Source organism: Diprion similis, chromosome 10 (genome assembly GCF_021155765.1).
Source record: "Diprion similis isolate iyDipSimi1 chromosome 10, iyDipSimi1.1, whole genome shotgun sequence".
NCBI classification, from domain to species: Eukaryota; Metazoa; Arthropoda; class Insecta; order Hymenoptera; family Diprionidae; genus Diprion; species Diprion similis.
This window is the reverse complement of record NC_060114.1, coordinates 5,157,897-5,227,232: the sequence shown is the minus strand read 5'-3', so window position 1 is coordinate 5,227,232 and position 69,336 is coordinate 5,157,897. Positions and strand designations below refer to the sequence as shown.

The 69,336-nt window shown below is 36.5% G+C and overlaps 8 protein-coding genes across 12 annotated transcripts; 4 read left to right on the top strand and 4 right to left on the bottom strand.

The window, feature by feature from the left end:
* Positions 1-3,698: 3,698 nt before the first annotated feature.
* On the bottom strand, positions 3,699-8,798 carry LOC124411390 (cytochrome P450 4C1-like). The gene is made up of 12 exons (XM_046890482.1): positions 8,621-8,798; positions 8,425-8,531; positions 8,266-8,356; positions 8,008-8,193; positions 7,842-7,911; positions 7,569-7,695; positions 5,830-5,905; positions 5,072-5,187; positions 4,833-4,901; positions 4,535-4,724; positions 4,236-4,415; positions 3,699-4,004 (listed from the first exon to the last, which is right to left on the bottom strand). Exons 1-12 carry the CDS (start codon positions 8,796-8,798, stop codon positions 3,820-3,822), a joined length of 1,575 nt encoding a protein of 524 aa, XP_046746438.1. The 3' UTR covers positions 3,699-3,819.
* A 3,134-nt stretch (positions 8,799-11,932) lies between these two features.
* Positions 11,933-16,921, bottom strand: LOC124411389 (cytochrome P450 4C1-like). Its single transcript, XM_046890481.1, has 12 exons — positions 16,744-16,921; positions 16,553-16,659; positions 16,395-16,485; positions 14,639-14,824; positions 14,465-14,534; positions 14,138-14,264; positions 13,680-13,758; positions 13,335-13,450; positions 13,083-13,151; positions 12,764-12,953; positions 12,446-12,625; positions 11,933-12,129 (listed from the first exon to the last, which is right to left on the bottom strand). Exons 1-12 carry the CDS (start codon positions 16,919-16,921, stop codon positions 11,933-11,935), a joined length of 1,590 nt encoding a protein of 529 aa, XP_046746437.1.
* A 4,053-nt stretch (positions 16,922-20,974) lies between these two features.
* Positions 20,975-24,672, bottom strand: LOC124411307 (cytochrome P450 4C1-like). Its single transcript, XM_046890374.1, has 12 exons — positions 24,420-24,672; positions 24,227-24,333; positions 24,068-24,158; positions 23,496-23,681; positions 23,337-23,406; positions 23,027-23,153; positions 22,698-22,773; positions 22,306-22,424; positions 22,090-22,158; positions 21,817-22,006; positions 21,507-21,686; positions 20,975-21,310 (listed from the first exon to the last, which is right to left on the bottom strand). The coding sequence occupies exons 1-12, from the start codon at positions 24,595-24,597 to the stop codon at positions 21,126-21,128; spliced, it is 1,578 nt and encodes a 525-aa protein (XP_046746330.1). The 5' UTR covers positions 24,598-24,672; the 3' UTR covers positions 20,975-21,125.
* A 5,673-nt stretch (positions 24,673-30,345) lies between these two features.
* Positions 30,346-34,239, top strand: LOC124411225. Of its 2 annotated transcripts, none has more exons than XM_046890220.1 (7): positions 30,346-30,721; positions 31,337-31,454; positions 31,557-31,860; positions 31,972-33,421; positions 33,494-33,649; positions 33,724-33,897; positions 33,981-34,239. In XM_046890220.1, exons 1-7 carry the CDS (start codon positions 30,488-30,490, stop codon positions 34,173-34,175), a joined length of 2,631 nt encoding a protein of 876 aa, XP_046746176.1. In that variant the 5' UTR covers positions 30,346-30,487; the 3' UTR covers positions 34,176-34,239. The 2 variants fall into 2 exon arrangements, with proteins under 2 accessions (XP_046746176.1, XP_046746175.1); XM_046890219.1 differs by having other exon boundaries at positions 31,554-31,860.
* A 1,791-nt stretch (positions 34,240-36,030) lies between these two features.
* Positions 36,031-39,866, bottom strand: LOC124410910 (glutathione S-transferase-like). Of its 2 annotated transcripts, none has more exons than XM_046889634.1 (4): positions 39,741-39,866; positions 37,295-37,431; positions 36,937-37,104; positions 36,031-36,651 (listed from the first exon to the last, which is right to left on the bottom strand). In XM_046889634.1, exons 2-4 carry the CDS (start codon positions 37,425-37,427, stop codon positions 36,341-36,343), a joined length of 612 nt encoding a protein of 203 aa, XP_046745590.1. In that variant the 5' UTR covers positions 37,428-37,431; positions 39,741-39,866; the 3' UTR covers positions 36,031-36,340. The 2 variants fall into 2 exon arrangements, with proteins under 2 accessions (XP_046745590.1, XP_046745591.1); XM_046889635.1 differs by lacking the exon at positions 39,741-39,866 and adding an exon at positions 38,004-38,128.
* Positions 39,867-39,913: 47 nt separating this feature from the next.
* On the top strand, positions 39,914-43,096 carry LOC124410911 (glutathione S-transferase-like). 2 transcript variants are annotated; one of them, XM_046889636.1, is made up of 4 exons: positions 39,914-40,038; positions 41,033-41,169; positions 41,719-41,886; positions 42,080-43,096. In XM_046889636.1, the coding sequence occupies exons 2-4, from the start codon at positions 41,037-41,039 to the stop codon at positions 42,388-42,390; spliced, it is 612 nt and encodes a 203-aa protein (XP_046745592.1). In that variant the 5' UTR covers positions 39,914-40,038; positions 41,033-41,036; the 3' UTR covers positions 42,391-43,096. The 2 variants fall into 2 exon arrangements, with proteins under 2 accessions (XP_046745592.1, XP_046745593.1); XM_046889637.1 differs by lacking the exon at positions 39,914-40,038 and adding an exon at positions 40,852-40,881.
* Positions 43,097-45,989: 2,893 nt separating this feature from the next.
* On the top strand, positions 45,990-56,426 carry LOC124410908 (carcinine transporter-like). The gene is made up of 10 exons (XM_046889630.1): positions 45,990-46,215; positions 49,084-49,421; positions 50,116-50,332; positions 50,399-50,657; positions 51,391-51,583; positions 51,689-51,907; positions 52,302-52,516; positions 53,151-53,326; positions 53,842-54,014; positions 55,457-56,426. Exons 2-10 carry the CDS (start codon positions 49,168-49,170, stop codon positions 55,512-55,514), a joined length of 1,764 nt encoding a protein of 587 aa, XP_046745586.1. The 5' UTR covers positions 45,990-46,215; positions 49,084-49,167; the 3' UTR covers positions 55,515-56,426.
* A 427-nt stretch (positions 56,427-56,853) lies between these two features.
* On the top strand, positions 56,854-66,053 carry LOC124410909 (carcinine transporter-like). 2 transcript variants are annotated; one of them, XM_046889631.1, is made up of 10 exons: positions 56,854-57,247; positions 59,777-60,188; positions 60,945-61,161; positions 61,221-61,479; positions 62,382-62,574; positions 62,702-62,917; positions 63,428-63,642; positions 64,101-64,276; positions 64,561-64,733; positions 65,796-66,053. In XM_046889631.1, the coding sequence occupies exons 2-10, from the start codon at positions 59,935-59,937 to the stop codon at positions 65,845-65,847; spliced, it is 1,755 nt and encodes a 584-aa protein (XP_046745587.1). In that variant the 5' UTR covers positions 56,854-57,247; positions 59,777-59,934; the 3' UTR covers positions 65,848-66,053. The 2 variants fall into 2 exon arrangements, with proteins under 2 accessions (XP_046745587.1, XP_046745588.1); XM_046889632.1 differs by lacking the exon at positions 56,854-57,247 and having other exon boundaries at positions 60,084-60,192.
* Positions 66,054-69,336: the final 3,283 nt, after the last annotated feature.

Genomic DNA, 69,336 nt, shown 5'->3' with positions numbered 1-69,336 from the left:
CTCCAAAAATTCAACGATGAGAAATCTTTCAAAACTTGGTAATATTTTTCAAATTCACACGGAATATTTCTAAATGATATTAGATTGCTTTGAAAATTTGTGGTAGCACTCTTGTACAATAAAATCAGTTACTCAGGATAATTTCACAATTACACAGTTACTTTCGAGGAACTTGAAACCTTTTCATCGACTGGCTTCAGAGCCAAGAATATCATTCGTATGGAAATAGGTGATAAATTGCGGTGTCGAGACACGCTATGGGGATCCATTTTTGTCAAACTCTGCCCAGAGTTTCTATCTCGCGCAAATATGTGATAATAGAAATACCTGTGTTACCGAACAGCATGGCTGAAGAATACAATTATTAAATGAAAAAAGATAACTCAACTATGTATTTACCGATGTAACAATTTTCTTTTTTTTTCAACAATAACATCCTTTGCAAAGTGGCTCGAATATAACCTCAACGTAACCTCGAAGATTTCGAAGACCGAAAATTTGTATTTATGATTTTTTCCTACAAGACCGGCGTTTCTCATCACTTGTTTAAAAAAAAAGTTGCATTATCTCTACAAAGAGACACAGAAATATTAATTTCTAATTTTGAAAAAGCAGCATTTGAAAATTAGCGTTTGAAAAAACTTGCTAATATGCAGATTCCAAGCGGATGAGTTTGGCAAAACGGATTCCCATTGATCCATGAAATTTACGATTGATTTCTGGACTAGCTGACAAGCTGGTCGGTATCGATTTCGCAAAAGTGAACTTACTTACCGTTGTTGTTGGTAAAGTGGTTCGACATCTCGCCCGACCGCTGGTACACTCGCCATCACGGTATCTGTCACCTCCAGAATAGGCAACCGAACTGACACGTTCAATTTAGGTTTACAACAGCTTAAGTAATTTAGGAATTCGCTAACCACGAGCCTCATTCGCTAGCTAGCCTCGCATTTCGCGGGCACTCAAGTTAGCAGGTCCTCGAATCCCTTAACCTTTTTAGCTTTATTTGCAACCAGTAAAAAGAAGCATGATCATGATTTCACGATATCCACGAGGGTGACGCTAGTGAGGTTAATGTCAGACTAATGTGATTCATGGCTTCCGTTTTTTTATTGTTTTTATCTCCGTAATCACGGCATTCCCGTTCTCAAATGTAAAAAACGTGACATTAGTAACCGTTGGCAGTTGGAGCGATCCACTGGTCGCACGTCACGCCTGGCTGAATTACCGATTTCGCCGCGGCGATCTCTCACTCGCGGCAGTCGGTTGAGAAGTGATTTCTCGCGCTACGATTTCCGGTTCAACCCCTTTGATCGCCGGTGGCGCCCCCCGCAGCCGCAACGGATTTGTCGCGCATTCATCTCATTTTGATGGCGTTGAGTCACCGGCGTACGAATACGAGTTTATTCTTCCCGATCCTCTGCCAGAGCAACTCCGAGTTTCGAATGCGAGCGCTTGAGTGAAACGGGCTTGCTCTGTTCGCAGAACTCTCGTTGCAAAGTGCGTTCACTCCTCGCTCCGCGCCTGTGGGGTTCAACCCCCCCCCCCCCCCCCCCCCCCGACCCCAACAAGAGTGTGATAGCTGAGCGTCATTCTCTTGGTGTTATATCGTTATACGCTTTGTATAAATTCCCGGTTATTTCTATTGTCGTTGCACTTGTTGCACTAACAGCACTAAGCATCCGACATAATTTTCTAAGCTGAGTTACAAAATCCGAAGACCCAATACCAATCACCATGCATTTAGAGTAATGTGATAGTCGATCCTCGTTTAAACCTACGTGGTCACACCTCTAAATTCAATCATGGTGGTCATACTGGGTCGATTATACACAGTCGACTTCCAAAAAGGTATTGTGACGAAACTGTCCGTCCGGAGTGGTTAAAAAAATTACGAAACATGGTTTGAACATTCTAGATGATGAAGGAAAAAATTATTTATAAGAAATAATATGGTGACATGTTGAAAAAAAAATCATACGGAGGTCAATGCTCAAAAAGAATACTTTCACTCACAAAATCGTAACTTTGTATGCTTATTATATTTTCAACTAAAATTTTGAGGTGATACTCCTTATAAGTTATACTTTCAGGAAAAAAATAGTAGCAGATTGCACATTCGAAAAATATTTTTATTCCATGGGCACGATTTAGTTTGATCGGGTGTCAGGTTAATGATGAAGATTGATTCAAATGATTACTGCATCGTACTCGTAGGGGAAATTTTAAACCCCAGGTATATCATGACTCAATTTCCGTTTGAACCCAGGGACTATTAAATATTAAGGCCGAAAGATGATCGACGGATCGATTCTACCCAGGGTGACCACCGAGGGTTAAGTAAACTCGTGTGTATAGAAAGCGTCAAGCTCACGAAGATCGCTAACAAGGTCACTACATGTGTAGTCTGAGCCTCGACTTCCTTGAAGCGAATCGAATGGTCCATTACCCGTTCCCCAGTTCAAACAGGATGATAGCCGATCGTTCTTAGATCTGTCGGAGGATGTGTGTATGTGTGTGTGTGTTCAGATCCCCTGGGAACGCTAGTGAAACTGCAATATTCGTCTTTATACAAACAGGTCTAGAAAATTCAATCTTCATACTTTCGGCAGCGTGGGCAGGCACGGATGGGGGATTCGTATTTAAGAACGATTCGAGATTCAGACAGAGACAGCACTAGTCGGCCGGACGCGGTTTAGGCCATTATTGAGGTTATGTTTATCACAGTATTAGAACTGCAACAACTAGTGAGCCCACTAGAACCGAAATTTGACTTGGCTCAACGATGCACATGATCGTGGCTCCCAGCTTTGGAGTCTACGTAAGACCGCGGGTACACTAAACATCAGAGCATAATCTGATTTCGAATGAATATAATTTTATCACATTCTCATTAATCGCCATGCGAAAAAGCAGTTTGCAAAAAATGAGACGTTGACGGACCAGGAGGTTGATCAAATTCGATTTATTCCAATATATAAAATGCTGTTGAATTCATATTGAACGTAAAAAGTTTTATAGGTCTAGTCTCGTGGACTCAATTCGCAATATTTTTTTTCTTATGGAGTTGTGGAGGTGTTTTTTATTGAGAGTTTAAAAAAAATCATTTTTGTATTTCTTACATTTGCATAACTACGCCACTGAGTCTGGACACCTATTCTCATTCACGATTGTTCATAACGCGTCGCCTCAACCTGCTGCAAGATTGTCATAATTAAAAAGTGAACGAATCAATACATATAGTAATGAAATAAACATTGAAAAAAAATCACCATTTTAAAACTTCGGAATAATTTTTAAACATGAGTTTCGAGACGCGTCTTACTGAAAGTGAAATGTAATTTATATTTTTCTCGTGTGTGAGTGAGATTCTAGGATTCTACAGTGGATGGTGATTCTGCTCTGCGATGAGGGTAAGTTGTTTCTGATCACCTTACTCCAAATCGTAACTATTCGAATGTTTATGTTCAACTATATCATGAATCAAAGTATTAATGGTGATTTATGACAATATGCAATTACTGCGATTAATTAAATAGCCTCTAGAAAAAGACAGTATCTAATGTCGGTTGGCACGAATATTAACGCACTTTTGGTATGATTAACAATTTTCATGAGGGTAGTATGATTGATCTTTTTTATTTGAAATGACAATCACAAAACCTGCCCATAATAGTTAACATTAAAAGTGATAAATATTTCCTGCAATCGGAATAACTCTTTTCTGAAACGATTTGCGAAACGATATTTTCCTCCGGTAACGAACTATTAATGAAGCTCGTATACTTGGATTCTCAAACGTGTACGATCAATGCTGCTTCAAGCAAAATCATGCTTCCGTGTGCGTCTCTCGATCCTTACTGCGATAGGAATCACGGGTCTTAACAGAAATTCCATCTTCATCCTTAAATCTTTGACTGGTGTTACGTTATCCTGTCTTATAACGTATCTCCAAAGAATTGTTGCTGTAAGTGTCTTCAAGAACATCATAGCGTACTTCGATCCTAAAAATTAAGCAAACTCGTCAACTCTCGTTCAGCGATTTCCATTCATTGGCGATCCTACAATTCTATCCACAAGAAAACGAAACTCTTCTGATTTGATCGGTCAATTTATTATTTCGTTTCTTAATTTTGAAACATAACCTATAAAGCTACATGAAAATCTCAATAATTAACCAATTAATCATCAGTATAATTGTATTCAACTATTGTCAACACTGGTGTTACCCTTACCGATACAACTTCTTGAACCGCCACTGAACGGTAAGTAGGAGAATGGTTGTTGCTCTGCGAATCTTTCAGGTAGAAATCTGTCCGGATCGAATTTCAACGGATCGGTCCAGTACTTCTCACTTCTATGGGCTCCTATAATGCTGAGAGCGACCGAACTTCCTCTGAGCAGAGTAAACTGATCTGCAAAATCAGTGTTCGTCTATGAAGGAACTCTTTGTGTACCTTGTCGCAATACCTATTCGGTTTTTGGGAACATACGGTAGTAGATGAATGAACTAAGGTGACGAAAGCTTGCAAACCTAGAACCAAATCGTCGGTCACCTTCCGGAAAATTATAGGTACAACTGGGAACAAGCGCATAGTTTCTTTGATCACTCTTTCCATGTAAATCATGCTTGACATGGCTTCAGGCGTGATCTGTAACTCTCCAGTGTCATCGTACCCTCCATCTCCTTCAAATATGCCAGTCAATTCCTGGTAGACTTTTTCCTATACGATGATATTAAGTGCGAATAATGGAACGACTTTGCAGCATGAAACGCTTGTATATGCAATATTTCGACTATAACGTCGAGACAATTAGGATATTAGACACACCTGCACATCTGGGTAAGAAGCTAGCATCATCATCAGAAAGGATCCTGTTAATGTCGTCGTGTCACTGCCCTGAAAAAACATCGAAACGATTAATCGTTTGCGTTCACTCATTTTGTCATTGTAAAAATGGTACGCATACGATGTTTCTTTCTCATTTGCAGTAAGATTGAGTGTGGTAGTCATTTTTTAAAGCCACCACCTTTGAATAATATCCAGTGTGCATCAAATGTAGTACTTACAGCCGTTATCATGGTTTCAACCTGTTCTCGGACCGCTTTATCTGTAAGAATCTCATTGTCGTCGGATAGTTTTATGAGATTGTCTATCAATGTCTCAAAATGTGTCGACAAGCTATCTGTAATACGAATGCAAACATTAATTCTGAAGATGGCAGTCATTACACTTCTGTGAAGTAAATCACGCGCAGTAACCCAAAATCGTTCATCCACATATAATTACTTCGGGTATGATGTTTAGACTTTTCGCTTCTATGTCTGACTGATGACTGTGAGCCTGTTTCGGATGTTTTTCTTCAGATATAAATGATGTCGTAATCAGTACCGTTAATTCTTACGTATCAAACAAAAAGTTTTTTACGGCATGGGCATTAAAAAGTCCACTTTTTGTGGCAGTTTTCGTTCTGTAAAGTGACGCTTTATACGGCAGCGAACAAAGTTGCGGAATAAAGTCTTTATTCTGCAGTTTTGATGCGCAGATCGAAGTGCGCATCCCAAACTGCCGAATAAAGTAGCTTCGTCGAACATATCGCGACATAACCTCACTCTTCGTTTTGCTTTTCAATGCCCATACCGTAAAAAATATCGTATGCGGCATGCCCGTAAACCGTTTTTGGCTCGGATAATTTCAGTACTCGCTTCCGGCTCGCCTTCAGCTCGTCCTGAAATCTTGATCCTTGCCAAAAAAATAGGCCGTTTACGGGCATGCCACTTAAATAGCTATTTCTAAGTACTTCACAATGAAATCGTCAGGTGCTTACCTGTATCTTGTTCGTTGTCAGCTGGTTCTCTTTGTCTCGTACGTTGACGAATTTCTTTTTTCTTCTTTCGTATTATCTGGAAGAAAATAGTAGAGGTCAATGACTAATTCATTATATTCCTGAAACTACTACAATCAATACTGATATCGACTGATTGTGAGACCAGGATCAATTTCTACTCAATCAAGATTCGCGATAGTGAATTACTGCTATTTATCCGCAGGCCAATATCGTCAAAGCTACTAAGAATCATTTACTCAGCTAAACTAGCCACTACACCTCTCATATATATAGTTAATGTATCGCATTTCTTAAACCACCGAACATGCAGTTTTTGACTAAACTTGCACAGCTGGACTCTCCAGAGAGGAAGAACGTCCCCTTAAATAATTTTAGAACAATTGGAGTTATTGTCGTTACCGAGCATCAAAGATGGTGAAAATATTGTTGTTCTTCTTCTTCTTCTTCGTCATCGTCGTTCCGTGCTGAGCCATATTTCTCTTTGATATTACAGATATTACAAAATGCAGTCTAGAGCTAATAAGTATCAAATTGAAGGGTGACTAACGTTCCTTCGCTTTTGTATATACATACAGGATAATTTATGGCAGAATTCTAGAAAGTTGCAGACAATGGTTGGTTGCCTGAGTCTAACCTGCAAGTTAAAACACTAAACAGATGGACTCGTGAGGTTCTTTAAGAGTTGGACTGGCGACGTAGCACTCGTGGGAACGACAGAGCTCGTGTGATCATCGGAAAATAGCTATTTATGTAGCATGCCCGTAAACTGCCTGTTTTTTTGGCAAGGATACAGATTTCAGGACGAGCTGAAGGCGAGCCGGAAGCGAGTACTGAAATTATCCGAGCCAAAAAACGGTTTTCGGGCATGCCGCATACAATATTTTTTACGGTATGGGCATTGAAAAGCAAAACGAAGAGTGAGGTTATGTCGCGATCTGTTCGACGAAGCTACTTTATTCGGCAGTTTGGGATGCGCACTTCGAACTGCGCATCAAAACTGCGGAATAAAGACTTTATTCCGCAACTTTGTTCGCTGCTGTATAAAGCGTCACTTTACGGAACGAAAACTGCCACAAAAAGTGGACTTTTCAATGCCCATGTCGTAAAAAGATAATTCTTAGTCATCCTTACAAGGAGGGATTTACATAAATTCTACCAATCATAGGCCGTATCGCCCCCGTACGAATCTCTTGAAAGAAACTGCATTTGTTTAAAGATTCAAAAGAAACCTATTCAGTACAAAATAACAAGTCCGTTACAGTGGCAAAATAAACAATTTACTAGTCGTTTAGGTGATATCGATATAAATACCTAACTCATACTTTCACGTTTGTAAGCTGTAACAACATATCCAAGTTTGTACACAACTATTATTCGGGAATTATTGAACTGCAATCTCGATGATTTTGATTGTAACTATAACATTTAGACATTCTGTACACTTCATCAACTTTTTTTATCATGCGGTACAGAATCATATCAATGTGAAGTGATGTGCAGTGATTAGTCATTTACTTGAATTTGGAGTGATTGTCCTTATCATATCGAAAGTTGATAAGCCGTTTGCATTGACGCCAATCATTAGCCTTGCAAGTCATCGATCTCTATCAGATCACTAATTGTACGTTAGGCATTTGCGTAGTAGAGACTCTCTGATCAAATGACGACACGACAGATGTTTAAAAAAAGTTGAACCAATTTGGAGATTTCGTACTCACGTTGTCAGCAAATTCATGCAGAAACTGGATGTTCTTCTGTTGGTCCTTGCCAATTTGTGTTCGGTAGAAAATGAAGTCAGGGTACAGCCAGGGACTTAAAGCCCGTTTGACCATTGCTGACAGCACGCTGAGGAAATAAATCAGACAATAGTTTCACCCCAGGAATAAAACTGATCACTTAATAAAAGTAGCTTCAAGCTTTTGTGCATTATGGATGGAACGTCAATGAGGAAGATCATCTTTCAGTCAATGGAATTCAAATTGTTGACTTACTTTTCCACTGCCTCTGCGTAGTCACAACTGTCATTTTTCTGTGCCTCTAATTTTATACCCATAGTCGTTTCTGTGATACAGAATATCATATAGGGTGTCATTAGTCAAGAAAAAAGTATCGTAATATGTAGTTTAGGTCACCTAATACGTAACTGCAGCGACCTACCGCAAACGACATCCAACGTGCACCGTGAAAGATATTTGTCTACTTCAAATTCTGGGCCATCCAAGTGACGCTCCAGTTTTTTGACCATTATGATCGATTGGGCGGAAAATGTATTTACATAAGACTTTAGAATCATGTGATTGAAAGACGGCTGAATCAGCTTCCGGTGTAATTTCCATATAGACTCTGTAATAAAATAATTTTCGAAATGCTGCAAAAACTTTGATTCAACGATGAAGTGACATGTCATTGACCTACCAGGAGCCGTAATTAATCCATCTCCCACCCAGGGCCGTCCGAAATCGTAAAACTCGTTTTTGTCCATGGTTTTTGAACTGAGAAGAAGCACCTGAAACAGCAAATCAGTTCATGGCTGTAAGTTAGTTCTGTATTAGATAAATTATCAAATCATTTTACCTTGAATTGTTCAGGAATAACCGTAGCGAAGATTGAAAAACTGCCCCATGAAGTTTGGAAAGATGGAGGATACGTTTTTCCCACTTCAAGGATCTTTTTCAAAATAACTGTAATGACACATATTGTAGAACGTGACGATTCCATTTATAGCTACTGAGGATTCTGTATCCGCGACAAAATGTCACTCCATAATTACCTTCAGTGTTGCCAAACGCGAGATACGCCGCGCCTACAAAAGGCAAACTTCTGGGTTCCTCCGATTTAGGTGCATAACCAGATAGAAGTCCGAGTTTCAAAAGCTTGACCGCAACGTTGATGATATTATAACATATAAAGCATGCCACGACGCAAATCGCTACCGTCAAAGGATTCATTTTGGTATTTGCGAGTCCCCGTAAGGGAGACTGCAATAATTATCACCTTTTATGGCGTAGAAAACTGATCGCGTTATGTTTACTGAATGGACTTTTATCACCGTACAGTTTGACTAACCAACGATAATTAGCACTGCCACCTCTGTTTAGACTGAACTGATTTCTAAGAACCGAAATTAAATTCACTGCTCTTTTATAGGAGAAGAAGAGTTTAATATATTCCCCCCTAAGGTACTTACAGATTATGTAAGAGTGTTAAAGAAGACCCAAGCATACAAGATCTATTATTCTTAAACACTTAGGTACGTGAAGTAAATGAGTGCCATTATAAACGTATGATTTTAATTTGAGCCCATCTTCAGACTCGTTACAACACAGCTTCGTAAATATGGTACGTATGTAACTGACCTTTGAGACTGATGGCAGGCAGTTTTGAGTTTCTCTTCAACAGATGTAGGAATCACACATAAACGTGAATTTTGTAGCCTGAATTCTCTCAAGTGATGACAAATTTTCCGATTTTACGAATTATTGGTACAAAAATTCTACAGAATTCAGGTCTGCAAGACCGTTTCATTACCACAAGTTCGTTTCGACAAGTGACGGTCAAATGTCAAATTGAATCAAAATGAACGAATTTGAGAAATAAATGTATGAAAAACGTACTTCCAGGAACGAATTCCATAGAATCAAACTTCCAGACCTAAATTTTGTAGAAACAAACTTCCAGACCGGAATTCTATGGAAACGAACTGCAGGTGACAATTCAGTAGAAAGATTTTCTGTAGAAACGAGCTTTTCCCATTTATTCTGTAGAATCGAGCAATCTGAAAGAATTCGTTTCTAGAAAAAACGAATTTTTAGGAGGATCTCTGTGGAAAAAATATGTGCCCTAAAATAATTCTGTAGAATTGAACTTTGTAGAAAATATCTTCTGTAGAAGCGATTCTGTAAAAACGGTATCGACTCACGTAATCCCAATGTCGGACGCGTTTAATTCAATTTCGAGTATACAATAATTTCATACGTCCAGTGGCTACCAAGCAGTAAGTATTTCACGCAAGACGAAATAATGGCCGAAGTAACTGACGTACGATTTAATCATCAGAGTAATCTTAAAAACAGAGAATCTGTCCGCAAATCACTAATTACATGCGTGTATAGGTCCCGAGAGTCTCCCCTAAAAAAATTAACCGCGTTTAATTCAGCTAAGCGAGAGATTGCGTGAGCTTCGGGTCAGATAAGGCGTCATTATTTACTCGTACTTACTGGTTATCTAAGCGTAAAATAAAATAATCTTAGTTGTGAATTTGAAAAATTTATCATACGGGGCATTCTGAGTAGAATGGACCACATTTTTCAACTTATTGTAATACTTGAAGAAATTTTTGGTGAAAGTTTTCGGATTTTTGAAACAAATTGTTTAAGAGACTCACTTTTTATGAAATCAATATAAATCGATATGGCGTGAGCAGTGTGAAAGAGAGTCGATTCAAAAGCTCTTCCTTCTCATCTTACTGAAAATATTATAGCTGTTTCTAATCAAAATTAGTTAGAAAAAGCACGTTTTTATAATCGAATAAGAGACGACAGTTATACATAAAAATCTGAACAATCGCAAAAATAATCCAATTCTCTTAATTACTCAAAAATATTAAGTCACGTGATCTTACCTTTCTTTTTAAATGATCTGAGAATTTCTGAAAAATTGTTGATAACGTTTTGCAAGAATTGGCCATCTCACAAAGAATGCCATATATTAGCTATTTATGTGGCATGCCCGTAAACCGCCTGTTTTTTTGGCATTCAGGACAAGGTAAAGGCGAGCCGGAAGCGAGCCGGAAGCGAGTACTGAAATTATTCGAGCCAAAAAACGGTTTACGGGCATGCCACATACAATATTTTTTACGGTATGGGCATTGAAAAGCAAAACGAAGAGTTGATTTATTCATCTCTCTTACGATCACCTGAAACGTAGGAGCAGGAGTCAGACACTCAATTCCCTACAAAGCTTATCATGTAGGTTGTTTTAGGCAGTTTTGGTTAATCGAGAACTCCAGTAATATAATACTTGGCTGTTCGTTCAATTGAGTAGTCCTTAGACGTACTTCAACTTTTTGTAAGTAATAATAACAAATGGTTAACGAGTATACTTCTAACCTACAACGTTAGTGAAGATGCTGTAATCCTTGGGAGCCGCCATTTACCACGTAAAAATTTGAAACGCGCTAGAGATTTTTGTCAACAATCGCTACGCAAGTATTTTTTGCGCGATGACGTGAACCACGAAAGAGGTTTCCACGCTGCAGAAATCAACGTGCGAGTTGATTTAGCGCGCGAAATTCAACCTCCCAACAGCAATTACAGTGAAATTCATTGTCGATGTGCAACAGCTTAGCGTTAGCAACTTTTTCCGTTGGTTGAAATTCTCAAGCTCACTGGTCGATGTGAATTTCAAACTTGCATATCTACGACGCACACGTAGCTTTCATATGTTCTTAATCCTGCGTCATCTCATACTATCAAGGGATTGTTCACTCGGATTTTTATTTAATTCATATTAGAAAAGCATCTGAGTACAAACGTGTCCGATTGATACACCGCGATGGCCTTGGAGCACGTAAAAAGTTCCAGAGGCAAGAAATTAGTCACTTTCAAAGGATATATACATCGCCGGGAGAAGAATATAAAGGTAAAATGGTATGGAAGTACGTATAATATGAGGTTTGTTCGAGCGCCAGCAGAATACACATTGTGGACGCTTCTATAGTGAAGCATAAACTCATCACATTTATCTTCGAAACCTTGCAGTATCATAGCTTATACAGTCACATTCGCCTCGAATGCCTAGATGAGGCTGAGTGTTAAATATTTGTGAAATATAAGATGTTGAATAGAATACCCTGCATTTTTTTTTTTAATTCTTGGGAAATGTTGAAAACAAGAATAAAAAAAAACACCAACTACCCCACCGATCGCATCTGAAGTTTAATTACTTTGAGCTGAGAAAAGTCCCTTCGATTGTAGCCACAATAATTCAATTTCAACTTTCATTGCACCAAATTTTTTGAGTGTAGTCATTTTATTTACAATGTATAACTCGAAACACAATTGGTACCCGAATGTGGCTAGAATTATGTACGTAATGTTGATTCGCTCTTCCTTTTTGGGCGTCTCTGAATCCTCAATGTGATAGGATCAACAGGTTTCAACACAAAATCCATTTTCAGCCGTAAATCTTCGACTGGTACCACTTCATCCTTGGTCAAAACATATTTCCGGAGAATAGTTGCGACGATTATCTTCATGAACATCACAGCATACTTCGATCCTGAAATTGAGTGAAACTCGTTCACTCACGGAAAGTCATTCCCATTGGTTCGTATGCGGAAATTAATTTTGCGACTGATAGTTTTTCACCATTTTCAACGTAACTGGCTAGGGACAAGAAATTATTGTCGCAGAATCCATTTCCGCATGTGTACACCTGTAATGCTATTTTAAATTCCGGCAAACCGAACGATTTTCATACATTCAATTCAATACTTATTTCATTCCGGACATTCTTTCACTTAAAATTAGAAAATCTCGATGAGTTATCAGTACAGTAATGAAAGATCATTATCAACTCTCCCATTTTCTCTTACCGATACAATTTCTTCGACCACCACCAAACGGCAAGTAAGAATATGGTTCTTGTTGTGCGAATCTTTCCGGTAGAAATCGATCCGGGTCGAATTTCAGAGGATCCGGCCAATACTTCTCGGATCTGTGAACCCCGATGAAGTTGAGAGCGATCGAACTCCCTCGTGGCAAAGTAAACTGACCTATAAAATTAATGATTATTTGAGAAATGACTAAGTGCACAATCTTCGAATAACACATTTCACTCGAATGCAAGGGCAGCATGTACTCAGAAACATGCAGTAGTAGAAGAATGGATCAATTGACGAAAGCTTGCGAACCTAAATCCAAATCTTCCGTCGCCTTTCGGAAAACTAGGCATACAACAGGAAATAGGCGAATAGTTTCCTTGATCACTCTATCCATGTACGTCATCCTCGCTAAGACTTCCATCGTGATAGGTAATTCTTCACCGTCATCATCTGATACATTTTCTCCGAAATTTTCACACAATTCCTGGTACACTTTGTCCTGTCGGATGATATGAAAAACAAATAATTGTAAGACTCCGCAGAGCCTTATAAGTGATGCTCAACACGCGATCCTTGTTTTTATTGGACTCGGATCATTACGTAAAGTGTCATAGCATAACCAAAATACCTGAATGTCTTGGTGAGACGCTAGCATCAACATCAAGTAGTTCACTGTGGTGGCCGTTGTGTCACTGCCCTAAGAGAGAACGATAAATACACGATTGCGTTGAGTCACATTCATGTTGCTGATTGCGAGTTCACAACGTCATTGCATAGGAACTGTTTCGTTTTCAATGCACGGTAAAACTCACAATCGTGACAACTTTTCCGAGCTGTGCCGTGGAGACAATATCGGAAACAAATAGAGCATTATACTTACAGCTACCATTATCGAATCGATGTGATCCCGGACCATTTTATCCGTTAGTACTTCGTTGTCACCGGATAGTCTTAAGAGATTATCTATCAGTAACTGAGGTGCAGCCATGGAAATATCTGACACATAAATGTAAAGGTTGTTAGAAATACGACAAGCATCATACCTAACTCATACATAAATGGCCCTGGAAATGGAAGACCCTTCACATTCACACCTACCATCATCTGGTTTCAAATATATGTCATCAAAGTGGTAAGGCTCAACACTTCAAGTTCAACTCACTCGTACAAAACACAAACCCTATTGGTGCACTTAAGGAGTTCATCCCATTTCTATGGTACTTACCAGCTGAACCTTGTTCGTTATCGACAGACACCCGTGAATCGCTGTGTTGGACGATTTCTGCTTTCTTCTTCCGTATCACCTAAAATTAACCCTCACAAATCAGTGATTGTAGGGAATTTAATCAGCTACTAATTTGATAAGAACTATTTTGGTCGTAGAAACAACCATTCTGTAATTGTGTCGCGAAAATTGGAATCTTTCGTGCTTTCACCCTATCTTCAGGGATTCGAAGAAATTCTTGTCATACACCCCCAAATGAAATATTTCCACTAAGATTCGCTTTGGTCACAATATTTCTACGGACTATATATGGACTGATACACTGGATTGTAGTAACCCTGCAAGCATTCTTGCCTAGCTGCTTGATCAAGTATCGGGCAACGGATTCGAGTGTTCCATTCGCAAGATGATAATCAATGCCCAAAGTGATTGTATCAACAAACATGTTCCACACTTACGTTGTCAGTCAGCTCATGCATAAACTTGATGTGTTTCTTTTCGTCTTTGCCAAGTTGCGTGCGGTAGAAAATAAAGTCTGAGTACAGCCAAGGGCTGGCAGCTCGTTTGACATAACCAACCATCACCCTGTGAAAACAGAATATATTGCACAATTCGAGTGTTTTCATTGATGACCTGAAGAAAATATAAATGCACGATACAGGTAGAATTGACGAAACAGCACTGTGTTACACATCGAGCCATCAGGTTTCGGCTTTAACAAATAAAGTGTGATCGAGAGAGAAGTTGATGTGTTCAACATGCGAATGGCACTCCAATTGACTTACTTATGGGATGCTTCTTCGTACTGACAACTGTTGCTTTCCTGTGCTTCCAACTTTATACCCGTCGCCGTCTCTGTGAGATATAAATAAATGTACTAAGTTATTCTTTGGCCAAGGAAAATGTGTCGATTACATACGTCTAATCGACGCTCCTCAAATTATAGTCGACCGACCTACCACAGATTGCGTCCAATGTACACAGCGAAACGTATCTCGATATTTCAAATTCTGGTCCGTCCAAGTGCTGCTCTATTTTCTTGGCCAGTATCACTGACTGAGTGGTAAATATTTCGACGAAAGATTTGAGAACCATGGTATTGAAGAATGGTTGAAGCAGCTTCCGATGCACTTCCCATATTGACCCTGTAATGATAAATTTTTCAATATTCAGCAATAATTTTAGACATCAACACGGAATCGTTTCCCGAGAAATGCATCAAATAGAGAAGCGTGACTGAAGGCATTTACTCGTGATCCATTCTCAATTCTGGAATCCAATATTTTCACCGAAAGGTAAGTCTACATAATACGTGCGTCGAACATTGGCTGATTTTCAATTTCAGTATAGAGCAAATAACATTTTGTTTACAATAAGAATTTATGGAGTGTACATCGAGGTCGAAAAAGTGTTGAAATAAAACGTGATGAAACAGACCTTCAAGTAGATCGCGCATTTGTTTACGTTTTTTTCAGTTTTTTTTTTACGTTGAGTTATCCAGTTGTGGGCTTCTAAGGACTTGTATAATTGAATACGGATTTTAGTTTCGTAAAAAAATCCGTATTGTTTGGCTGATTTCAATAAGTGTAGCTAATCTTACCGTCGCCCGATCATCTGAGACAAATTGTTATCAAGAATGTCGTATTTTTTAATTGAATTACAACCGCAACATCTGAAAACTATTGCAATTGTATGTATCGGATTTTTTTATCAACCGACGAACTCAAGAAAGAATCTGTCCCGCGTAACTTGTAAGGATTTCACTTACGAATGAAATGATGTCTTTTCAGTAGAATGTATCAGACGAACTATAAGAATTTTCTGGTAAAACAATAGTGGAATAATTTGATTTTTTTGATGCTGATAATATCGAGGTGGTTAGAGTCGGAGTTCAGAATTGAATCGTTTTCATCTGAATGACACAAGAGTTTCTTGAATCAGATTCAACTTGATCCGTTTCAATTGGCCGGTTTAATTTTCGTTTTATTATGTTTTTGATTTGTTTATTCGACACATTTTTTGACGTAATTTTACGTCCCGTACATCCTGAATTGTCAGCTTCGGTAGCCGAACGAATTCTACATGACGATGACGATTCCGATGATTGCAGTGGTGTCAGAAATGATCTAACGAACGCGAAATCATGAGAACGTATTGACGTAGATACACTGTCGGTTCGCGTGAACAATTACGGTGATCACTGTCACGGTTACACAATAGATGAAGCCTGTACCAATATGAAATAGAGTGAAATGTTGTAGGCAAATTTTTATCAAAGTAACAAAAGACATTCATCGTCTGTTACGTATCCGACGATTGCATCCGGTTTGCTCGTGAGTTCCAAGCTACCACTATTCACCATAACTTGATACCTGGATTCTCCCTAATGAAACGCTTCCATTACATTCGACATAAGATTTGTGATTTTAAAACGCGATTTAGGAAACCAGTGATAAGATTTCGCGTCACTCGTTTTCGAAGCTGCACGCTTCGCTAGCTTGACGAAGTTCGTTTGGACACAAGGACTGAGCCATTATTCACGTGGATCCATTTGCTCGAGGTATCGAACATCCCGTAGAGAGCCTGGACTTTACGTGAGAAGTGCTCACTTCGATAAAATACACATAATTTTAAATTTAGTTAGACCAAGGCAACCCTTTACTGACTCCGATATCTCACATAGAGTAAAATAGCAAAGTGATGTCGTTAACTCACCAGGAGCGGTGATTAATCCATCCCCCATCCAGGGCCGAGCGTATTCATAAAAGTTGTTCCTCTCAACGGTTTTCGAACTGTGAAGTATCAACTGAAACGACAAATCAACTCGTATCTGAAAGTTTCGCTCGCTTTCGATGGTCATCGGACTACTTCACCTTGAGATGTTCAGGAGAAGTCGCGCAGAACAATGAATTGTAACCAATCGAGAATCGAAACGATGTAGGATACATATGTCCGATTCCAATGACCCTATTCAAGATAGCTGTAATTCCACATATTACAGAGCCTAATTCTGATGTTATTCGCTACTGAAAATTCAGTATCCACAACGAATGATGTCACTTACTTTCCGTACTACCAACGAAGAGATATGCATGGCCCACAATAGGAAGACTCGGCAAATCCTCAGCTCTGAGCGGGTAATCGGAGAGCAATGTGATCTTCAAAAGCTTAACTGCAACGTTGATTATCCGATAGAATATCAAGCATGCCACCACAAACGCAGCTACCTTCGAAGGGTCCATTTTGCGATTCAATGAAACCCTGAACCACGGGTCTCTTTATTTTTTTCCGTAACGAGTTTTCGGATTTTCATGGAATTTTATTGCAATCAGCTTGTCGTATTACAAGACCTCTTCGTCTGCTAATCCTCACTGAATTCGCTCTTTTGTCGTATATTATTGAAAACTGGGGCCAGGCAACACGCTTGTCTCTGCTTCGATTGAACTGATTTCTCGAAGCTTGAATGAGATTCACGATTTTTATAAAGTAGCGTTACATAATACCCCCAGAATGATCCAGCGCGCCACGGACTGTCCAACCAATCAATACCTGTCTTGGAACTCATAGTTTGACACACGTTGTATGTAAAAATCCGGTTTGCTGTCATTCCACTAACTGCTCATCATTTTTCGTTCGAACGTTGTAGATAAGAATTTTGCTACAGCTATATTGGACTTTAATGTGGTTTTCCTGCTTAGGAACAGTAGAAAATGACTGTTTTATTTCGTGTTTTATCATGACAACAAGAGTAATGGACGGAACAGAGTGAAACGAAATGCATTTGAAAGCTTTAAATTCACACTGCAAAGCACGAAACAGCTTTCCCAACTTTCTTAAAAATTTACCCCTGTACGTTCATTTAAGTGGAGCTCCTGCAGAAAATGATTGGCAAAAGGTTAACCACGTTTGCAGGCGAACAGAATACCTAAGTTGTTTTTTGCATTTTTTTTTTGTGATTCGATTTTCGTAACTTGGCGAATTTTTTACGTTTCAGATGATTTTGCCTGAACACGGAATTTCACAGTGAAAATGAGAAGTCATAGTCATAAAAATAGAAGATATTATATAAAAAGAATCGTTAACGGATATGATTCCGTAACACGAGGTAAACGATGCATAATGAGTTTAATATTTATATATTGACACAAGACGATTTACTGGAATGACATTACGTACGAATTTCTTGAGTTCAAGGATATGAACTTGGGACCGCTGATAAAATATTCACGAATACGAGTGATTATACTCAATTAAAAAGGTTTCTCAGGTAACGGTAGTAGGAAATGATCACATCATTGATTCATTGTGATTAGACTTGTGATTATCATTCAAAAAATATAAATTTCCGTTTTGAAACCAAAAAATTACTTTTCAATTGTCTTAAAAATTGACTCCTGCACGTCGCATCAGTTCAAGTGAAGCTCTGCAGAAAATAACTGGGGAAACGATAACCACGTTTGTAGGTGAACAGAATGTTCGAAAACAAAAAACCAAGACTTTTTTAGAATCGTCAATATGTCTTCTAAGCTTCTACGGAACGGACTTTCGATTCGATTTTTTGTTTTTGAAAAATTAATAAGAACATTCCCAAAAGTCTTAAAAGAACACCAAATCTGATGATCAAAGTCACAGCTGAGCCAAATTTAAATTTTTCAAAAAGTCTAGGTTTTTTGTTTCAGATATTCCTTTCGTCTACAATCTTGATTATCGTTCTGCCAGTTGTTTGCTGCAGAGCTCCGCTTGAACTGATGCGACGTCCAGGAGTCAATTTTTAAGATGATTGAAAAAAAATCGTTTGGTTTCAAAATGAGAATTTATAGCTTTCGAATGCGTTTTGTTTCATTCCATTCTGTCTATTAGCCTAATCGCAATGAAACAATAGTGTGATCATATTCTACTATCCTTACCTGAGAAACCTCCTTAATTATTGACAAGTATATTCACTCGTATTCGTGAATATTTTATCAGCGGTCCTAATAAGTTCATATCCTTGAACTCAAGAAATTCGTACGTAATGACATTCCAGTAAATCGTCTTGTGTCAATATATAAATATTAAACTCATTATGCATCGTTTACCTCGTGTCACGGAATCATATCCTTTAACGACTCTATTTATATAACATCTTCTATTTGTATAACTATGATTTCTGATTCTCTTTTAAGTCGTTCTTGTTTTCACTGTAAACTTCCGTATCTAGGCAAAACCATATGAAATGTAAAAAAATTGACTATATTACCACCACCACATCACGATAAAAAAATATTGCCTATTGTATTTGCAAGCGGCAAAAAGAAAATTTTCAAAATTCGATGCGTTAGATAATTAGAATAACTTTTGTGTGGTTTAAAGTATAAATCCGCAACTTTCAAATGCTTATTACAGTCTGATTTTAGACGTACGATGCTATTAAATAAATGAATCAAAAGGAGCAATAAACAACTGTGATTAATTGTGATTTCACAGCCTAAATTCTGTCGAATGTCGATACATTTTCCGATATTCAGAATTATCGGTATAAAAATTATCTCTATAATATAAAACTACGTAGCATGAAATGACACTGGAGAATTCCAAAAAACTTTCCACCATCGAGTCGCGTATAATTCCATTTCGTTTAAACGATAATATTCCACGTTCAGTAGCTACGCGAAGCTCTATTTTACACAAAACGAAATAATGATTGAAGTAACTGCCACGTGATTTAATCGTTAGATTAATCTTAGATACTGAGAATTCATCCTGCGAAAACCACTAATTTTATGCGTGTACAAATCATGGACGTCTCATGCAAAAAATTAACTACGCACTTCGGCGAGATGTTGCGCGAGCTTCGAGTGAGATAAGGTGACATTGCTTGCTCGTTAAATTTGAAAAATTTTATCATACGGGGCACTCTTAGTGAACTGGACCACATTCGGCAAAATGTTTACACAAAATCGTGCCACTTTTCCAACTTATAATATAACATTTGACGGAATTTTTTATCCATTTTTTCGGATTTTCAAAATAAACTGTCAAGGAGGCCGACTTAATGCTTCCAAAATCATTATAAATCGATACGATGAGAGGCGTGTCGAAGAAAGTAGATCCAATAAGGTTCGATTTTTTGATTGACTTACTGAAAATGTTGAAGCCATTCCTAGTCAAAAATTGTTAGAAATAAAAAAACACGTTTTTCTTATCAAATAAGAGGCCCTATCCTCACGAAAAACCAACTAGATAACGCTAAATCCCTCAAAAATAGCTATTTATGTGGCATGCCCGTAAACCGCCTGTTTTTTTGGCAAGGATAAAGATTTCAGGACGAGCTGAAGGCTAGCCGGAAGCGAGCCGGAAGCGAGTACTGAAATTATCCGAGCCAAAAAACGGTTTACGGGCATGCCACATACAATATTTTTTACGCTATGGGCATTGAAAAGCAAAACGAAGAGTGAGGTTACGTCGCGATCTGTTCGACGAAGATACTTTATTCGGCAGTTTGGGATGCGCACTTCGAACTGCGCATCAAAACTGCGGAATAAAGACTTTATTCCGCAACTTTGTTCGCTGCCGTATAAAGCGTCACTTTACGGAACGAAAACTGCCACAAAAAGTGGACTTTTCAATGCTCATGCCGTAAAAAAAAAATTTAGCGGACGTATCTACACCTAAGTTGAAAGTTTTTTTCCGTAAAGGTAGTTATTCTTGAAAACTTGCACAATTGCAAAAATAATCTAATTCTCTTAATTACTCGTCACCTTTCCTTTAAAAAATACCACAGCAATAATAGCATTCTTTTTAATTCCATCCAAAGAAGACAGATCTGAAATCGTAATCGTAAATGTTCGAAACATTTCAATGAAAATTTTCAAGACCACAGATTTCACTAAGCTTCATGTTGATTAAAAAATTATTTCAACCTTTTTCCCGCTTCAGTATAGGAAAAGTACTGCTTTTGAGAAAGAAATACTGATTTCGACTCATCTCTACGTTTCATGATAATTATTAACAAAAAATTTGATTTCAGTGATATAACGATCTGGCGGTTTGTTGAAATGTTCACCAGATAACCTCGAACTCTTTAACGGCTGTTGACAATGATCCACGACTTCAGGGTATACTCGATTACTGCCCGAGACAAGCACTTTCCATTTTTTCCTTATCGGTTGTAACCAAACCGAGTTCCTTCCGGTAAAACCAAAGGTAAGGTAAAATCCGTGAGAAAATAATTTGACACAAATGTACGGATGTTTGGTGAAGTATTTTTTTATTGAATAAAAACTTTTACACGACACATGCCGATAATAAATGATACTAAAAGTAAAAAAAAAAAAAATTCCCACAACCTGGAATAATTGTTTTCCACACTTACGTATGTAATGATATTATTTTGTATCTCTAGCAAAATGAGAAAGTACGCATACTTGACTCCTCAAATGTATAAAAAAAATGACAAACGTTGACTTACGAAAATTTATGCTCTTGTGTACGTTTCTTTATCCTAATTGCTATCGGGACCGCAGGTGTCATCATAAATTCCATTTTTAATCGTACATCTTCTACCGGTATCACTTTATCCACTGCTAAAACGTATCTTCGAAGAATCATCGCTGTGAATGTCTTTATAAACATCATAGCGTACTTTGATCCTAAAAATGGAACATAACTCATCCAATAATTTCTTCCAGCGCATCTACACTTCTATCCACAATTACTGATAACAAAACTTTTATATAAATACATTCCATAAAGCTACATCAAGATGTCGACCAGTTCCATTAGAACGTCAGCATAATGATGTTCTAATATATATATATTTATTGTCAACTCAGCTATTTTCCTCACCGATACAATTTCTTGGACCGCCACTGAATGGTAAGTATGAAAATGGTTCCTGTTCTGCAAATCTTTCAGGTAAAAATCTGTCCGGATCAAATTTGTAAGGATCTGGCCAGTATTTCTCGTTCCTGTGAACTCCTATAATATTGAGAGCCACTGTACTTCCTTTTGGTACGGTACAATTACCTGTAATATCAGTAATCGTCTAAGAAGTAACTTCACCCTCGTCTTTACAACGATCTATTACCACGTGGAATGCAATACTTTGCACGATGCAATAGCAGCAGAATAGATAAGGTTATGAAAGCTTGCGAACCTAAATCCAAGTCGTCCGTCGCCTTTCGGAAAAGTAAGGGTCCTATTGGGAACAAGCGCATAGTTTCTTTGATCACTCTTTCCATGTACGTCATTCTTCTCAAAACTTCTGACGTGACGGGTGGTTCTCCACTATCATCGTATGCTGCGTCACCTCCAAAAATGTCACACAATTCTTGGTACGCTTTTTCCTATACGATGGTATCAAATGCGAATAATTTTTCAGGTCAATATTTAGACTGTGACATGGAAATAATTAGGAAATTACACAAACCTGCACACCTGGTTGAGAAGCAAGCATCAGTATCACGAAGGATCCTACTATTGACGTTGTGTCACTGCCCTGAAGAAACGTATGAGAACGATTGATCAATACACAATTACTTTTGACTACACTCATGCTGTCTAGTTTATAGTAAAAGTGACTATCATCATCACTTTTCAAAGCCATTTTGAATAATGTCTAATATGAATCGGCCGTTATACTTACAGCCACCATTATTGTATCAACCTGTTCCCGGACCGTTTCATCCGTCAGAATCTGATTGTGTGTGGATAGTTTTATGAGATTGTCTATCAGTACCTCAGGATCAGTCGACGAACTGTCTGCTATATAAGAGTGAACATTAATTATAAAGTTAACGGTCGTTACACGTACGTAAGAGACAAGTAAATCATTCCCAGTAATATAAAATAGTTCATATAAGTATAAAATGTTTTTGTGAATTATGTTCAGACTTTTCCTGTCCGTGTCTGACCAAAAGACGTGAGTCTGTTTTCGGCTATCATGCGTCAGACGCAATAAGTATACCGACTTTCACTCCTCAAACCAGAACTTTTTGGAAACACTTTACGTCCATAGTAAAATGATTTAGTGTTTACCTGCATTTTGTCCATTTTTGGCCAATTCTCTTTGGCTAGTACGCTGGCTTATTCGTTCTTTTTTCTCCCGTATCACCTGCAATGAAACCACAGAAGTCAGTAACCCACCTCCTATCCATTCTTTAAGTCAATACTGTTGCAGGCCAAAACCTGGCTTGTTTTCTGTCTAACTTCATTCATTAACTGTCACAAGATCGTGTTTTTTGGGCATTAAAGTTTAGATCGGAGAACTGATTTTAAGTGAAGCATTTGCGAGGAAGAAACTCTGTAACTAGAAGATGTATGTAGTGTCCATGGGAATTGATACAATCTGCTGATCTCGTACTTACGTTGTCAACAAACCCATGTAGAAATTTGATATTCTTCTCCTGGTCTTTGCCAAGTCGCGTGCGATTGAAAATGAAATCCGGGTACAGCCAGGGACTGAGAACTCGTTTTGTTACACCAGCGATGACCCTACGGAAGCAGAACGTACAGTAGTTTCTTACCGGGAACAATGTTCGTTACTTTTTGAAGGTAGTCTATAAATTTTCCAAACGGTAGATTTTATGATGTAAACTTTAGGCGTTCAGACATTGTGAATAACGAGCAACTAACATGTTCTCTTTTCTGTTTACGAAATTTCAATTATTGACTTACGCGTGTGCTGCTTTTCCGTAGTGACAATTCTCTTTCGTTTGTGCTTCTAAATTTATACCCATAGCCGTTCCTGAGACATAAAATGGTAATTTATACTCGTCATTATTCAAGAACTCAAATGTTATTTAGGTTACCTAATACGCAGTTGCAATGACCTACCGCAAATGACGTCCAACGTACACAGGGAAAGATATTCGTGTATTTCAAATTCTGGTCCATCCAAGTGACGTTCCATTTTTTTAACCAGTATGAAGGACTGGGCGGAAAATATTTCAATGAAAGACTTGAGGACTATGGAATTGAAAGATGGCTGGATCAGTTTCCGGTGCACTTCCCATATAGACGCTGAAATAAAAGACTTTTTGAAGTCCTGCAAAAATTTAGGATATTACACAGTCTCGTTTAATATCGTCAAATTTTTTCTTTACATGTTTGACAGTAAAATGTACATCATCTTTCTTGTTTCAATACTTTTCACCTTCGAAATCCAACAAGATAGTGAAGCTAAAAATATGATGAAGTTTATGATTACAAAGATGACAGAAATGATTATCGAAGTGTATGACGCATGCAGCCAAGTTGCTCGCGTATTTCCTTTAACCAGTATTGTTGAAGAATCAAAAATCAACGCAACACAATTCAAAAAATCCAAAAAATTGTACGATCCAAACAAGCTATCTTATTACCCTAATAACTCACAATCAAGTGTCAAAGTATGACCGTTCACCTACCAGGAGCTGTGAATATTCCATTTCCCAACCAAGGCCGCCCAAAGTCGTAAAACTCGTTTTTCTCAATAGTTTTTGAGCTGAGAAGTACAGCCTGAAATGGCGGAACAATTCATGACTGCAACTCTGATCTGCGTTAAATTATTATCACAATTACTTTACCTTTAATTGTCCAGGTATACCCGTGGCGAAAATTGAAAATTTTCCCAATGACGTTTGAAAGGATGGAGGATACGTTTTTCCCATTTCAATGATGTTCTTCATAGTAGCTGTAATTACACATATTACATAACGCGACGATTTCATTAGCTACCAGAAATTCGGTAGCTATGACAAAATGTCTCTCCTTAATTACCTTCAGCGCCCCCAATGAAGAGATAAGCGAGGCCTATGATCGGCATACTTTGCGGCCCGTCAGACTTGGACGCGTAATCTGAGAATGGACCCATTTTCAAAAGTTTCACAGCAACTTTGATTACGTTGTAGAGTATGAAGCACGCCAACGTACAAATCGCAACCGTTAAAGGATCCATTGCTACAATTTGCGACTGTCCGAAAGGGTGGTTTTACGATTTCTATCAATCGGGAGTTATCAGCTTTTACGGTAAAGAAAACCTGACCATTTTTCCTCTTTGTCTTCACTGAATTAAACCTTTCCTCGTATATGTATATTACTAACCATATAGGTAGGTATAACTTCTGTCACTGTTTCGACCAAACTGAACTCTGGAGACCAAAATAAAATTCGCCGTGCTTTTAATGACTTGAATAACATCGCGATACATTCCCCCCAAGGGATTCGCAGAATTCACAATGCTGTCAAACCACATTCGAGCCTATTATTCTTCACCACTCGTGCGAAATCAGCGAGAGCAAGTATACAAACCTGACTTGCATCATAAGCCTGTACTCAGAATTATAAGCATGTCTTGTTATTGTTATCTAGCTTGATAAGTATCTGAACTTTTAGTTAAAATGTTACGTATTTTCCGAAGTGTTAGAGTAGAAATTACCTCTCTCTCAAATAAAAATACGGGGTGTGAAATAGCCTAGAGAAATATCAAGACTAGGTTGATATTGGGAAGAAAAAAATCCTTTCACGATGCTTGTGAGGGAAATCAAAAAAATGGCGCAAGATTAAAATTATGGCTATTTAGACACCTACTGTTAAGGGGTCTACCCAATTGACGAGCAAAAAAAATGTTTTTTTTCAAGAACTTTTTTAATAAGTTTTAATTGTAAATATTGGTATAAGCTTTATTAGGCTTAATAAATACACTCTCAAATTACATGACATAAATTTTCATTTGTTTTCAATCACTTTTTATACACGAAAATCGTAGTTGAAAATCAGTCTGAAAAAAAGTTAGGTCTGCGGTGTTGATGATTTCTCGGAGATACTTAACCTGAAACCAAAAAATCGAAGGTTTTAGATTCAGCATGTTAATGGCCTTGGAATGAGTCATACGATTTTTGAAATACTGATTTTAACTATATTTCTTTTTGCAAAAAACGGCAAGAAAAACTGTTTTTTGAACTTTTTCGAAAAACGGGCGCCATTTTGTTTACATTTGTGTACCTAATTTCGTTTTGTTTCAACGATCATTTTCGGCACTAGGTAGCTGCAAAGCAATACAAAATTATGGCTGAAGTAACTGCAACATTATTGCATACTCGGATAAATCCTAGAAACTTAGAGTCTATCCCACAAAAATCACTCGTATGTGTTGTAACGTATCGAGCCACCGAGGCTGGTATTGAGAGAGAGAATCATCAACACGTCTAACAATAAGGTGATCGACACACGTCGACGACAACAACAGCTAGTAGCGACCGCGAACATAACCTAACCTAAAGATAATCTTTTTTCCACCTTCGACATCAGCAGCGGTAACACAGCACGAACAGAATCAAACCAGAATTTGAATACAAATGGGAGGACAAACGACACCTCGCTAGCAGACGTAGAGATGGAAAAGTCGCGCGAAAAGCGGACTTTCGACTTTACTATCGAACTTCAATTTGAACCTTTCACGACTCTTCGACTATTCGATTCAAGTCAATTTTTGAAATTTTTTTTTAATAATTTCAATGAAAGATATTTTATACGGTGATATTTAAATCTTATCTTGTTGCGAATGACCAAACGACGGTTACCGATTATCGACTAACCGTACAACCAGTATGTACAACAGAATAATATTTTGAAAGACAGTGTTTTGATTTGTTGGTACTTTAGGATGAGTTCTAAGAGAAAGAATTTGAGTTATCAACTATTTGCTATCTCTAAATATATTAAATTTAGTTGAAAAACATCTAAAAGTCGTCACTCAAAAGTCGGTCTTCATTGACTTGAAGCAAGCAAGATCGATCGTAAATAATCGACTATTTTCAACGAACAGTCGATTTTCGAATAAAGTCAGGCAAAGCGTCTGACTGACTCATCGCGTTATATCGTAGTTTCAATACCTCTTTAATTGATAATATGAAGAAATTCGTGAATGATTTGGAAAGTGTGGAAACCTTTCTGCTAATATTTTGCAAAAATTTGTTCAGTTCACAAAGAATGCCCCACACATAACATCAACAAGTGGTCACTTAAGGTCAAGATACCTCATTCCTGTCAAGGTCCTCTCAAACGGGTATTTTCGGGTTCAAATCCACAGACACATAAATCAAAACTTTTCAGTGGAGGACTAATTATGAAACTAAACCTGTACATCCTTAAACCAAAAAAAAAATAAATAACCAGGTCATGCGAATGACGAGTTGTCAAGGTGAATCGTACCGCTTGTGGAAAATGAGGCAAAATTGAAAGAGTTGATGAAAACGATAAGATGAAACTTGATTTGAAAAAAAAAACGTATATAGCAGTGAACACGGAAGAGTTAGAAGTCTTGGTAGCAACTTTGGATCATACGTCTAATGGAAACCATGACTATTTAATGGTATAGCGTACCGAACAACAATGTTCCGTGTCGAGGCTGAAAGAAACGAGAGTACATAAATGTACCTAACAAGCAATAAAACTGGACATATAACGAGGTTAGGTTATATATGTAGTCAGAAAACAAGTGTAAAGAGTAAGATCAGGCTTGAGACAAGTCATGTATTTCCAGTTAAAATAAGTAACCGTTCAAGTTTGTAACGTAATAACAAAAGTGACGAGAAGGCGCGTTTCGGTCCAGATTGGGAATTCACGATTACTCATATCCCAGGCCATGGCAACTGAGAAAAACATTGTTTTACTTTACGTTTTTTACTATCCTCGGAACACAAAGCTTCAATCGCAGACTGCCAAACACTTTCTTGAAGCATTTAGCTGTTACTGGTGTAAGATTTATCTGTTTGATGAGAGTTTTGGTAATATTTTTCATTGACAAAACCTTCGATTGACTTCGCCGCAGTCTCTGTTTGATCAAACTTGATTGTTTCATAATTGTTTTTCTCTGCGTCTCTGACAATTGAACCTTCTTCTTCAAATTACGTGGGGTAGAGTCGTTGCAGTTGTCAAGTTCCACTAATTATCGCAATGTAATTGGAGCATTCTAACCATAATGTGTTACATCACAAAGCGTCTAGCTAATTGCAGCCGTTTCCATGTGATTTAAAAGTGATTGACTCCGTTTTGTTTCCTCTTTCAGTTTCTCATTTTCTTTTCGGAAAATTGAACGACCATCGCAATCGAAACAAGTGATCTATGTTTGGGATTCACATCAATAACGTAATTAGGACAAGGTTTTGAAAATGGTATGCTTCATCTTACAGTCACGAGTGATCGAAATCAGAAGTTGTAATTCCAGATTTTCTCTAGGTAGAATTCATTACAAAAAATTAAACTATCCCTTTCTGAAATATGATTTGATTTTTCATTTCTAGACCACCTACTTTCTGAAATCTGAAAGAATGTAGCAATAACTGGGTTTGATATGATTCGGCGCAATAAGGACTTGGGTGATAAATCATTAGTGCTATATTCCTTAAAACTCTTTTGCCGTTTTCAATTTGAATCACACTAGAATAATAAGAAATAAAGCAATTATAAAACACATAAAAGAGACAACAAACTTACGGTTTTTTAAGGTTTTTTTTCAAGGGGTAATTAATTAAGAAAGGAATCAAAGCTTTGGTATTTTGTTAAGTGTGTATTGAACTTGTTTTATGTAAACTTTTATTAAAACGTGCTTTAAATCAACGCAGACATGAGCCTTGACTTGACGACTAATAAAAAAAATTTTCCTCCATTGTAACATTGACACCTCGGTGGAGGGTTATCTGAAAATAAAAAACAAAATTTCATCAAGATCTGTAGAAATGTAGCTAACTAATTTCAACAATTTTGATGATTACTATTTTTAGAAACTGTTTGAATAAAAAAAGATCCTTAAAAGTACAACAAACTTTATCCATCGCCATCGTGTAGGTAAGCAAGAAAAAAAAATGGCCATGCATAATTATAGCTACGATTGTATAGATATTAAGAAAAATTTCGTTTTTTATTTTCAAATAACCTTTCATCGAGATATCAGTGCCATAATCAATGGGAATTTTTTTTTATTAGCCGTTAAATCAAGGCCCATATCTTTGTTAGTTTTAAACATTTTCTAGTAAAATTTGACATAAAACAAGTTTAATAAACTCTTAATAAAATCCCAACAATCCGATCCCTTTATTAATTTACAGTGGCTTTCATCCTTAAAGTATTGCGATAATGGATCTTTTGTAGGTTTTGTGATTAACCTGCTCTAATATGGAGAATCAATCAATCTCGTTTGTACTAATGAATACCACTAGAAATAATTCAAGAGGATATCGAAAAACAAAATAAAGAAATATAAAATAAATAATAATGATCAAAAAGATATGCAAAAGGTTCAGCATTTGCTTCAAACGTGACTGGAAGATTGCTGACAGCGTCGATTGCAACATCGGAGATTTGGACTGCATTCAAGCGCATAGTTCCATTGTATAGTATTGTAACATCTTATTTCTTATTTCTTATCTCTTATTACTTTTCTATATCACTAATACCAACTAACCCAACTCCAAGTGTGCGAATCTCATGACGAGATCACTCAAAGAACCGCCTAACTGTTCAAAATATCCGTACATGGAATATAACCACAAGAATCATTAATCCGAGTGCAAAACCATATTATGAGATCCTCACTCTACGCAAAACTATAATATCATTATTTCAGTACTATAATTAACTAACACCATTATATCCATTGATTGTATAACACTTAACAATGACATCCGTGAACATGCAGTTTAGAACTGCACTAAAGGCAACCTATGCTACACCATAATACTTTGGAGATAGATAAAGACTGTAAGACAATAGATATGTAATCGATGCGATATAGAGCTAAACGCATTGTTGCAACAATCTATAAAACCAGTAAATACGGAACCTCCAGAACCGTGAATAGAAATTATCTAGCATAAATTATAAAATTCTTTTTGAAACGCCGTATTGTAGGCAACGCACAGGTCTTGGGAGGTGATGTAGATTTCAAATGCCGAACCATACAGAACGCCATCTGAAGAGTATAAGGAACACGACACTAAATGACTGAAGATAAACCAACGCACCGGATGATTCTGTAGTGCGAAGCAATGGAATATCAACTCGGAAGGCATAATGATGAATACATCATTATAGCGACATTAAACCCTTTACACCAATAGCATCCATACCAATTTTGGAAACGAAACATAACAATTCTTTACAAAGCCAGTAAGATTTCCAAGGAATTACTTAAATTGTACACGTGGCAACGCTGTATAACCGGCAATCAATTCACTAGAACCATCTTCAGAAATCTCGTCCAATAGCCAATAACAAGGCCAATAACTCCTAATTCTAACGGAACAAGCTAGCTCTTCAAGAGTATATCAGAACGTACCCTAAGCAGCAATGCCAACGCAGCGGTGGAAAATGTAAAAACATTTGAACCGGCTACGGTTACCTACCATTTCGTCAATGTGTCCAGACCTAGCTGTATGTAAGACTATGGTGTCAACCATGGATATGGTCTTACACACAGGTCTTGCAAACCGTTAGCGTCGCTGCGATCGAGGAATACATTACCATTATCGGAAATGTAAACAACATCAGTCACCCGCACTTTTTAGGTTATGTTTATGTATCCTTCGATCGCAGCGCCATCTGGATTTTTCTTCAATAGTGGAGTCATTAGCTCCTATTGAAATTCTGCCTGAGTTGCCAGACTTGTGTGTACAACCGTGACACGGACGTCTTGGCTCTTTAGATTCTAGTCTGCCTACTGTCAAAGCTGTCAAAGTAAACTTTAAAGCTAACCTCAAATTTCAGTGCAGCGAGAGTGTAAGTTTCACGTCGATTTACGGCAGAAGAAACTAATGAATTTGTAACGAAAGCTTGTAGTTATATCTAAAATGCCCAGGTCTTGTGTTGTGCCGAAGTGCAAAACTGGTTATAAAAGTTTTAAGGTTAAACGCTCGGTTTTCAAAGCACCGTCGAATGTTGAATTGTTTGATAAATGGAAGGCGGTGTTGCCGGAGGGAGTTCGTTTAACGGCGACGAAATTTGTCTGTGAAAGACATTTCAGAGAAGAAGATATCGTTAGAAGATATGTTAGATTCGATCAGAGTGGTCGAAAAATTGCAGATGTAAGTTCGTCGTGTGTATTTGTAGGTATCCTCTATAGTTTTCAACTTTTTGTTATAGAATCAAATTAAACACGGTTGAAGTTGGTAACTTTTACGTATCAAAACATTGAAAGAGAAGAAAACACCATTTTTGAATTTCTTATTAACTGACCTTGACTTGTTTCGTTAATATTTTTTGAAACTGAGACAATCCTAACAATAAGAATGCAAAATGACAATTATTCCCAAAAAATTCATCGTTACATTACCTCAGAGCTTCCACATCTCCGGGAAACTAAAAAACTTGAAATAGTTGGGGATTTTTTTGCTCTGCGACCTCATTATTATTCTCAACTAATTTTGACGCTAGATTGACGCTTGTAACGTTAATACGATGATATACTTTTAGGAAAAAACGTTTTTTGGCAACTTTAGAATTGTCTGGAATTCAGTAAACTGTTATAAGCAAAATATGTCTTCCATGTTTTAATTGCAAAAGTTTCAAATCCATTGTACAGTTGCAATTTAGTGATTCTTTTCGATGTTACATTAATGTTACCAACTTCATTCTCACAACTGAAAACCATGCGCTTGTTTTTTTGTTAAAAAATGGACGTTTTGTTTTTTACTCAAAAGGTTCCCTTCAAGTGTCCTCGATTGGCGGATCAGGCTGTTCCGTCGATATTTACTCCTGATGATGAAAATGCGCAATCCTTTTCGTCAGTCACCAATTGCAATGAATTTTCCGACTCGAGTATGTGTGTATACATACTTTTAAACAGATATAGATTCCTAAAATTTACAACGTTTTTCAATCACCAATTGAATAAATTAATTCCTTAATTTATTACAGCAGTCAAGGAAAATGATTCTCAGTCATCCAAAGCCATGGAAACGTCAATTGTTACTGACAACCTCGAAGAATTGGAGGAAAAAAAACTGTTGCCAAAATTTCCACAAACAGAAATTGAAAATGTGAAAACATCACTTTCATCCTATTCACAGACTGGAAAGTATCTAACTGTGTTACTGAAAAATGAAACGAAAGTTTGTCCAGCCGAAGACTCCGAACTAGTCACTGTCAATCATGCTAAAATAGCGGAAGAACCAAAAGAATCTGTAAATTTTTTCACTGCATTTACTTCAAAAATCAATCAAGGTTTGTTAAAAATACTCTTTATCAGTAACAAAATTTCAGATTCTCGTTATTCCAGTTGTTGAAAAGAATCACTTGTCAAAAAATATCGTATTCAAACATATTATTTTTTTGTTGAAGATATTTTGAAAACCAATGAAAATTACTTCTCAATTCCTACAAGTTGGACCGTTATAAATCAGCTCTCTCCAAACAAGCAGTGCGTAACAATCGCCCACACACGATATATGAAAAAAAACGATGTGCATCACCCGATCTTTGATAAATATATCACAATCGATGTTAATAATCGAATACGATACTTCGTTTCGGGGCGCATTGCAGAAGCGCAAAAGGCCGGACTCCAAGAAACTTTATCAGATAAAATCGAACTGACCAACATTTTGAACAAATTTGGGAACATCAATTTGTGTGGAGGTTTAGGAAACGTCGAAACTCAGTATCTTGAACTGAACAACGAATTCAGAGATTATTTCGGTGATTTGCACAGCGATAATTGTTCTCTGATATCAAAGACGAAGCGATGTTGCAGTTGTATAAAGCTGCGGAAAATTGCTTTTCAGAGAAAATCCAGGTACAATAATGATCAGCCGATACGACGTATGCGAAAGGCTATGAATCCGATTGATCAAAGCTTGTTGCTGGCATTGCAGAAGAAATTGAAGCGTCAAAAACTTAAATTAAAACGAATCATGGGCGAAAGAGAATTGTTGAAGAATTCGCTGGTCGAAAAGACCCAGGAGTTGACCAAAATCAGCAAGGAATCATTTGACGAAAAGTGTTCAAAACTCAACATCCCAGCTGCTCAAAGAATAACACTGAATGAAATAATCGCAGCCGCTTCCGCAACAAAATCCAATGGCCGACGTTATTCGAACGAATGGATAATGCAGTGTCTTTTGTTGAACATAAAGTCGCCGTCGTTGTACGAGTTCTTAAGGGTGAATAATTTTCTGCCGTTACCCTGTTCAAAAACTATTCGTCGATATTTTTCTCTGGCAAACATGAAATGTGGCTTGGATGAAAATTTGGGCGAGGTACTGAAGTGTAAATTTGATAGACTAAAAGAGAAGGGTCTTGAGTTCGACGGTCTGATTTTGTTGAACGATCTTGACATGAAAAATCCAATGGAAATTTCTGCAAAAAGTCCAGCCTATGTCAGCTTATCGGATTTCAGAAATGACATCCCAAAATCTCAAAGTGTCAATGATCAAGCGACGCATGGTGTTGTATTGATGTTTCAATCATTGACGGACAAACAGACTCATCCCATTGCAGTTTTCACCGACAAAGATCCCCTCCAAGGTGAACAAATATCCAAACTAGTTGTCGAAGCAATCGCGTGCCTAGAAGACTGTGGAGTCACAATTCATGGAGTTATCGGTGACGGTATGATGATGAGTAAGAAAGTTTGGTCTTCGCTGGGTGTCGAAGGCTCGACTAATGATATTAAATCATGGTTTACACACCCTATCGACGAGAGCCGCAGAGTTTTTGTATTTTCTGACGTATTGCACTTGATACGATGCGTAAGGGATCGACTGTATGATAACAAACGACTGCGCGTAAGTTGAACAGGAATTAATGCTGTGCTAAAAACTTTTTTTGTATGCCCATCCTCAAAAACTTTATTTCAGATAAATTCTCATAGTAATTACATCGAGTGGAAATATATCCAGGCTTTATTCATTCTCGACAGTGATGAAGCAAAGACTAGAGTTTGTCCTGAAATCACCCAGAATCACGTGAAATTGGATAACACATTACAATTGTGTGACTGTCTTGCAGCACAGGTGATTTTCTCAGGTTTTGTCAAATTTTTAGTGTAATTACAATTTATAGTTACTTTTTTGATGGATTGATTCAGGTGTTCACTAATTCTGTGGCAAACGGGCTCAAATTTTATTTGGATCAAAACTGTGATTCATTAATCGGATGTGAAGAGACTATTACATTCTGCAAACGCATGAATGACATATTCGATGCTTTGAAGTTTAACACTTCAACTCAAGGACTTACTCCTGATTCTGCCAATCTCGAGGTAAGCTCTCAAGGAAACTGATAACATGTATAATACATTAAAATACATTAGTTTACTGTGGTGTTATTTATTTACTTTTTTAGGTATTGGACAATTGTTTGAAATGGCTAAATGCTTGGGAATTCGCAAAGTTGAACGGCGAAATAACGGCGGATGAATTTTTAAATACCGAAACAGCGCACGGATTGCGTATAAGCTTAACGTCAACTATCGAGTTATGCAAATATCTGACAGAAAAACTCGAATTCGAATGTAATCTCACAGGCGAAGCAAACTAAAAGACTAGGCAGAGGTTATGTTTCATGTGATTTACTAAAAATATTCACATGTTTCAAACGAAAATTATGAAAACTCTTTTCCTGTCTTCCCTTTATATGTATTTTCCAGCCTTCATTCAATTATCGAGGCTGTTACATTATAAATTGACCAACCTGTCCTTTTAATAAGCATAAAAAGTAGTGTTATTCTAAAAGTTGTATAAATATTATACACATAATGGACATGATTGTCGGACAAATGGAAATTGAAAAATATTTTTCTGTCGGCGCCTGTTGGTCCCAAATTCCGAAAAGCTATGCAAAAGCTGGAGGAAGAAAATTTTGTTTCCTAGGGATTTTTTACTGTTGGGACAGTGTAGGGGTTCGTACCATGTTTCATGAGGAAAGTGCGCAACTTATGCGCGTGCGTCAAGTCGTTCGGATTTTATTGGCAGACAGTTACCGCCTGATTGAGCACCCGACGCGATCCCAATCGCGACTTTCAGAAAATGTCCCTAGAGGGAGCACCGTTAGCTGTGGGCTCCTAGGGACATTTTCTGGCAGTCGTAATTGGGATCGCGTCGGGTGCTCAATCGGGCGGTAACTGTCTGCCAATAAAATCCGAACGACTTGACGCACGCGCATAAGTTGCGCACGTATCTCATGGACACACGGCATAGTATTATTATGACCCTGGATAGGCAAGTGTCCCTACCTGATGTGCGAATTCAATTCATTCTTTCGTTAGCTTGTGACGCGCCAAAAAATTGATCAGTTTTAAACACGCATAGATTGGTGAAAAGTTGACCGATTTGGATTCTGTGAAATGGATTCTTCTCCAGAAAGTAAGTGCAATATGAATGTGTTATCCGAAATTGTTATTAACAATATATCAGACAGTAAATTAATAATAAAGGTAGCTGTATTTTTCTGATTCACGTTATAAAAATTCATTATACAAAAAGCAATGAGTTAAAAGTTCTATTAGATTCCGCTCTGCAACTAAATGGAAGTTTTTGAACAAAGATTTGTTCGAAACTTATCCAAAAATTAATTGCCTACTCAGATTCTGTTATAATTTTCATGCAATGATGTGTAGATGCGCTTCCTTCCGCCTATATTCTACTTTCAGTTTTTCGTAATTATCGCATTTAAAATATTACTTGTAAGAATTTTTACAGAACCTGCGAATGATACAGCAGAAATTTCTTACGCAAGGAAATTTTTTTAATTTTGAGAGGTATTAAACAAAAACATTAACGTAGTGAATAACATTGTTGAAACAGAGGTTTCAAATAAATTCAAGCATCCATACGTTTGGCCACAAAATTTGAAAGATGTCGGTGTCGAATGGGTATCGGATTTCAAAAGAAAGTGGAGCCAAGTTAATAGATTGGATAGCATATTCTTTGAAAAATTACAGGGAAATGAACGCTCATTATTATTGTAATAGTGATTAATTACTTTATTTCAATCCTCGTCTTCCCCAGTCTTCCTATGTAAAATATCGTCAAATTTTTCCTGTGATCTATTTATCAAAATTATTTTGAAACGCATTTTATAAAAATTTGGCATTAAATTCATTATCACCAACCTTAAAAATTCGCAAAAATTGAATTGCGTGCAAATAGAATGAACTTTTCACAAAGTATTCGTCCATATTGAATCTGGCGTTTTGTGTTTAGGAAATTTTTTTTTGTTTGCAATCAGCGTTTGTAATTGGAAAAAATTTTTTTTTAAAGATTATTCAACATTTCAGAACAATTTTTGTGCCATATTAGCACCGCCAGTTTTTTTTTTTTTTTTTTTTTTATACTTCCGATTCGTAATCCGAATTTTCATTGAAATTAATAAACACTATTTTTGGCTATATTTCCGGGATTTGAGAACACTACAACGGGACTTGATGAATATTCACGGGAAGTGGTACGTAATTAATGGTCGGTAATTTTTTTAATGATAAATTTTTATTCTGACTGATATTACATCATAATATTATAACAAACATAGAGTACAGAAATATTGAATACTTTTTTATTGGTCAATTCGTTTGATATTCTAGGTGCAAAGATATTTTTAAGTATATTATTATATTTATAAGTGTTTAAAGAATACTTAAATAAACCGATGATGTTTTTATATGGATTCGTGCACGGTGGGTTAATATCGGTGAGTGATATTCGTGTTTAATAATCGGTTTGCGGACGCTTTTCGACCCAGGCTTTGATTTTCGGCAATTCGAGAACCCTTGTTCTAAGTTGCTTGAGATTTTCATACTTCTCAAGTATATCCCCCTTTGCCATGAAATTGATGTAATCGAGCAGGGCGACGAAAGTAAGATCTGCCCAAGTTACAGCACCACCGATAAAATAACCGCCGTTGTTTTTAACTTGCTCATCTAATTTCTCCAGATAGTACGGGATTGTTTCCTTGAACAATGGGCCCTCTTTCAATGCTTTTGCTGCTGGCTCCGCTTCGTAATGCCAGGCTCCGATTTCTAGAACATCGCAAGAAATTCGTGATAAATAACAAACCGTGAAATTTTTTAAGACTTAACGATAAAAGTTTCGTTTTAACATTTGGACGGACTTTGTGAAACTTTGAGTTTTGAAATTTCAATTTTCCCAGAAGTAAAACTCGTCCTGACATATAAGACAGTAATAATTTAGTAATACAAGCCATGACAAGGACGTCATCGAGAAATATATAGAAACGGGGGAGATTTTTACATTTCGAAAATTGCGAAATCTTTAATTGTGCTTTAGTACACGCTAATACTTACTGTTTCTAAGGTCATCAATGTTGGCGACAGTAGCATCAACCTCCATGGCCTCCCAGTCATCTTTGCCAGCAATTCCAAATTGTTTAGCCAAATAGCGTGCAATAGCCGTTGATTGATTGATCTTTTTACCATCAACTTCTAGCACTGGTACTTGCCCAAATGGCATTGCTGAAAGAACAGTAAAATTTTATCTTATAGTCATTGGTTTATCTCAAAATATTGCGGTCTATGGACAGTCCTAAAAATTTCAGATTGAATATTTCAAACACTGTCGCAACCACAAAGATTGCAATACACACTCAAATTGCGCAAAATTTATCATGAACTCAATTATAAACCGAGCAATGTTTCAACTTACAGGGCTTCAGCTTTGGCCAATCTTCGCGGTTGAAGCGGTCGTCCACGAAATCAACACCTCCATAGCTCAGTATAAAGCGAATGGATTCGGCCAAACCCTTGATGGGGAAATAAGTCACTTTGTAGGTAGGCATTATTCTGAAAAAAAGCAAATAATAGGAGTTACAAAGTGAATGGAACTCAAGATAAACACAATTTTCATGACGAACGACATGTAAATTAACCCAATGCTGTTTTCATATCTGCCCTCACGCTGACTGAACAGTATTATTTGATAAAAACAGAATGATTTGAATTTGGGCAGAGATACCAAGTGACACTGTCCATCAAGATGGATTATACGCCTTTATTTATTCATTTAAATTGCTACTCTAGACTACATGTACATTCATTAATAAATTTTTCTTAGGCTTATCCCATCCGCGTTCAAACACTTTATTTTATAGGTCAAGAGAGATAAGTCGATTCAATCAGTAAGAGAAATAATTCTATATATCACATGTGACGTTATCAGCGTATACAAAACACGAACTTTACAAACTGTTAGATCTAAATAGAAGATTGAAGGAGATGCTGTTTTATTTAGTCCAAATGATCAAATAACCAATGAAATTTGATTTATAAACCGATCAATCTTCAGGATTACTAACAAATAATCGTTATAAACTACATGAAAAATCATTTTACAATTACGCTTATAGTTAACTTACGGTTTATAAAAATTTTCCCTGTTATCATTGCGAGGTATTTCTGAATACTGAATAACTATGCCTAATTATTAGAAATTCTCGGTTTTATCTTGTTTGTAATGAGGTAATATTATTACCGCTCTCTTTTCATATCGTGAATATATGAGGCCTTAGTATAATGCCTAAAGTAGGTTGAATAACCGCTCGTGTGATATCTATGTGTCAGGAAAAAAAAAAAAACTATACGTACCTTAAGATTAAAATAATCAACAACGAACTTCAATTATTCGTTATGATAATTATATTTTGTTAATTTTAGACCTTGCACGTTACTCATATTGTTATTATTTTTCATTTGAAGGGACGTCAAAGTTTGAGTTTCCAATTTCAGTTCTCACAGAAATTTCACAAAATTCCTGGACTTTTGCATGATTTTTTTATGTAAAGCCAAAATTCCTGACTATTTCAGGATTATAAAGAGAAATTAATTAAAGTGAAAGTATAAGATTTTTGTATAAGGTGTGTTTTTTTTGCTGAAACTAAAAATAAATTCTGTAGGAATGGAAAAATTTATCTTCCTTAGCTGAATAGCTACTCGTTTGGGATTATAAAGTGAAGCGTTGAGCCGTTAGAATTACACGTAACGAGTAAACATGTTACATAAGATGATAATAGGTAGAACAGGCATTTTTTCTCAGTTATCAACAGGTTACCTGATATCAGCTATTCGAAGAGGGAAAACTATAATTTGAAGCATTTTTAATATAGATAGAAAAATTACCTAAGAAACGTTAATAATAGTTTTGGTAAAGAATGCAAGTAACGTATCGATTTCTATGTATAACATTTTAATCTTTGATCAATTCTAACCTCTTCAAACAATAATGTCATGTTGAGCGTAGGGCTTGAAATTTTAAAAGGATAAGCTAAACCCGACGCGGATCCTTTTAAAGCCTAGCGAATAAAATTGAAAACAGTAATAAAAGTCCGCTTGTAGTGTACTATAATGATACTAATGTACCATTTTTATATCATAAAAGTAACGTTGGATATCGAAGAGAATTTATGTATAATTTCCGACATTCCAACCTTGAACCTTTTCAATATATAATATGAGATTTCAGCTAGTAAAGTTAAAGTTTGTAAAATATGAGTATGAATGATATATTATATATAATTGAATAAATTTGGTTGAAAATTCATAAAATGTTCATTGTTCAAATTATGACTACGTCCTATGACATTTGTCATGTTCTTTACAACAAATAACATTTAACTTTAATTGTAGCCACAAATGATACTTTATCATTTTTTGCATCGATGTTTATGTATAACAATATTCCTTATATAATTAATAACGTTGATTCATCATCGAATATACATAAATATATACGATTGTTCCATTCTTCTATGATATATGTATCAAAGTTGTAAATTATGTAACGATTATTACATATTTTTTATGTGTGTATATATATATATATATATATATACAATTCGCAATTACGTTACAATCTCAACTCCCCAGGGACAATTATTTGAAATTGTAAAACAGTTATTTTTCTGCCAACGTTCCGTTACTAACTTCAATCTCATCCATCGGAAGCCCCGGCAATAATAGGTTAGAATTGTGCCGGCTTCAGTTTTCAATGATTTCACAAGCATATAATATAACGGTACAGTAACATTATTGATAATAATTTAACAAGAGAATATTGATAATGCGTCGGAAAGTATTAAATTACCTGGATTACTTACCTATATTCAGGAATCGCTTGTTACAGATAAAGGACGTGAAATCACGCTCAATTGAGTTCTAGAATATTCTCAATCTCAATTGGGGCTCTAATGTTCTCTCCCTTCTCTCCACGTACGCAGGATTCAGCGTTGGGTTCAAAAAACTACTGGAATTAGGGGAATCCACATGGGTGAAAGTTGGGTTGTCTATCTGCAGGCGAAACAACCTGTTCGCCAATTACCTGTTTGCAAGTAAAACTGCCATCATGTGATGACAGGACAAAGAAGCGGGAAATTCAAACCACCTCAACTTAAACAGGTAGATGAAATTAACACTACCTATTATAGTTACAGGAGGAATAGTTTAACGGTTCGTTGAACAGTGACGAACGATGTGAATAATAATATGGTACGTTGTAGTTTGGGATTCAAATGAATTAAAGTAGCAACAGGCTCGGGAAAAATGTATTAACAGATCTAATTGGATCCAAATTTTATTCCTATCTAATCTGATCTATCGATATGTAATTTATAGATCGAATTGGGTCATATGACATCATATGTTTATCAGATCAGATCAAACAGACGAAATTTTGATCCAATTAGATCAATTCAATTTCCCTGGGTTTGTAATGTCTAAGGCGAATGATTGAAGGCGCAAAGAAATGTACAAACTAATCTGACATCGTTCAAGATCTGCCGTTGAAAGAATGATTGTTTGGTAATTATTTTGAACAGTTATCACTGTAGTCATATGCATACAACGTTCAACCGTAATAAGCATACTTATTGAACTCGTATGATGGAAGACTGATACACAAGATGTTTCCAATTTTTTATATTTTCTGCTTTACGTTAATTATAATCTTTATGCGTGATAGACAAAGTTCGTTACTTTGTTATGTAGATTAACCAAAACCAGTATCTGCTTGATGCCACAGTTTGAAACTACCTGTAAAGAAAGTTCCTCAGTGGTTGACTTTGATAACATCACAAATGGTATAACAGATAATCCCGCACTGATTGAACCAAACTATTTTTACTGACCTATGAAATAAGTCTTCAAACATTGATAAGATAAGCCTTCGTATATGGTATTAATAAATGTAACGTATGGTCCGTCTTAACCGACAGTATCAGTTATTCTCTGGTCCTGAATAAAGTGAGTTGTTCATTATCAAATAAGACTGTTTATTTAGAGCAAGAACAGATGTGAAAGCAGTATTACGTTATTGCCATATCATTCGTCATTATAGATTGTGTTCACCTCGAATCCCATAAACTCCGTCACTCTTATTACTTGCCTTTTCCAGAATAATGCCCACCTACAAGTTGACTTATTTCCCTACTAAGGGCGTGGCGGAACCCATTCGTTTTCTACTAAGCTATGGAGGGGTCGATTTCGTGGATTATCGCTTCAATCGCGAAGATTGGCCCAAGTTGAAACCCTGTAAGTTGAAATATCTCTCCGTGTAAAGTTGAGTTAGTACAATTTGATCGAAGCCTAAAGCAGTCTAATAAAGTTCATCTAGAAATCGACCAATGTTATCTTTTCTCTATATCGATGAGTTCGATTTTTCATTCAGTGGTTTATACTCTTGTATAGACGTTAAAGCAAGCTCTGATCATAGTTGAATCCATGATTTTCTGGACTCATTGAGCAATGTCTGAAGATAAATTTTGAAAATCCATAAAAGCGTCCTCAATTCACGGTATGAAAAGTTATCTGTAATGTACGAAATATTCATGAATGATCTCGTCTACCGCCCAAAGTTATGGGCTGCATTCGAATCAGCTTTTCACATCATAAATACCGCCATAAGTGACTTATATTGAGCGTAGAGATGTGCATGCGCGCTATTACTGCTACACCAATGGGAGTCTTTGTGGTTGCAGCATTGTTTAAATCGATCAAACCCAATTTTCTGGATTGTAAATATAACCCAACACTTACCGTTCAACTAATGCCTACCAATCGTAATTTTTTTATTCATTCTAGCAATGTTATTTGGGCAAGTACCGATACTGGAAGTCGATGGTAAAAAGATCAATCAATCAACGGCAATTTCACGTTATTTAGCCAAACAGTTCGGACTTGCTGGTAGAAACGAATGGGAAGCATTAGAAATCGATGCTATCGTTGCCACCATTGATGATTTCAGAAGCAGTAAGTAAATCCGAATTTTTTTTACGGTCAAGCTCTATAGTATAAATGATCAAAGTCACGATTGCATAAAACGTATTTTCCAATTAGCAAAGTGGGAAAAAATCAGGGATGTTGAGTAACCGACCTGATCACCGATGTTCACGTGGTAAAAAAGTTTACTGAAATAATTAGGAGCTCTGTTGAAATGTTTTAGAAATTGCAGCTTGGCATTATGAAACCGATGAAGCGGCTAAACAACGGAAAGAGGGTCCATTGTTCAAGGAAACAATCCCCTTCTACCTTGAAAATCTGGACGCTCAAGTTAAGCAAAATGGCGGATACTTTGTTGGTGGTGCTTTGAGTTGGGCTGATTTCTTATTCGTTGCTATGCTGGACTACATCAATTTTATGGCAAAGACAGATGTTATTCAGAAGTATGATAATCTAAAGCAACTGAAAGCGAAGGTTCTCGATTTACCGAAAATCAAAGCCTGGGTGGAAAAACGTCCACACTCTGACAGTTAACTAGAGAGATGACCGGTTAAGTACCATTCAACAAATACTTTCGTTTTTTTTTTTTTTTTTTTTTTTCACCAGAAAGATTGCTCTTTTATTGACGCTTTCGCTGATACAAAACTTTGGTATTATAATATCTCTAGCGCTATCGTAGGATCGAGTTTTTGTGAAATCACGGAAAATCTTTACCTGGTTTAATTGCAGTTCGCATCGAAAAGTTTGAGATGAAAAAATGATAGGAATTTTCCTGTGTCCTCAGTAATCGTATGAGGCCATCATTACTTTGAAGCAATAGGTTGTGACGGAAGTAAAAAATGGTGACCGAAGAACTTTTTGAATATAGGAGAACTACAAAACTTACCGCAACACGCATAATCTGTGTATTTTACAGTTTGGAAAAAAAACGTTGGCAGCGTTTCGCATCTACTTTGGTTGCCGATAGAACATTTCCAGATTCCGTTTCTGTTTTCGCTGAATTCGAAAAAATGATCAACTCTTTCTGTATTTCTGATGTCTTATTTGATCAAGTGATACTCGTTTATAATTATTGACATTTTTTATTCTTATTATGGTAGAATTTTTCAGTTACTTTTCCCATGGCGTAGTATCTATAGTAGCAATTACTGCAACAACAATTGTTCAGTTTCGGTTATTGAAAACTGCTAAAAAAGAATCACAGTCTAATACGTGTGATCTCTTTACGAACACTATTTTTTTTTTTTAATAGTTAACAAACCGACGAGTTACGAATTGCAATTACATAGTTATTTTCTAAAATTACCTTGTACTATAATATTCGACAGCACTTTTCAACATCTTATGTGATCTACGATTGAAAAGTAAACTGATCACGATAAAATCATTCAGAATTTGCATTATACTCTGTACGTTTATTAGCATCCTGTTGTGACATCAGTTCGAATAAAGTGTATACCTAAAACGATGAGACTTTCCGGCCATTGACTGCAAACCATTTGCGTAATGGCTTATTCCAAACTTGTCATTCGAGTCTTACATACTCGCTAACTGTCGAAATATCATCCTCAAAATGAGTAAATGAGATAGTACGTCGGCCATATTAGCTCGCACTGTTTACGCGCCACATTTAAACTTGACTGAAGATATAACGCCAACGAATTATGGCATCTAGCTGGGGTCAATTATGCCACTTTTTATTTCTCAGAATAATGATTCACATTGTTTTTACGTGGAATTGGTAATTTATTTTTGTGATTATACATATGTATTCAAATAAAACTTGTATTATGTAAACTAATCGTTTATTAAAGTTTAAATTATTATTTACGTCCAAACAGCGCAATGTCTAAGATACCTAAATGATCAATCTATGTACAATTCATGGTCAAATTTATTGTAAAAAAAATCACCTCCCGGTTTATATCTTCATTCGAAGCGTTGACTGAGGAAAAATACTCAGCTATATTTATAATCAAATTCTCTCTTGTGTCTTCAGAAAATATATTTTCTTGGATGATAACCAAACATTAAAAAAAAAAGTGTTTATATGCATCATATGCGTAAAAAAGTAAACGAGTAACGGTGGTTTGAGAAGGATTCCTCTCAGGTTTTCGTTATGTAGTTTTGTCAATTTTCTGTTTCTATATAATACAATATTTCCTTACTTTGTTAACTTAGTTTTCAATGTTCTACAACATACATCATGAGTCTCAACGAAATCAGACGGGAGACACCAAACCGATGTTCCTTGTGAGTATGCCACTATCAGACACTCGTGGTGTAAACAAACAGTTTGTACAGGTACTATATCTGTATCGATAGTACCAGCCAAGATGGCTGACCATCGGTCCCCTTCCGTCTTTTAGGTTAATCCCGCAAAGGATTGCTCCGTCCATAAATCCGTGTCTTCGACAGGCTGGGGATTTGAATTATTCGTCAGGTCCTCCCGTTCCGCAGTCTCGCACGCTACGCGCTGCGCTACTACGGTCGGTAACAATATCACAACACCAATATTATGCCTTTGTTTTTTCCGTTAATCGAAAAACTGTATATACCGGTAATCACATTTCTCATACGGATTACATTTCTAAGAATTGCCTCATTCAAAATATTTGTGTTGTGTCGCGGTTCATCGGTTCATGGGAAATGGTAATCCTTCATTTTATGAACCAAATTATTATTTTACATTCAAACATAATTTTTGTACCGTTCATCTCTTTAACCCTTAAATTGTAACGTGTTTTTCGGCACCCTTAAAAATGGTAAATTTCACGATGACGTCATTTATGCACGACCCCTGTATATATTTTCTAAATGTGAATCAGTTAGAAATATTATACCAACTGGAGAAAACCAGTGTACGAGTATATACAGTGGAAATCAGTGAAATATCAGTGAATAGTTACTAAATTCTCAATGCTTATGCACTTGTTTTTTTCAGTGGTATACTTATACTTTAACTGGGAATCACAAAATTTTTACTGATTCCAATCTAGCGAGTAATATGCATTACAAAGGTATATAAATGTGGATTAGCATACAGGTTTATACCACGTGGCATCTACATTTAAATGTATGGTCAATGCTACTATTGCAATTGCAGGTGCACGATCAACTGCTCAAATTTTTATTCACTTGCAGTTTTGACATGTTTATGACAGGTAATAAAGAAACGGGAATCCCAAAAATCTTACTCTTGTAGGTTTTACAGTTAATATTGTGAAAACGAGTTGATTAAGTTTCCTTCATCACGTATATGGTCCTAACGTTTTAGCAACTTGTCGTCGGTGGAAGTATACTTATCAAATGATTTTTTTTTCTTTCTGTGTAAACAAACTCGATTCTTCGAAATATGAAACCCAAAAAAGAAAAGCAAAAACGTGAACGGGTTTGTTTTCAAGGTTGCGCAAACAAAGTTATTTTGATCAAGGCATTTTACAGATGTGCAACTCACAATCGCGATAGATCATAAATTGAAAATACGATAACGCAACTCAATAATACCAATATCAAATTGGCGGATGTTTAATATGCTTGTGGGTATTTCTCATCCAATTACAACATTTTGAGTTGGGATTTTAACGTAATTTTTTGCACCGAGAAAAATATTTTTTATCACCTATATATTTTATTTCATTTTATATCACATATAATAACATTAAAGTAACTTTATAGGCAAGATCTAAATCTCAGAAAACAGTATTTTGGTAATCTTGGTAGCCGTACAAAAAAATTGAAATTTTAGAGTTAATTCCTATGGTACGAGTTGGCTAAATTTTATGACATTTTTGAAAATGCGCTCAGGTCAAACGCCAGACGTAAAGTGTCTGAAAATAGTATTTCTAGTAATATAATAACAAAAGATACGTTCAGTTACAATATCAAACATGTCTTGATAATATGATCTGGCTTTTTTTACGTAACTAGTTGGGTCTAGGGTCAACGAAACTATCGATTCTATATGGTTTCATCCTTGGTGCGAACAGACATGGTTTTGGTCGCTGGCTCTCGTACTGTTCTAACATATTCGCGCTGTGTGGGTATGCAAGTGTCGTTGGTTTCAGCCCTAGTCAATTATACAAACAGAATATATAAGAGCCAACGCTGACTTGACACCCGGATCAGTTAGAAGCAAACTTCGATTTCGTTCGGTGGGAGAAGTCGAAAGGACAATCTTGACCAATCGGACTCGATATTTTTAAATTCGTGCACGATTCAAAAACAGAATCGATTTTATCTTTATGGAGATTGCAAATCGTAAGCTTTTAAAATTGTGACTAATTGTGTTACCAAGGTTTTGAAACGATGAAAAATGGATGATGTAAATCAATTTGCATCGTCCTGAAAATTTCGAAGGTAATTATAGATATTGTTTAAGCACACAAATTATATTCGTGAAAAGTTAACGGAACTATTTTATGTATATTGTTGTTACCGATAACGCTCTGAATTTTTTTTTTTATTGCATGTACAGAAAGATGAAGAGATTAAATCAAGATTCTTATCAAACCACGAAAAACATACGCTTCAAGCAGTACTTCAATTCATTTTTTACTCTATTCACCAGTCCTCGCGGAAAAATAAAGCTTAACCAACTGATTGAACGAAAATTCTATCACCAATTGTAAAATTGTTTTCACCGCAGGCAAAATTACTCGGCTGTTCCTAAATTCCCACCGTTAAAGAGCCCAACAATATTAGCAGCAATCTTCGAAAATGATTTCAGTGAAAGGCGCAACTGGAGAGAGATACTTAATCCAATGACATCTAAGACACATCGGTAGAATTAGAATTAGTTCTTCGTATTACCTACCGCAAGTGATACGTAATGCAAAGTAGGTTTACTTTTGGAAACTCAACTCTTCATCATTTTAGTTTATAATACTAGAAATTGAAAACAATCATGTCTAGATCCGTAGATTTTTTAAAATGGTTTTTATGTTTTAGGTCAATTGTATAATAACGAATAGAAGAATAATTTTTCAAAAGTGAAAAGCTATACAAGCTTTTTTTTTAATGTAATAAACTCATTGAAATCATTTTCCAAGTCTGTAATTTCACTTCACTTATAACTTGCTTGAATGAGATCTATTATTTTCTTTTGATACACCTGCGCTGAATAATTAAAAAAATATTCTTACATAAATTTTACAAAAAGTGATCGGATTTTTTATTTTATGCAATTCACTTACAGCATATAATAACAAAAAAATTGTAGCACCCCATTTTCGATATTCTCCAGTGATGAATGAAGATTTGATGCTTTTAATTTTGAACACAGAAAATATTCACTGTTGGATATGGTTAAAGCATAAAAATATTTATCCACGTTGTTAAGGAAGAAAAAATTTTGACCCCTCGTAGCGGTTTTGTAATTCCGCTACTGTAAATTAATGAGAAGTATATTTTCTTGAATGAAATTAACCTTTGATGAAATATCGTACAATAAACGATAAAATTTTGTGTGACATAACGAATCAAGTGTTGGTATATTATACGTACTCCATTTAATGAAGTCCATCCGACGTCACGTCATGAGTTTGCAAAATTAATCTGTCGCTTCAATAATGCCCGGAATGGAGTAGATTCATTCAATTTCATTCTACGATTGTCCATTTTATTCATAAGACTATTTTTATCATACTGGCATCGATGAATATTTTATTTGACAATATTGTCCCGATGTTGTTAATGTCGAAGTAATTTGAAATAAAGCATTGTTGTATGAGCTTTTATTGATAACTTAAGGATTGTGCACTTTGTGAAGAGACCTTCGCAGTTTAGAAATACAATAATTCATATTATTTACGGCATCACACTTGGGAGACGTTAATTGGTACATAAAAATTTGGATATTTTGTAGTTCTTGTGGCTTAAAACTGAACCCCGCAGCCAGTGAGATATTGCTATCACATTCACTGAAATAATACAAGGTCAATTGTCGCGACAGATCTCACAAGAGGGTTAAATGAGGCTAACTGCAATTTTCACGTTTCTAAATGAAGGTATATTTACTAATATATGCGTCAACAACGCAATGTACGATTGGTATGATTATCCCTTTAGTGAACCAACAAACCAGCCGTTGACATATAATATTATTTTAAATTGATCCTGCATGCTAAGTGGGAAATTTCATGTTTTGTTGATATCAAATTTGCATCATTTTCTGTTGTATTATATCTTACAATGCCTTTTTTATCTCTCAAGAAAATACCTTCATTAAAATTTTAACCTTCAATTATTAATGGTAAAAGATTTTAGCCCATACAAAACAGAGGCTCTCTAGTCAGATTCAAATTCAACTGTATAATAGTTAATGTTGACTTTCGGGATTCCTTAGCAATAGAATTGTGATGAAATACGGCTGAATTCGACGGAATTTAATTTGAGGTTACGAGTGGTGACGTTACCATTAGTCGATAATAAGCTTTCAATCATGGATGGTTATCGGCTGATGGCAATGGTATACATTTTTCACTAATTCTTACTTGCGCATTTACAATTGGTCGGCAGATTATTACGATTAGCTAAAGGCGCGATTAAAATTGACTATGATACGAAAGTGGTGGAGAAATACTTTCGTCGTACGAAGAATTATCGTAAGATTCGAACAAGAAATTATTAAAACCATTGAATTTATGTTATCAAATGGAATTCCGTTCAATAATTGCATTTTTTGTATTGATTATCGATAACTTAAATCGATTCGTTTGATTTTTTTCACTCGGCACGTGAACAATTCAAGAATATTGACGTTATATGAAACTTTAATAATTTCATTTCGATCATTGTCTACGTAAATCGATTTTATCGACCAACTAAAGCAGTTAGTAATATATTTTCATGCACAAAATTGGATGCGGCCTAATTTCGGAAAACAATTTCAGCTAAAAAGGTGATCAATATCATTGAAGACAGTTTTGAGTACATCATTTAACTAGTTTCTAATATTCCGGACGCTTCTGGTTATTCTGTACCTATACTGTGTATTTTTGTACTGTTTTTCTTTCAAAATGTCCGCATTGTTATTACCTCGAAATGAAGCAAACATGTCGAAAGATGAGATAAGAAGCGCTGCTGTAATTCATTGTGGGCTCGAACCGTTGGATAAAATGTTTTCTCTTCGAAATTTTTTCGGAAAACCGGCTTGAGTGTAAAAATTTAGGATTAAATAGAATGAAGTATTATTACTTATTTTATTATTTTGTCCTCTGATTTCAGACTTTTTTTTTGTGGTAAATGAAACCCAAATATTCATCCTACAAAAACAAATACTGGATAGGAAATTTTAAATAAATCAAGAAAATGACCGTCAGTCCCGAGGAAGCGACGGTGCTCCAGGGCGGTAAATCTGAGAGGAAAATCGAAAACTTCGACGATGTTCTCCCTTATGTCGGAGGTGCTGGATGTTATCAATGGATTTTATTTTTTCTACTTCTTCCGTTTGCCTTTGGCTACGCTTTTCTCTACTTCACTCAGTATTTCGTCACCCTCACACCAGATCAATATTGGTGCACGGTACCTGAATTGGAAGCATGGAATTTTACCGATCATGAAAAGTAAGCATTATTGTGAGAACAAAAAAAACTTTCTACCATGCGACATAATATCAAAACTTTTCAAATACTCATTTTGCAGAGAAACTCACCAAGATTCTGCATTCTGGGAGGATCATTACACGTTATCAGAAATTTTATTACACTGAGCAAACTGGTGATTGATCAGATGGATTCACGTTTTACTTAACATGTTTAAGTGTATTAATAATTAATAATAATCGTTATTGACAAAAATTAAACAAAAAATTAAGAAAAATTGATCAGGATATGACTATAAATGGCATTTCTGTCATTCCCGTTGCAGAAATTAACTTTTTAAACAGCGTTAACTAAAGTTAAAAAACAGTAGTAAGCAAAACAAGAAAACTTTATCGATCGTTATCATTTGCAGAAAAGTGTGTTAGATAATAATTGAATGGCCTCTAAACTAAAAACTTTTGACGTTTGACAATATTTAAAGTATTAAACCCAGAATGATATAGATTTTCAATGTTTTTGGAGGAATTCATTCACGGTAAGCCTTGTTTAATATGTAGGTAATCGTTTAGCATCATTTAGAATTTATAAACCCCCCCTCCCAGATTTGAATGAGAATGTTGACCATTCAAACACTAATCGGATTCGAAGTGATGCAAATGTTGACCAACTCCAAAAATGTCTAAATAATTATTGCGAACAATTTTCTCTGTTCCAGAATTGCGTTTTCTATTCCAACTGTCAGCACTGCGGTTAATGAATCGGTGGAGGATAGTGCCAAGGCTTATTCCAGATGCGAAATGTACAATGTGAACTTCACAGAATTACTGAGTAATGGAATCAAGGAACCTAATGCATCTTGGCCAACAACGCCGTGCCGTTATGGATGGACATTTAATTTCAGCTCCATTCCTTATGCATCGCTTGCAGTAGAGGTAATTTTCAAGTGCAATTTAATTCCGTGAAGACAAAATCATGCAATAAACTTTTTTATTTCACAGCTCGAGTGGGTATGTGATAAAATGTATTACTCTTCTTCGGCTCAATCGATCTTCTACGTTGGCAGTATCATCGGTGGATTCATTTTCGGCTATATAGCCGATAATTATGGACGAATGCCTGCTTTAGTCGTCTGCAACATGGTTGGATGTTCTGCTGCGATTGCCACATCGTTTTGTAACAATTTCTGGTCGTTTTGTCTCTGCCGGTTCCTGGCAGGAAGTGCGTTTGACAACTGCTTCAACATGATGTTCATCATTTGTAAGTCATATGAGTTATAGATACTCTACTGTGTGTACATGAGTAAAGTGCGCACCTTATGCGCAGGCGGCAAGCCGTTCGAATTTTATTGGCCGACACAATACCAATCGCAACTGTCAAAAAATGTCCCTAGGGGCTCACCGTTAGCTGTGGGCTTGTAGAGACATTTTCTGACAGCCGCGATTGGTATTGCGTCGGCTGCTCAATCAAGCGGTAACTGTCAGTCAATAAAATTCAAACAACTTGACGCACGCGCATAAAGTGCGCACTTTCTACAATTTGCTAGTATGGATTACTATAAAACAATTTTTGCCGTCAACTTGGAAATTCGACGTCAGATAGTGTTATATTGACATCAGAAAGTATGAGATTGATCCCAGGTGGCGTTAGACTGACATCGGAAAGTCTTATATTGACATCACAAGATATTAGATGAACATCAGAATAGTATTAGATTGTTGTCAGAAAGTATGAGACTTACATTAGATAGTGTTAGAATAACATCAGAGAATATTAGATTAACATTAGACTGACATCATATATAGTATGAGATTAATATCAGGATAGTGTTAGATTGACATTAGAAAGTTTAAGGTCGACATTTGCAGGTGGTATTAGATTGAAATCAGACAACGTCAGATTCACACCAAATTATAGTCCATAGAAATCAAGACGGGATTTTTTCTCAGTATAAATTGATGTTTAGAGACAAACTGAGAGGCATTGTTTACAGTGATCGAGTACGTCGATCTGCAGCATCGAACCTTCATGGCAAACGCATCATTTGGTCTGTATTTTTCTTGCTCCGCCGGCGTTTTACCATGGCTTGCATACTACATTGCCGATTGGCGAATTTTCAATGGAGTCACAGCGATACCATTCATGGCAGCGTTTTTTGCACCCTGGATAGTACCTGAAAGTGCAAGGTGAGTCCTTGACTTATTGTTAGTACGGTCATCTAGAGCGTTCGGTATTAAAAACGTTGAAAGTAGATTTGTTCGTGATTTTTGCACAAGGTCCGTTTCTTCCAGATGGTACATCTCGAGTGGTAAGATTCCAAAAGCTGTGAAGACGTTGAAGAAAATTGCAAAGGTCAACGGTAAGACTGTGGACAAAGAAATCTACAAGGAATTCGAGGAGAGCTGTAACGACATCGTAAAGAATGACAAGTCACATGACAACTACACTGTTATGGATCTTTTCAAAATGCCTCGCCTTTTTTTTATCACAGTCATGCTTAACATATACTGGTAAGATCACGGAGAAGTTACGGGAAGTGTAGCATCGATCCCGCTATTTTCAGTTGAGTAATCGAAGTCAACATGATTCTTTGACGTCGTTAATACAGACAATTTTGATCTCATTTGTTCACCATAAAAGTTGAAAAAAAACGTTGTTATTTTGTTTTTGTGAGCAGAAGAGTAGCAAACCTTAAACCGACGGTCAGCGAGCGTTTCTATACAATAATTCGAAAGTTTTTACCTGTTAGTAGGTTGATTTTTCACAAATTTATACAAAATCAACTACCTCAAGTTATTAAGTTGGCAGACATGTTAAGTCTGCTAAGTTTCAAAGTTTTCTCTTAATATGTTTAGTCAAATATTTCACATGAGAAAAGTATCAAGTCCGCATTTGTTTCTATAGGCTTCTTATTCTTTTCGTGTATGACGGCCATGTTTGGAACATGAAATTGTTGGATCCGGATGTTTTCACATCATTCTCTTTGGGTGCTTTGACCGAACTTCCAGCTGCCTTACTACTGGTACTTTACCTCGATAAATGGGGTCGCCGATGGATGAGTTTTTTCTCGATGCTCCTCTGTGCAATATTTTCGTTCATTGCCTTGGCCATGCCTACAGGTGAGCAAATATTGTAGGATTACATGAGTTTATTGTAAATAATAATATACATGAGAGGAAATTCTTTCACAGAAATCACAGTTTCATTGCAACAAATTAAATTCATAACTCATGTAGATTTTTATTGGATACGCATTAACGGTAAAAAACAAATTTTGTCACTCCGAAGACTGCGGAAAATACCCTCAAAAATTTACCTACGGCGATCAGCATTTGGTCTCAAAGCATCAGAATGCATGAGTCACTTATAGGGATAAATTTGATGTAACGCATCGAAGAAATATATAAAATCATATAATAATAGAATAGAAGGCTCTATTGTCCGAACAGAAGAGTTTTTGAAGTGACCGAAATTCAGTGAATTATTTAATGATTTGTGAAATACTTTCAGTAAAGTTTTCAGTTTTTCCGATATTTGCGGTGGGTACTCGAATGAAGACGAATTTCTCAAAAAGTTATCTACTCACAGGATACAGTAAATTTTTGAAGGTGTTTCCAAAGTAATTAAACGATGCTCAGGCTGACACTAATTTTTGCGATTTTTAAGCTATTTCCATCCCGTTAAAATGTATAACATTTTAATTAGGCAGCGGTAAAATAGTATGTATTTACGCTCTTCCCAGTTTTATTTTAGGTGCTACCCGAGTTGCGATGGGAATAATTGCACGCTTTGGGGTGAACTTAGCTGGGAATATTGGATTCCAGTATGCCGCAGAAATGTTGCCTACGGTTGTCAGGGCGCAGGGTGTATCCCTAATTCACACTTTCGGGTACATCGCCCATATTATCGGACCCTACGTAGTTTATTTGGTAAGTTTCTCTATCGACGAATAACGAAGTTCTACGATTTATTGAAGCCAATCGCTCAGTACGATCCAGAAACATTCAAATATTCCATTCTTTTTCAAAACTCGGTGGTAAAAAATAGAAAATTTTTAACGACATCTCGCGAAAAATGATATGTGCAAATATGAGAAGTTTTTTTTATGTAACTCTTAATGGAATTTGAATTTGCATTCACGTATAGTAAAGAGTAACCGGAAATTTCGAAAGTGGAAGAATAAGAATTTTTGTATTACAGCAAATCAAAGCGGAATTCGAATTCTGATATTTTGATGTCTGAGGTTTGTTGTTTGTAATCAGAAAAGAATTTTCGAAAAAACTTACTGCGAAAAGGAGAGAGGAGAGACGACATAAAAAGCTTAATTATGCTTTAATAACAATCCTGTTTATTTTTTGATTCATTTATTTATATTGTGAAATCATCGATATAGCTACTTTCAATTACAGTTTTATTGATCTGTCATCTTGTCATCACTTTCCAGCATGACGTATCTACGCATCTACCATTGACGGTACTTGGATTGCTTTCCCTTGTTGTGGCTGTGCAGTCTCTATTCCTGCCCGAAACATTGGGTCAAGATTTACCTCAGACGTTGCAGGATGGAAATGATTTCGGTATTGAACAGAACTTTTGGTGGATACCATGCATATCAAGGTGAGAAACAAGAACATATTCGCATTACTAAAAATAATAAATTCCAAAAACCAATGATTGATAGACTAACTGGTACGTATCATCTTAATTGAAAAATCAGCCACTTGGTGTGCTAATCATGAACTTGAAGAGGACCTTCACTCTGTATTTTGAGAAAGTTGTACAAATTCATATGTTGCTTTTTATAGCCTATTTTGAAAACCATATTGAATTAGAATATCTGCCTATCCTGTTGGGATTTTCAAGTGCTGACATCTACGCTTTCAAATTACACTATGAACTAGTAGAGCTGGTAGGATAACCTCTAAGACAGAAGCTTATAAGCATTACATTCTTTTGGCATTCTAACTGAAAATATACTCGTGGAAAAAATCAAGGGTCTCCTCGTTTTTAGCCTAAAAAGGTTCTACTTCGAAACACTGTAACTTTGCATAAATTGCAAATAGAAAGTTGACTTGGAAACTATTTTCAAGCTGAAAATCTTGGCTTTAAGCTCCATTTTTTAGATTTAGTCTGTACACATTTTTGCTCAAGTAATCGTATCTTTCAGCCACTCATGTCAAATTTGTAAAGTGAACGTTCGACTTCACGTGGTCATACGCGATGAACAAAATTTTGTTTTTGATTTTCAAGATAGCCATTTTGTAGCTTGGAGTTTTCCGTTAAAAAAAGTTTTTAAATTTTTCCACGATCTTTTATCGCCAAGTTATTTTTATTTTATATCAAATAAATTAGGATCTGCAAAACTTTTATCCTACGTAACAAGTGAAAAAAACTTGGGTGAATGCTGACGCCGGCGTAAGCGTACAGTCGCTATTTTTCGTTTGAATTCCAATATCTTTGGTATTGAAGAACGTAAGAAAAATTTTTAAAGTGGGTTTTTGAAAGAAAACCTTTATTCTTTGAGGTACCAAGACTTGAACCTTTATTTTTGAAAATTTTTGTACAATGGTTTTTTCGCTTGTTATGTAGGATAAAAGTTTTGCGAAGACTGTCTTTTGACATTGGATAGTTTGGCAAAAAAAAGATCGCAGACAAAATTTAAAAAGATCGTTTTGAACATAAAACTCCCAAGCTACAAAATGGCTATCCTGAAAATCTCTTATAAAATTTTGTTGCACATCACTGCGTAAAGTCGACCGTTCACTTTACTAATTTACTATGAGTGACTTTGAATTCAATTTTCTACTTGCAATTTACGCAAAGTTACAGCGTTTCAAAGTTGGTACCTTTCTCGGACAAAAACGTGGGAGTTGTTAAATTTTCCCACGCGTGTAGTTCATACAATTAATTGAAAGCGTAGATGTCAGCATTTCAAAATCTCAAAAGAATCGGTAAATATTCTAATTTCAAATGTTGTTTGAGATAGGCTAATAAAAAATGAAGAAATAAATTCACACACGTGATAATTTTTTCACCAAAATTCATTTAAAATATTGCAGCACTTCCGAAAGAAAGAAAAAATTCCGAAAGCTGTCACCTACAAACGTACTGCCGTAAAGGATCATCAGCCCCGACCCGTTGGACCAGAAGAATTCTAACAATATGCAAGACCAAAGTCATTTATTGCCCTTAGCAAACTCAATAGTTTGGAAAGTGATTTCAGACATTGACTAAATATTGGGTTTTCCATAAAAAATTAACAATCTGGGGAAAAAAATTACATCCAAGTATACACTTTTTAGGATAATTTCGATTAAATTTCATCTACGTAGATCTAAATTTTAACGAATCGTAAATCCATCGAGATTTTCGTAGATTTCAATTGTATTTACGTATATAGACTTGAGGTGATCTGATATTGTGAATGCACGTTTATGCTTATTACATCTCCGTATATCTACTTGAATCTCGATAGATTTAGACGGTAGACATATATGCATGTATTGTCATTTTAGCGTAGGGTTAATGGTACACAGAATATGATCTTTGTTTAATTAGTGTTACAGTATTATTACAGTTATTGTTGGTTATTTTAATTATGGCTCCCTGTAGTTGTTGGTGTGGCACTCTCGTTGGTAAATGAAGTGTTTTAGTGTTAACAACGGCATTTTTAGAATTTTGATCACAACCGCGCAGTGTTCGTTGGTCTACACGCGCAACTTTGGGTTTTTTCTACTGGGGGGTGGGTCTTCTTGAGACTGTGGTGTGAGTATACATCGCTGTATATTGGTTGCCTAGCATTTGGAGCAGTCTCCTTGAGACTGTGGTGTGAGTATACACTGCTGTATATCGATTGCCTAGCATTTGGAGCAGTCTCCTTGAGACTATGGTGTGAGTATACACCGCTGTATATTGGTTGCCTAGCATTTGGAGCTATTCTGTAGATATTTTACATAGGGCTTTGGGGAACTTAAGTTTTTCTTATGGTTGGATCCTATTTACCGATTACTATTGATTATGTTTATTTGAAAGGTTACACAGACGATTATTAAATACTAAGTGGTTAAGATAAAATCTCCGGTTTGGTATTCTTATTCTTTCACCTCACAAGATCATGTTGTGATCTAGCTTACCTACGGCACTCCGTTGTCGTGCGGTCGGTAAGTGGCCCCTCACCCGATAGTCAGCTGCATAGTTCCACAACAGGAATTTGTAACGTTCAAACACGCCTGGTGTTGCCTACCATACGGCGTTCCAAGTATGGTTCTTTGATTTATTCTAATTAATTAATGAAGGATAGGTTCGAGAACTGTCCAATTGTTATTTAATATTTAAGCGTTTATTATGGTATCTTTATGGTCCAATTTATGTGATTGGCTAGACAACACTCTCGGTGTTTACATTTCAGTTTTCGGATGGTACGGTCCAATCATACTTCAACTGAAGCTTCAAGCATTGGTGGAGATTCGACCCAGGATGACTTTGTGCTTAGTACAATCTTAATTCACAACTTCATAGCGTGGGCCAGCATTCTAATTGAAACAGTCAAGTGGTTAACACACGCAATATTACAGCAGTAAATTAAACACAGCATAAGAGGCGCCGCCGGCTCAAAACCCGGATCAGTTGGCAGTCAGCTTTGATTCATTCAAGTGTGAGATACCGAAGAGACAGAACAATTCGGACTTCGCATTTAGCTCATCTACTCATAATATTTGTACTCTCTGAACAAGAGAATCGAAGATTTTGATGGAGTCTGCAAACTTAACTTTGCCTACTGTAACTTTTGTTACAAAAACATTTACAATCGCGAAAGATCGGAAGATCCTCATCAATCCAGATATAATAAGGTGATTATGATAGTAATTATTTACTCGCATATTGTGCAAATCGTTGTGATATTTAAATCTGCGTTGTACAATTTAAATATTACAAAAATAAATTTTTACCGCAATTCCTCGTTCCATTTGACTGTAAAGCACTCGACTGGAAACTATATTCGAAATCCACCAATTGTAGAACTCATTCGACGATCATCTAAGCTCGCAGTATCCAAATTTCCACGCAGATCATAACGTTTGTACGTTAGAATTTTCGTATTAAATAAAACTTAGCTTTTTTCCATTCTTCATAATATCATCCATAGCTTCTCGCTTTGTTGTAAATTCATTTTTAGAACCGGTGAATTGTTCTTACTGAAGTTTTGACTAATCTGGGTGATATTCTTCCTAATTTGTCCATCACTCGTGCAAGTGTCACCTTCAGGCAAATTCCATTTCCACCATTTCCGATCTTTGGAGAAAATTTTCAATACAGCTGAGTGTTTCATTTTAACCACCCCAGGCCGATTACTCCGAAACTAAGCAAGATACAAAAAAATGTTTCGTACAAAATATTCAAGGTTTGCAAAGGCAAAGAACATGAAGGTGTCTTAAGTAATAAGTATATGAGTACTTTTTGATCCAAGATTTGATGACCTTCCAGATGTCGATGGAAAAAATACACTGTTCTATTTGAAAAACCAAGTTGACTTTTATCTGACGCTGGTTATTCCACTAGCAAAAAATCTAATACCATTATGTGCTTTCCCTCTTCAAACCTTGAATATTTTGTAATAAAGATTTTTTCGAATCTTGCTGAGTTTGGGAGTAATCGGTATGGGGCGATTAAAATGAAACACCCAGTATAACAGGATAAATTTATAGAAAAAATTTGGAAACAATTGAAGGTTTCACAGTTCTGAAGAAGTCATTTTACTTGTCATAAAATCGGTGAAAATTTTCTAATTATGTACTAGCGAAAGCAAAAATTAAAGAAAATATCAATTTCTAAACTAGATCAGCCTGTGATCACATTCTCAAAAATTTACAAATAAAGAGGGAAAATGTAGGCAACAAAGAACAAAATCTAAATATTATTGCTTAATATCGCCAAATCGCAATTTTTTGATCGTGAATTGTCGAATGCTAGAAAGAAAATTTATTCGACTACTTTAAATTCGACTATAGCAACCCCGAAAAAAGATGGTATCTGTAGTTTTCTGATGGGGTTTGAGACAACGGCCAGCGAATAATGGATAATAATGAAATCTGAATATTACCGGCTCAAAATTCTTGTAATATCCGACAACAACTAGATTGATCCGCTTACTTTACTTGGGCCTCGATGGTTACGACTGAAGCTTAATTTTCTTTTAATTAATCTTCCAGCATTGAGACATCGTTATAAGATTTTTTCTCAATTGATACAATTCAAACAATTGCCGAGAAATGTCACACGACAAAGTTAAATGAGGCCAAGTGCAATTGTCGCGACAGACAATTAGTGCAATTTCAAACGCCGGTATCATTATTGGTTTTGTGACAAGCCAACGTGAAATTGAAACAACGTAGATTAGTCGTATAAGTCACTGATTGTAAAAGTATTAGCTAATTTCGGCCATTTTATATTTAACAAAAAATAAAGGCTATCAAGAAACGACTTCGTTTACTGGAAAGCTCACGCAAACATCGCGTGTTTGAATGTGCAGATGATGGCAAAAACCCACTGTGACTACAAACAAAAACCTGTTATTTGTAAATTGTGATAAAATTAAAACTGTTTTCTGTCATTTGTAATCGCACAAAGGATTTCCTGGCGAAACAATAATAAACTCAAACGACAGTCGTTTGAATTAGAGGCACACTTTACGGATACTGTTGCAAATTCTACGGTTTGTATGGATAAGTCTGGGACTCAAATGTCTTGTCTTGGTTACCAAGTGCTGATATACACAGCCTATCAGTTACGCAGTTTACTTTCTTTATTACTAGAATAAACCAGATATTCTTTTACAAATCAACCATGATAAAATAAAAATAAAAGAAATTATGTGACTGCAGATAAATTCAGAAACTTGCTAACCCCAATTTTTGCGTTATCAGTTGTATAAAAAACCGCAAGTTTCTTTTAACTAAAACTAATTGAATGATTTAGCAGATCTACATGATGATGTTTCTGAATTGAAAGTTGGCATAGTGAAACCCATCATAGTGGATAGGCAATTGGATTAAAAATCAAATATTAGCTCAATTTTCGTGTAAATTACTTTGGAAGTGTTTTTATTCCTTTGGCTATTTAGTTTTTAGTTGCTGAATTTAACTGCAATGATCATTTCGGCATCAAATGATCTTCACACAGTCTAGCATCTTGTGCCCTGAATCTTTTATTGAATAATTGCATGTAATAGTAAACTTTGTTTTCGTATACAAAACATGAATTTATTGAATTTCGAAATTTCTTAATAAGATTTCGAGCTGCGCAGAAATGATAACACACTTTACAATTTTTTGTTTTTTTCAATCTCAAAAGGTTGATGATATAATTTTTTTTAATTCCAGTCTTTTCGTACCGATTACAACAGAATATTTTAACGACAAATAAAATCAGAGATTCAATTGCGAAAGGAATTCAAGCATAGTACGTGAAGTAAAATCGTACAAATCGTGCACATCGAGAATTGCGCGCTGCACAAATTTTGGAAACAATTGACGATAAGATGCCGACTGCTGGAGATGCGACAACGACTGTGGAAGGCGGCGCGGTGGTAAAAAAAATTGAAAACTTCGATGATATCCTTCCTCACGTGGGAGGCGCTGGGCGTTATCAATGGATTTTGTTTTTTTTACTTTTGCCGTTTGCCTTTACCTACGCATTTCTCTACTTCACTCAATTTTTTCTCACTCTAACGCCGGAAGAATATTGGTGCACCGTGCCTGAGTTGGACGGATGGAATCTTACCGATGCGCAAAAGTAAGTATCTAAGTACTGTGAGAAAAACGTTGACGAGATTCCTGATTTTCGTAGTGGTTAGGCGAAAGCTTTTTTTTTTATCGTTTGGTACAAAAAATGCAACCCAATAATCTGCTTTTTTTTGAAACTCAACTTTAATAGCGTTCAATTTTTTTTTAGCACACACATCTTACTAGATTAAAATTCTGAAGTTTTCATATTTCAGATAATTTATATTTCTTAAATTACATGTTCAATCACATCTTAATTAAGTACACAATTACACGTATAGCTGAAAAATCGTGAATCGTAATTTGGTCCTTATTTTTCGACTAGAATACTTGTATACAAAAACCAAAAATATCGATCACATCCAACAATGTATCAGAAATTGTGAAACACTTCATACCGTGTGTCGGTAAGGAAAGTGCGCACCTTATGCGCGTGCGTGAAGTCGTTCGAATTTTATTGGCCGACAGTTACCGCCTGATTGAGCAGCCGATGCAATACCAATCGCGACTGTCAGAAAATGTCCCTAGAAGCCCACAGCTAACGATGCGCTCCTAGGGACATTTTCTGACAGTCGCGATTGGTATCGCATCGGCTACTCAATCAGGCGTTAACTGTCGGCCAATAAAATTCGGACGATTTTACTCATGCGCATGAGGTGCGCACTTTTTTCACGGATACACGGTATAATGATCAATTTCTTGCGATTTAATTCACTAGATTTCGAATACGAATTCTCGATATTCAGCGTAATTTACTCTGTCCCAGGATCGCCCTTTCCATACCACCTAGTGACGCCACAGGGTATGAATATGCGGATGATAATTCGCTTTCATATTCGAGATGTGAAATGTACGATGTGAACTTCACAGAATCATTGATTAACGGCAGTTACGATTCTGATCCAACTTGGCCAAAAACGCCATGTCGCCACGGGTGGACTTTCAATCACAGCGCCATTCCATACGTTTCAATTGCTGCAGAGGTAATTTTCGAATACAGATTAACGCAGTCAGTAGCGATGCTTAAATTCTTCAATTTCAGCTCGGGTGGGTGTGCAAAAAATCTTACTACTCCTCGCTGGCGCAATCGATCTTTTACATCGGTAGTATAATCGGTGGTTTTATCTTCAGTTTCATTGCTGATAATTACGGTCGATTGCCTGCTTTAGTCGCTTGCAATACCGTTGGATTTTTCGCCTCGATTGTATCGGGGTTTTCCGACAGTTTCTGGTCGTTTTGTCTCTGCAGATTCATCGCTGGAACAGCGTTTGACAACTGCTTCAACATTATTTTCATCATTTGTAAGTGACAATCGTATTGGAAATTTGGTATTGCACAATATAATAAGTTTATATAGTATTGTTATAAGATTATTCGGGTACAGACTCGTCTATGGAAGATCAAAAACAGTTTATCGTTGAATTACTTCCATCATGGATAAGACTATCCGTTTTTTCATCCATACAGTCGAAAGGATAATAATCAAAAATTGAAATTCTCAACACATTCAAATTAAAAAAAATTGTTTGTTTTAATGAAATACTTCTTGCAGCTGGAGAACAAAATATGCAGCTGCAGCGTATAATTTTTTTTTTTTACGGCATGGGCATTGAGAAGTCCACTTTTTGTGGCAGTTTTCGTTCCGTAAAGTGACGCTTTATACGGCAGCGAACAAAGTTGCGGAATAAAGTTTTTATTCCACAGTTTTGATGCGCAGTTCGAAGTGCGCATCCCAAACTGCCGAATAAAGTAGCTTCGTCGAACAGATCGCGACATAACCTCACTCTTCGTTTTGCTTTTCAATGCCCATGCCGTAAAAAATATTGTATGTGGCATGCCCGTTAACCGTTTTTTGGCTCGGATAATTTCAGTACTCGCTTCTGGCTCGCTTCCGGCTCGCCTCCAGCTCGTGTGGAAATCTTGGTCCTTGCCAAAAATACAGGCGGTTTACGGGCATGCCACATAAATAGCTATTATTGTGGCAACGAAAGATTTTGTATCATATGATTTGGTGATGTAGGGGCGTTGCCTGTGTTTATTTTTTCTTCATAACGTAAAAAACATGAACTTATCTCTGTGAGATGAAAGATGAGGTGAACCTATCCAAGATAATTATCTTGAATGAAATTATCTAGATAACATACAGAGCTGATTACAATTTAACTCACCCTACGAGTATTCACTTCGAGACATTTTTTCACAGTGATCGAATACGTTGGTCCGCAGCATCGAACTTTCATGGCAAACATGTCTTTTGGCATTTATTTTTCTGGTTCTGCGAGCCTTCTACCGTGGCTTGCATATTACATCGCTGATTGGCGAATCCTTTGCGGAGTCACAGCTGTGCCAATGATATCGGCATTTTTTGCACCCTGGATAGTGCCTGAAAGTGCCAGGCAAGTTCTTAAAATACGTTTACCCTCTCCTGGACTAGTCATTCCATCCTTAACAGTTCACAGTACGTGTAAACTCTGAGAATTTAAGTTTTGCTTGTAATTGTTTCATCTCTTCCAATTTTCCCAGATGGTACATATCAAGTGGAAATATTCCAAAAGCGGTCGAGACGCTGGAGAACATCGCGAAAGTGAACGGGAAAACTGTGGAGAAGGAAATTTTTGTGGAATTTGAAGATAGCTGTAATGAAATGATAAAGAACGAGAAATTACACAACTACACTGTTTTAGACCTCTTTAAGAAACTGCGCCTCGCTTACATCACGGTCATGCTGAACATATACTGGTGAGCAAGCAATTTGCATTTGCTTAAATTATCTTAATATTGTTTCAGATTGTTGCAAAAATAAATTAGAAACATCGTAGTGATTTCGTAGGATGCAATTTTCACGCAATTCTCACCCGAAATGTTACAAAAACATTGCTGCAATATTTCTATATTACAATTGCAGTTGCAAAGTTTTCGAGATATTGGAGAAATTTTTAAATGTTTTGCTTACTATCTAAAAATTTATAATACAGTATTGTTGCAATTACATTGGAAATTTGTCATATTTATATACTTGATTGTGTTGATCTTGATATTCTCAACACCTTTTCAACACCTTTGTGCACTAAACTCGGAATATCATTTTTCGGGAATATCTCTGGAAATGGAAGATATTCAAGTTAATGAATACTTCTGTTGTTTTGGGTGGACATTTTCTCGTCTGGTGGATTGTGGAAAGATCGCAAATCCCAAGATTGGAGTAAAATATTTTTGCAACAAACATTTGAAAAGATTATTTGTTCTCAGGCTTATTATTCTCATCGTGTACGATGGTCACGTATGGAATATGAAGTCGTTGGATCCGGATGTTTTCACATCGTTTTCTTTGGGTGCTCTGACAGAATTTCCGGCTGCTATTTTGCTGACACTTTACCTTGACAAATGGGGTCGCCGATGGATGAGTTTTATTTCCATGATGATCTGTGGGGTTTTCTCTTTTATCACCTTAGCCATGCCCCCAGGTAAGCAATAAACCAAACAGCATATCGATAATTAGTTGCTTGCAATATGTCCGTTTACTCAATATTTTTCTTTGACACGTAGTTAAATAATTCCACAAACACTAGTAGATTAAATACAAACCATGTTTGCAGCATTCGGGATAAAAAGAAAGATAATATCTATCTGTGCTAATATTTCGTATTTCTACTTGATCCGATACTAAATCCATATAATAGGATCTAAATTTCATGCATTTGGGGAAAGTAAATTATATGCAACACTAGCTGGGTGATCGTAGTTGTAATTATAAAAGCGTTTCTTGATCGCATATATCACCTTACATTTATTCAATATCACGAAATAAAAATCGAACTGTTCGCACGATGCCTTTTTTGTCTTGATATTCGTTAAATTAACCTGCAACGATCAGCTGATTGCCCACTTCGACGCCATATTTGTATATGTTGTGTTGTTTCAGGTGCTGCTACGGTTACAATGGGAATTATTGCACGCTTCGGGGTTAACATAGCTGGGAATATTGGATTCCAGTATGCTGCAGAAATGTTGCCAACGGTGGTAAGGGCGCAGGGTGTATCCTTGATTCACACTCTCGGGTACATTGCTCATATTATCGGACCCTACGTCGTTTATTTGGTAAGTGTCAGAACTCACAATCTACCTAAATTTTGCAACTTTCTGAGAGATAAAAACAAAATTAAAATGAATCCAAACAATATTTCAATGATCCTACATTGACGAATAAAATTGAACGGTATAACTTTGAAAGAGAAATTGTAAGTTCGGAACGCAACAATTATTTATACGTTCTAGGCACACCGTGTATACTCACACCACGTGATATCCTAAATCCTTTATGTTCGCCATTTTTACTTGAAACTAGAACCGAGAAGTAATGTTTTTGACTCATTATTTTTCAGTCAGACGTATCTCCATCTCTACCACTGATAGTACTTGGATTACTTTCCGTTACTGTCGCCATACAGTCTTTATTCATGCCTGAAACCTTGGGCCAGGATTTACCGCAAACTTTGCAGGATGGAAATGACTTTGGCAGGGAACAGAGCTTTTGGTGGATACCATGCATATCCAGGTAAGAATCAAGAGTATACTCGTATTGTATACATCCTAGTGGAAATAATTTCGACGCCGAACTTATACGAATTTTATTTTACAATTAAATAGATAAATCCGAACACTTTCGTAATAGTAATTATCTTTCATAGAAAATTGTGAATATTTATAATTCTTTTTTGAAAATGCTAGTTTCTTACGAAATTCTACGAAAAAAAATCCATTTTGTTTGAGTCCGAAATTGTTATCGCCATTTATAGAAATTTGTATAAGTATTTTGAAAATTTTTCGTAAAGATTTGTAATTTGCTATGCAAAATATTACGATTTTTGACGACTTTCCACTATGTTTCATGGTTTGGACAATTTCCAACGATTTTCGAACACTTTACAATTTTCAAATAACTGCACTCTATTGCAGTTTGGCGTAGAAGTTATTTTCACCAGATTATTCACATTGCCAACGATAAATGGTAGATGATTATTGAATAAATCAAAACTAACACTATTCCACACTTATCTCCATAAGTTCTGTAAAAATCTCTCACTCTCTCTCCTGTTCTCTTTTTCCATTCATGGCCCACGAAGTTCTCAAAGATTCAGTCATCACTTCCATCAAAGTTGAAATATTCGATAATACGTCGTTGTCGGACGTATTCGCTACCCTTTCGAAAAGTCTGTCATGAAATATTATAGTTCAGATGTCTAATGTTTATACATTTTACACAACAATTTTACAGGTTCTATATTTTTATTTTGATAATGCATCGAACGTAAAGTCTTAGGGTAAAAAATGAGTAAATGCAAAAATATTTTTAACCGCGCAATTGGGTTTCAAATATCAAACCAAAGTTGAGAGCGTCGGAATTAGTTAAATTAATGGTATCAAAACGGAAAATTTTCGGAAACAGAAATATTTCTTCACTGTCAGCTACGTAACGTTTATTTTAATGAAAATTTGAATTTCGAAAAGATGACTAAAGCTTTATACACTCTGTGGGCCATTATTAATTGCTAAGCGCGTAAGAGTCCATCGATTGCTATTTTTAAAATCTTGCTCAAATCGTGTTGTATGCTTTCAGCTTTCCCGAGAAGATGAAGAAATTCGAAAAGCCGGAGACAAGAAGTGCCTAGTAAAGGATCAGTTATGGTGAGATAGACCGAGAATAACATTTCCAATACTCATAAATAATTGCCAGCTATATTATACACTAAACCAATGCAACGATTGTAGAACGAAATTCAGATAAAATTACAACATGTTTTCAGATATTCGTATGATCGAACCCAGCGCAATCAACGGTTTGGTAAACGATAACAGCTTTCTTGGCCGAGGTTATGCCTATAATAGCTTTTACCACTCTGAAATAGCTTAACACATACTTAAACAAATAACCATGTAATTATAGTCTGTGAAAATAAAAGTCAAACATACAATAACCTTTTTTAAGTTGAGTAACTACAGTGATTATAGCATCTTGAGGGTTTTTATATTTTTACGTTTGATTTATTTCGAGTGAAATGTATTCAGGTGACATACATTTATCGTTGCGGAGTATTGAATTATATCATAGAGTAATTGTTTATTGCTACAATTGCATTGCACTCGTGTAACAGTTTTGTGTGACGACTTCTCGATTCACTCATCATCCCGCGGCGCACCGTAAGGAGTACGTTCAAGAACTTTGTGAAACCGTCTGTCAATCGGAATAGTGATGTATCGAATGTTGCCAGAAGGTTACACTTAACTCTACCACATCAATCCTTTCGACAGATTTCGTAAATATGTAAATATAACAACGTACGAAATGGTAACGTTAAGTAGTGAAGAATAGATTACGTATGAGCATCGAACATTTAGCTGTGATCAAATTAGCGTTGTGATCAGGTATTTTGATTCTTGCGACGATTCTAGTGATAGAGCGATGGCTTCTTTGGAACTCGAACTTGTTGCGTTTGGCCGGAATTATTTACCGTAAATTGAAAGTATACGCACCAACCTTACGTCTCCCGAATCTGACTTTAAGTAGTAACGTGGGTGTATTCACAGTTTTATTTTCATTCCGATCGATCTTTCTCTGCTATTAGTGCTACGATTTTGTGTAATATTTTCTGCATTCCTGGGTGCCCAATTAGTCTTGAATTGTTCATGCAGGGCAATTCTGTGACGACAGTTTGTTGGCTCAAAAAAAAAGTAGGGCTAACCCGTTTAAATGTTTTGCGAAGGATTCGACGATTCTGAAAAGTGCTGCAATGGATTCTTTTTTGGATTCGCGATCCGTAAGCGCTGCGAGCGACAAATCAGAAGTTACAGACACGAAACGAAAGACGTATTTTCTCAATTTGTCTGCTGCTGGTCCCTGCGTCGTAATATCTCTGCTGTTTGTCCCACGCTTTTTTTGTTGTGTTTTCTGAGTTCCTTGGCGTCCAATTAATCTAGAAAGGGTCATACGAATCGATTCCGAGACGAAAAATTCTCGGCTCCAAAAATGGACGAAAAAGTAAGGCCAACCCCTTTGTATTTTTTGCGAAAATTTCGACGATTCTGAAAAGTGCTGCAATTATTCTTGCATGCACTATTCCGACGTAATTTTGCGAGAGAAAACGATTGAGCGCAGTCCGAATGCGCTGCGAGCAACGGATCAAAAGTTACAGCCGGAAAACGAAAGACGTATTTTCTCACTTTTTCCGCTGCTGGTCCCTGCGTCGTAATTTCTCTGCTGTTGGTCCCACGCTTTTTTTGTTGTGTTTTCTGAGTTCCTTGGCGTCCAATTAATCTGGAAAGGGTCATACGAATCGATTCCGAGACGAAAAATTCTCGGCTCCAAAAATGGACCAAAAAGTAAGGCTAACCCCTTTGTATTTTTTGCGAAAATTTCGACGATTCTGAAAAGTGCTGCAATTAATTCTTGCATGCACTATTCCGACGTAATTTTGCGAGAGAAAACGATTGAGCGCAGTCCGAATGCGCTGCGAGCAACGGATCAAAAGTTACAGCCGGAAAACGAAAGACGTATTTTCTCAATTTTTCCGCTGCTGGTCCCTGCGTCGTAATATCTCTGCTGTTGGTCCCACGCTTTTTTTGTTGTGTTTTCTGAGTTCCTTGGCGTCCAATTAATCTAGAAAGGGTCATACGACTCGATTCCGAGACGAAAAATTCTCGGCTCCAAAAATGGACGAAAAAGTAAGGCTAACCCCTTTGTATTTTTTGCGAAAATTTCGACGATTCTGAAAAGTGCTGCAATTAATTCTTGCATGCACTATTCCGACGTAATTTTGCGAGAGAAAACGATTGAGCGCAGTCCGAATGCGCTGCGAGCAACGGATCAAAAGTTACAGCCGGAAAACGAAAGACGTATTTTCTCAATTTTTCCGCTGCTGGGCCCTGCGTCGTAATTTCTCTGCTGTTGGTCCCACGCTTTTTTTGTTGTGTTTTCTGAGTTCCTTGGCGTCCAATTAATCTGGAAAGGGTCATACGAATCGATTCCGAGACGAAAAATTCTCGGCTCCAAAAATGGACCAAAAAGTAAGGCTAACCCCTTTGTATTTTTTGCGAAAATTTCGACGATTCTGAAAAGTGCTGCAATTAATTCTTGCATGCACTATTCCGACGTAATTTTGCGAGAGAAAACGATTGAGCGCAGTCCGAATGCGCTGCGAGCAACGGATCAAAAGTTACAGCCGGAAAACGAAAGACGTATTTTCTCAATTTTTCCGCTGCTGGTCCCTGCGTCGTAATTTCTCTGCTGTTTGTCCCACGCTTTTTTTGTTGTGTTTTCTGAGTTCCTTGGCGTCCAATTAATCTAGAAAGGGTCATACGAATCGATTCCGAGACGAAAAATTCTCGGCTCCAAAAATGGACGAAAAAGTAAGGCCAACCCCTTTGTATTTTTTGCGAAAATTTCGACGATTCTGAAAAGTGCTGCAATTATTCTTGCATGCACTATTCCGACGTAATTTTGCGAGAGAAAACGATTGAGCGCAGTCCGAATGCGCTGCAAGCAACGGATCAAAAGTTACAGCCGGAAAACGAAAGACGTATTTTCTCACTTTTTCCGCTGCTGGTCCCTGCGTCGTAATTTCTCTGCTGTTGGTCCCACGCTTTTTTTGTTGTGTTTTCTGAGTTCCTTGGCGTCCAATTAATCTGGAAAGGGTCATACGAATCGATTCCGAGACGAAAAATTCTCGGCTCCAAAAATGGACCAAAAAGTAAGGCTAACCCCTTTGTATTTTTTGCGAAAATTTCGACGATTCTGAAAAGTGCTGCAATTAATTCTTGCATGCACTATTCCGACGTAATTTTGCGAGAGAAAACGATTGAGCGCAGTCCGAATGCGCTGCGAGCAACGGATCAAAAGTTACAGCCGGAAAACGAAAGACGTATTTTCTCAATTTTTCCGCTGCTGGTCCCTGCGTCGTAATATCTCTGCTGTTGGTCCCACGCTTTTTTTGTTGTGTTTTCTGAGTTCCTTGGCGTCCAATTAATCTAGAAAGGGTCATACGACTCGATTCCGAGACGAAAAATTCTCGGCTCCAAAAATGGACGAAAAAGTAAGGCTAACCCCTTTGTATTTTTTGCGAAAATTTCGACGATTCTGAAAAGTGCTGCAATTAATTCTTGCA

What these genes read in the sequence shown, in the direction of transcription:
- LOC124411390 (XM_046890482.1), bottom strand. Translation starts at nt 8,798, where the DNA reads ATGAATCCTTTGACGGTAGCGATTTGCGTCGTGGCATGCTTTATATGT. An exon ending in TACGCAGAGGCAGTGGAAAA is followed by an intron (nt 7,696 to 7,841) that starts GTAAGTCAACAA and finishes TTATTTCCTCAG; the next exon opens with CGTGCTGTCAGCAATGGTCA. An exon ending in CTTCTTACCCAGATGTGCAG is followed by an intron (nt 4,725 to 4,832) that starts GTGTGTCTAATA and finishes ATCATCGTATAG; the next exon opens with GAAAAAGTCTACCAGGAATT.
- LOC124411389 (XM_046890481.1), bottom strand. Translation starts at nt 16,921, where the DNA reads ATGGACCCTTCGAAGGTAGCTGCGTTTGTGGTGGCATGCTTGATATTC. An exon ending in TACGAAGAAGCATCCCATAA is followed by an intron (nt 14,265 to 14,464) that starts GTAAGTCAATTG and finishes CTGTTTTCACAG; the next exon opens with GGTGATGGTTGGTTATGTCA. An exon ending in TGCATGAGCTGACTGACAAC is followed by an intron (nt 13,759 to 14,137) that starts GTAAGTGTGGAA and finishes GGTTAATTTTAG; the next exon opens with GTGATACGGAAGAAGAAAGC.
- LOC124411307 (XM_046890374.1), bottom strand. Translation starts at nt 24,597, where the DNA reads ATGGATCCTTTAACGGTTGCGATTTGTACGTTGGCGTGCTTCATACTC. An exon ending in CAAAAATGGACAAAATGCAG is followed by an intron (nt 22,425 to 22,697) that starts GTAAACACTAAA and finishes ACTCTTATATAG; the next exon opens with CAGACAGTTCGTCGACTGAT. An exon ending in TTGATACAATAATGGTGGCT is followed by an intron (nt 22,159 to 22,305) that starts GTAAGTATAACG and finishes ACGTTTCTTCAG; the next exon opens with GGCAGTGACACAACGTCAAT.
- LOC124411225 (XM_046890219.1), top strand. Translation starts at nt 30,488, where the DNA reads ATGCCCAGGTCTTGTGTTGTGCCGAAGTGCAAAACTGGTTATAAAAGT. An exon ending in CAATGAATTTTCCGACTCGA is followed by an intron (nt 31,455 to 31,553) that starts GTATGTGTGTAT and finishes AATTTATTACAG; the next exon opens with CAGTCAAGGAAAATGATTCT. An exon ending in CTGATTCTGCCAATCTCGAG is followed by an intron (nt 33,898 to 33,980) that starts GTAAGCTCTCAA and finishes TTACTTTTTTAG; the next exon opens with GTATTGGACAATTGTTTGAA.
- LOC124410910 (XM_046889634.1), bottom strand. Translation starts at nt 37,427, where the DNA reads ATGCCTACCTACAAAGTGACTTATTTCCCCATCAAGGGTTTGGCCGAA. An exon ending in TTGGCCAAAGCTGAAGCCCT is followed by an intron (nt 37,105 to 37,294) that starts GTAAGTTGAAAC and finishes CTGTTCTTTCAG; the next exon opens with CAATGCCATTTGGGCAAGTA. An exon ending in CATTGATGACCTTAGAAACA is followed by an intron (nt 36,652 to 36,936) that starts GTAAGTATTAGC and finishes GCGATGTTCTAG; the next exon opens with AAATCGGAGCCTGGCATTAC.
- LOC124410911 (XM_046889636.1), top strand. Translation starts at nt 41,037, where the DNA reads ATGCCCACCTACAAGTTGACTTATTTCCCTACTAAGGGCGTGGCGGAA. An exon ending in TTGGCCCAAGTTGAAACCCT is followed by an intron (nt 41,170 to 41,718) that starts GTAAGTTGAAAT and finishes TATTCATTCTAG; the next exon opens with CAATGTTATTTGGGCAAGTA. An exon ending in CATTGATGATTTCAGAAGCA is followed by an intron (nt 41,887 to 42,079) that starts GTAAGTAAATCC and finishes GAAATGTTTTAG; the next exon opens with AAATTGCAGCTTGGCATTAT.
- LOC124410908 (XM_046889630.1), top strand. Translation starts at nt 49,168, where the DNA reads ATGACCGTCAGTCCCGAGGAAGCGACGGTGCTCCAGGGCGGTAAATCT. An exon ending in AATTTTACCGATCATGAAAA is followed by an intron (nt 49,422 to 50,115) that starts GTAAGCATTATT and finishes TCTCTGTTCCAG; the next exon opens with AATTGCGTTTTCTATTCCAA. An exon ending in ATGCATCGCTTGCAGTAGAG is followed by an intron (nt 50,333 to 50,398) that starts GTAATTTTCAAG and finishes TTTATTTCACAG; the next exon opens with CTCGAGTGGGTATGTGATAA.
- LOC124410909 (XM_046889631.1), top strand. Translation starts at nt 59,935, where the DNA reads ATGCCGACTGCTGGAGATGCGACAACGACTGTGGAAGGCGGCGCGGTG. An exon ending in CAACATTATTTTCATCATTT is followed by an intron (nt 61,480 to 62,381) that starts GTAAGTGACAAT and finishes ATTTTTTCACAG; the next exon opens with TGATCGAATACGTTGGTCCG. An exon ending in ATAGTGCCTGAAAGTGCCAG is followed by an intron (nt 62,575 to 62,701) that starts GCAAGTTCTTAA and finishes CAATTTTCCCAG; the next exon opens with ATGGTACATATCAAGTGGAA.